The sequence below is a fragment of the Durio zibethinus genome, chromosome 17, assembly GCF_047325235.1.
Source record: "Durio zibethinus cultivar Kanyao isolate XHJ-2024 chromosome 17, ASM4732523v1, whole genome shotgun sequence".
In the NCBI taxonomy this organism is placed as follows: domain Eukaryota; kingdom Viridiplantae; phylum Streptophyta; class Magnoliopsida; order Malvales; family Malvaceae; genus Durio; species Durio zibethinus.
The window spans coordinates 11,821,014-11,893,102 of NC_143178.1; the positions used below are offsets into that span (position 1 = coordinate 11,821,014).

The following is a 72,089-nucleotide window of genomic DNA, read 5'->3' on the forward strand; positions in this document are numbered from 1 at the left end:
GGAATTCAAATCATGTTTTGAAAGATTAATTTTTTTCAAATTTCAGTTAGATGTTGAAGATTTTTTGGGAAGTTCACAAAAGTATGGAAAACCTTAAAACCTAACCCTAACCTAAAAATTTGACCTCAAGCCCAATATCCAACCCATAACCCTAAATTGTTTGGACCCTAAAACTACTCAAACCTTAAAAACCTCTACCTATGCCAACACCCAAAGCCATACTAAAATTTGAAGGATTTATATGAAAACCGCATATGAAGTAATTTGTTCCCAAATGTCACCAAAAAGATGGAGTATTTAGAAAATTTTATTTCATTAAGCTTCTCGCATGATTCCTTAACCAAATAATAATAAGATCAAACAAAGAAAAAAATAAAAATGGATCTTAAATATCAAAAGTCACACCTAAACAATGCCTAGAGGTTGGGGCATTCAGGTGCTTTATTTATATTTAAGGTTCCAGTTAAATCGCATCTCATCATCATGCATAGCATTCATTTGTATGTATTTATCTTTAGATTGTTGTTTGTATTCATTTTACATGTTTTTGTCTTTGGTTATCACTATTAATTCTTTGTTTATTGTAACATCATCATTTTTTAAAAAATATATATTTTTCATGAAAAACGTTATTTTAAAACAATGGATTTTTGAAATAAAACCAAAATAATATTCCGAGCAAAATAATTCTTAGTACTCTGCCTAAATGTTAGAAAGTCACCAACAATTATCATCACCAAAAAATGTTATCTTTATTTTAAGGAACGTCATGATAAATCTTATGCAAAAAAATTTCCTTTGAATTCTACCTAAAGGTGGGAGAACTTTAAAATAATTCTTTAACCTAAAGATTTCCACAATATTATTAATAAAGATTTTTAATAAAATTGGTTTTCTTTTTTTTTTTCCAAAATGTGAAGGGAATTATTGTTAAATTTCAAACTAAAACTATTTTTATCCAACATCAAAGATAAACATATGATTAATTAATACCATTTTTTAGAACAAGCATTGTTAGGGTGTTAATTCATCCCCATGTGTAATCGTACTATCAAATCCAACTCTGTTTTCAAAGACCAAAAATATCTTTTTGATAAATCTTAAATTCATTTTTTTAGTTTTATAAAAAAGATAAACTTTTTAGGTGGCCAATAACACCTAACAAAAAATATTGGTTATGACTCCTTCTTTTTTTATTTCTAAAATTTTTATATCTTGCAGTTGGGTTCATGAACTCATACGTAGTGACACTAACATGAACAATTAAATAAAATCATAAGCAAAATATACTACTAACAAATAGCATATCTACAACATGTAACTAAAGTACCTTAAGGTGAATCTAAAATTCTTTGAATGTAAATCTAATATAAGAAACCGAAAATAGAAAGCTCAATTAACAACCAAATAGTAACTTATAATGCAAAACCGAAAATAACTACCTTATTACCGAATTAACTACCTTTTAACTTCCAACAATAGAAAGATCTAGCAACTTCTTAAAATTTGATCCAAACAACTTCTAAATTACAAAAAAAATAAGTAAAAAAAGATCAAAACACATTTGAAAGGCAAGTAATGAAGAAAAATAACAGGAACTAACAAGTAAAGTAGAAACCAAAAGCCTAACTTCAAATCTAGAATTAACTCAAATGGAAAGAAAAATTTAGATCTACAATTCTACAAATCAAATGAACTAGAACTAAGCCAAAATAAAGTAGATCTACAAGACGACTATCAAATTCAACAAAAGAATCAAAGAAAATAATCAAAAATCCAACCTCATGAACTTGATCAAAAATTGATTGCAAAAAGAGCAAAATAGAGCAGTTAAGAAAAATTCATCCAAACAAAATTGAAAAACATGAAATTAAAGGCTAGCAATTGAATCTAAACAAGTAAACTCTTGAATTAAGAAGTGCAAAGTGAGAAAAGATTGGACGATCGACTAGCTAAGAGAGGAGAATCTTCAAGTACTATCACTCATTCATTCATCAACTCTACTACTACATTGAAACTAGAAAATTTTGGATTTTTTTAGAATTTTGTAGATTGAATTTAAATGTGATCTTTTCTAGATTTAAAGAAACATGAATTGAGAATGGATAGCAAAAAAATTTGGGATTGAAACTCATAAGATTTCCTATAGAAAAATGGCAACTAGCTCAAATAAAAAATCAACCAAACAAATTTGAAATCTAACAAAATTTAGATGAAATAGAACAAGAAATCTTCAAGAACTTGCACTTTTACTGAAAGAATCTTAAAGTGAATGTAAAATAAATGCAAAAAAAGTAAATTTTGCTGGAAAATTAAAGTGATTTTCTCCCAAACAGCCCTCTAAAAGAACAAGGAGGAAACTATTTTGAGAAAAAAAACAACAAGAAAGGAAAATGCAAAAATGAAAAACTAGAAAAATCTTTTCAATTAGGTGGCCATCCCTTCTATTTATAGGCCAAGGATGAGGTGTTCCAACCAATCAAATTGCAAGAAAAAGCTAGCTAGGATGCCATATGGTCTAGAATTTTCCAAGTCATCCATCTTGCTCTATAAGCTTCTTTGTTTGCTTCTCTTCACTTCAAGCTCTCTTCCTTTGATCTTGTGAGCTCTAAAACATTAGAATTATAACCAATTAGAAGCCTCCAAATTGTTAACTAAGCACGTACCCATCGGCCATCACTTTGAATCAAAGAAGTGGTATCATGCCAACTAACTTGATCATCTCCAAGTTCATCAAATGATTGCGATTAGTTTTTTGTCATTTAATTGCCAATTTATCCTTGTAAAATTCTAAAAATTTTTAGCTCTAATTGAGACTCCTAAACTGCACCAATGGAAGTGACACAATTTTAGCTCTTGCAACTTAACTACAAGAATGACAAAGAACTAATGAGCTAAAAAATATATTTGAACAAAAAAATATGAATATTAAAGTTTGAATTAAAGTTCATTTAAGCAAAAGAAGCCATGAAAGGAAAGATAAGAAAAATCTCCCATGTATGGCATTGAAGAAAATGCGTACTAGTTTCAACCAATGATGGACTTTTGCACCAAAATGCATCCAAAATGAGTGCAAAAGCTTCATTTTTCATCTTTTTTCATCTTTTTACCTACACATTAAATATGTAAGCAATTAGGAGTATTTTTGTCAAATTTTTCAAGAAATAAGCAAATATTCACTATAAATTACTTTAAAAAATGTGATAAAATGCTAAAATTTTAGTGCAATCAAATCTTCAAACTTAAGCTTTTGCTTGTTCTCAAGCAAACAAGATTGAGCAAGAATCACTACTAACTCCCAATGCTTCATTCATCATGAATGCCTTATAAATTGACTAATGAATATTAACTAAAGCAAAATCATAAACTTGAGCTAATCTACAAAAATCAACACAGAATAAGTTCCTTCCTAATTATGGTTCCAAATGCAAGCAATACATCTCTCAAATCCTTGCATGAAATCTGATGATGCTATGTAAAACATAAGAACTCAAAAACAAAGAATAATAAAGTATGGTCAAGTTTGATATGTTTGCCTATCACATTTCTTTCCACTAATGTAGATCATTTAGGACTGTATAAGCACGTCATGTAAGGCTAGGGTCAAAGTATGATAAAAGTTATTATAGGCTTAAATACCCTAATAATGCATTACTTTCATAGCATCATTCAATGTTTAGCTTTTAAGGGAAAAAAGTTTAAAAACTATCTAAAGAAACACCCCTAAACTTAGTTCTTGCATAATTGTTCTTTCTTTACTTTCTTTGCTATTTCTCCACTTTGTTTTCTTTTTCATTCTTTTTCTTTTCCCTTTTTTTCACAACTTTTTCCTTTTTTTTTTTTCTCTTTTACAAGCTAGCTTGTTTCTTTTCTTTATAAGCTTGTTTCTTTTTTTTTCATTCTTTTTCTAAGCTCCACCTTTCCCTTTTATTAATGCATAGCTAAAAATGATGCATGAATGTCCTAATGCACATAGGGTAAAGGACCAAAAGATGAGAAATATAAAAACAAAGGTTTAGGCTTGTAATGTGGTTGCATAACAAAGAAAAGTATCATTAGGCTCAACAAGGGTGACTATGGAAGAATTATATCAAGGTTAGCTTCAAAAGCTCAAATTATCCAAAGATGGCCTATATAATTTTCCTAATCATGTGTTCTTTAGAATTTTGCCTCAAGAGATGATCAAAATAAATCCTAGAATATTAAAACACAACTTCAAAGACCAATAAAAAAATAATATGCTCACATAATCAATTACAATTCAATGATCAAAGCATAACCGACAAATGAAAACTCTACTCAAAAAGTCACTAAACCTAAGCATGACCTCATATTTCACACAATATTCAATCTTTTTTGAAACCTATATTCATTCTTAATCTCTACCTAACATTAGCTTCATCAAAAACTAACCAACAAAAGCATAATAATGATTAGGTAAATATGGGATTAAAAGTTATAACCTCTTAAAACATCAAGTCTCTTTAGTAATTTTTGGTCAAGTGGTTTGAGGCATGAAAACATTTGCAAAAGGGTATTTTTCTAGGGTAAGTTAGTTCTAAATAGTTATTACCAATTCTTCTATAACCCATCATGACAAAATTGAAAACCATTTTTTATTTCTATTTTCACTTTTCCTTGATCAAAAAAATATGTTATACGATTTTTATTCTCAAACAATTACTAAAAAAATGACTTAAATAACAAAAAATACATAAAACAATCTTTTAAAAAATGAACAATGTTGATTTCATACAATAGATACAATCTAGCAATATCAGGTGCTTGTCATGCATATGCACACAAAATAGACCTCTAAAAGTTTAAAAATTCCTCTAACTCCCTTTCTATTGTTCAATACTTAAAACTCCCTCTTCGTATCTTAACTCCTCAAATTTTCAATTGGACAAAGTCGACTTCTATTATTCCATAACTTTCGAAATCAAAATACCACTTTTGATAAAATCCTCAATCTTTTCTTTCAACTGCCAATATTTTTTAGTTAATAACCAATTACCCCCATACGATAGTCACATTTACTATTTGGATCATAAGTCTTTGTCGATGGATTTAGAGTTGTTTTCAAAGCACAAAAGTAATGTATTGACTTTCTACTAGCAAAAGCAAAAGATCAAAAATGGGGATTGCGAATTTTTAGCTACTTCTTGATTTTCTTTAGCTTCTTGTTGGTTGGATGGTAGAACCAAATGTAAGGAAATGATCATGAATGGTTGTTTGAGAATAGAGGGTTTGCTTGAAAGCCTAATTGCAAAACTGATTGACAAAGATTTAGCTTTTGGGAGATGTTGCCTAAGATCACATAGTAAGATTGATGAAGAGGATAAGGATTGCATAAGATAAAGTTATTAGACAGATGCCTCTCAGGTGTGACTGACTGCACCTTCTTTTATTCTTTTTTAATGTACTACCCATTTTAACATCAATTATGTCTTTCAACTTAATCTTGTGATTCTTGATTGTATTTTTTATCTTTCCCTAGAAATCACTATTAGTAAAGTTTTTGGTGACATTCCTGATCATTCTTTCATAATATGTTGCTTGAAAAGTATTAATGAATAAGATGGAGGTTTCTTTTTCTGTAAAGGGTGACTAACTTTGGGCCGCTATGTTTTTCCACCCCTAAGCATATTCTTTAAAACTTTCATTGGCTTCATTCTTCATGTTTTATAAAGACAATCTGTCAAGAGCCAAGTTAACCACATGCTTATTTTGAGCAATAAAGGCCCCTACAAGATCCTTTCATGAACATATTCAACTTTGATCTAGTTACGCATAACACATGGCTACTGATCTTGTTAGGTTGTCCCGAAAACAATGAATCAAGAGCTTTTCTTATGGGTATGAACCATCATTTTTTAACAACAACATCATGATATGGGCAAACTAGCACTTAGTTCCATCATATTTTTCGAAATCTGGGGCCTTGAACTTTGCAGAGAGGACCAAGTCAAGGACTAACCTAAGCTCATCGACATCGATGCTTCTAAAAACATCATTGCTTTCTACTACCCAAAACTAAAGATTTTCATCTTATTTCTAAATAAAAGATTTTTAAAAAATTTTTGCAAAAAAATAAAAAATTAAATGAATTATTTTAAATATTAAAATTAAGGCTATTTTATCAAAGAAAAAAGATAGCATATGATCAATTGATACCTTTTTAAACAGGTGTTGTTGTGGTATTAATCTTCTTTCATGCGTAATCGCACTTTTGAATCTGATTTTATTTTCATGGACCAAACTAAAAATTATTATTTTAATAAGTTTTAATGAATTTAAAAATTTTATTAAGAAGATAAATTTTTTAAGTGGCCAATCACACTTAGAAAAAAATTTCGTTGTGACTCCCTCAATTTTAAAATTTTTAAAATTTTCATCTAGCTATCCTCAAAACCATTATGATAGCTTGGCAACTGCATTGGGGACGATTTTTGAAAGTTAGGCTAAGATTGATCATCTGCTATCCTAAGTTTTAATTTAATGGTCTAACTTAATATTTAACTTTGATTTCTTTAATTTTGATTTTCTTGAAAAAAAAAATCCTAAGTTTTGATTTAATAGCCGTAATTAACATTTTTAATTTTAATTTTCTTAAAAAAAATGTTCTACATTGCATTTGTGTTTTTATTGTCATTTATTTTATGTTTTCTATTATTATGTTTTTATATATTGTTCACAATAAATTTTGGGGCATTTAGGATAAAGGTTGTAATATAATAAAATGTTGACATATTCTTTCACATACACTCACATATGCATTACATGCATGAGCTTTATACTGGGGCTCTAACCTTTTTAAGAGAGAGTGGAATACCTACACTCTCGTAAGATGAATACTTTTGTAATGTCTAGTAAAACACTCCTACTTAGATTGAATCACCCTTTCCTTTTATAGCTTGTTATAAACAAAGATCGATGTGCTTTACTAGTTTATAATGGATAATGATGTGAAAAACAAGTTGGGAACTTTTAGACATATAAATCTCAACCCAACATATAGTGAGCCTTAAAGGACTAGTTTTAAGTAGAGCAATGCCAACTTTTCCTCTTTCTCTATTTTTTTCATTCCTCCTTGTCTATTCCCCTTAATCTCTTCCTCTAAAATCTTTTTTTCTTTGTCCTTACATTCTTTGGTCCATAAACATGTTCAACCAACCTCTTCTAATCAGATTCTCTATTTCATTCATTAGGTCAATACAATCATCGATATTATGGTTGTAGTCTCTATGGAAAGCATATATTTTTATCAAATTTTTTCTGCTATTTTGCCTTAATAGCTTAGGCTATCTAAACTTGAGGTCCTTTTCAATTTGTATTAGAATCATCTCTCGAGAGATATTCAATGCAGTGTAGTTGTAATATCATTTGCTTGGGCTTCTAGCCCTAGGGTATACCTTAAATTTTTTTCTTTTGGGTGTTGTTGATTTCACTTACTCTTTATAAGCGAAAAAGGAACGATGAGCCTCTCTTACCTTAGATGCTTTTCATTTTAGCTTGAATATTGCTATATTTTTTAGCGATGAGTAGCACATTAACCAAAGTTCTCAATGGCTCTAGGTAAAAGGTGACTGTGAAATGGTATTCCCTATCACTCAGTCCCCCTGTGAGGGCAACCACTGAGGTAGCTTGTTCTAAGACTTTCACCTGAAAAGCCTCAGCATTAAAACATGTAACGTACTCTTTCAAGAATTTATTTCTTTCTTGGTAGATCGATACCAGGCTAAGTGTTGCTCTTTTTGTTCATTGATTGCTGACAAAATGAAACAAGAAGAAGTGATTAAGCCATTTTAATGTAGTGATGGACCTTGACTCGAGGTGTTGTACAAAAACCAAGTCGCCCTTTTTAGTATTATGTCAAGCCTTTTGCACATAAGGGGCTTGTCAATTCTCTATATCATCATGTTAGTGCAATAAAACTCAAGGTCATCAAAAGGATCAAATGTAACATCTCCAAGTTGGCATCTTAAATCCCTTAGAAGGTAAAACTTTGTTTATCTCCTTGTTAAAATGGGAGATCTTTAAGAATTGCAGCTTATTGTCGAAAATAGAGGCTTTATTCTTTAACTCTTTTCCATTGCCTCCATCTAAGCTTTCAAATCTTTATTAGGTTATGGTTCCAAGGTAGGTTGTTTGGACTTTTTGGTGGTGGCTTTTGCTAGGGTATTTATAGGGTAATGGGTCGTTGGTGTTTCATCCTCGTCCAATGCAGATGAGGTAACACTGTCATCAAAGTTTAGCAGTTTCTATGTTAGTGGGTTCTTAAGAGTTGCTAGGTTTGGTGCTTCTGAATTTTATGGTGGGGTCAGGTTTTACGACATTTCTTTAAGGGATAGCAGCTGTTGAGTTGGTCTTCAAACTATTCCATAATTGGTGTTGTTGGTGCAAGTTGGTTTGTATTTAGCTAGCTGAGGTGGGTATAGTCCAAGCTATAATAGGTTCTCCTTCCTTAACTATTCTATTTCTTATGCCATTTTAGCTTGGCTGGTTAAGAATGCCCTTACTTGGCACTTCAAAATGTTTGTGCCAAATTGTCTATGAGGGGTAAAACCCTGATAACATAAGAAAAAGAGATCAATCAATGACAAAGGCTAGAAGTTTTCCTGGCGTTTGTGCTTCAATACTCAAGTCAGTGCTCAACAAGGAATTTAAAGAAAAATAAGGTAAAATGTAAGCCGAGAGTTTAGAAGTACCTGAAAGGGGCTACTTATACCTATGTGATGAGGCACTTTGAGCCTAAGTGGCTCGAGCTTGGTGCAAGGGGACCAGGGTTGGCCTAATAAGCTCGAATTAAGTTGCCAGTTAATGGTCCACTCAGAGATGAGAAGTCAGCACCTTAATGTGCCAATAAGTGGGATGCTAAGATGGTCGAGTTGAAGTGGAGTCTCAGATTTTAGGTCGACCCAACACATCAACTCAAATAAAATGACCAAAATACCCCCTACTTGACAGCTAACTTATGTTTTAAAGGAAAACATTTATTTACTCTTTCGACGTTAAAATGCATCTAAGAGTTAGGCTCTGCAATAACTACATCATAGCGCAAGTTTCCTGCCATTCTATTTATTTTGCTAATATTGTGAATGACCGAGAATTTCTTCCGAATATGATCAATACCTAAGGCTTTTGACCCATATCATCTCTTATCCTTATTGCATTATGCCTCTTCAACAAAAAAGTGCTTCTTAAGAACTGTCGGAAGTCTTTCATGGATAGCTATCTTGGGACTTAAATTGATCAATACTAAGTTCCTTGTGACATTTAAGGCCAATCGTTATACTTGAGCAATGGATTTTATCTTCTCTATCAAGGTCAATAATGTTATATCTGGATAGCTTTCTAACTATTCCTTGGAACTTGGTGATCCACGAAGGTCTATTATCTATCACAAGAAACTGTGTTTTTGCATTAAATTATGTAGAAGTTATGTATAGTGGAATCACTGGGTCACTACAGTCATGGAAATGGTTTCTTGAAAATCCTCCAAGAGAGAAAATTATGGCTAGAACACTTTGAATGAGGTCACAAAAAAGAAATTCCACTGAAGATACTAACCAGCTCTTAACAAGATCCATCGCAGCTATGTTTTCTTTTCTCACATAAAGCTTAACAATCCAAGAAATCTTTCTTGTTAGAATACCTGTTTGAAATGAAACAACAGAAATACTGAGGGAATTATTCCCCTGAACCAGAATTGTAACATCCCTATTGATTTTGTACAAATTTGACATTGGTTTGCATGCATAACACTTTAGCTTGACATCCATAGATGCACCTGGAAGTCAAATAAAATGACATTTTAAGTCATACATGCCAATTTCTGTAGATAATGAAGAGTTTTTGTTGGCTATAGAAATTATAATAACTAAAGATTGAATTGCTCATTGGAAATTGAGGTTTGAGTTGTGATCGATTGTGACAATGAAATTTCATGTCTAGATGTTTCAAGTTTTACCTTATTTCTACAAAAAGCTTGTATCTTTGAACATTTGAAATTTGATCTCCAACATCGGTGTTTTATGATTGTAAACACACTGCAAAATGGACTAAAAATTAAAATATATATATATACAAAATAACTACCTAACACTGCACAAAAGTTAATTTTAGCATAATATTTTAGATACTATCATGCTGTAATTTCAAATTCCAATAGAATATCCGTTGAAAGCATAGAGCAAGTTTGATCATATTGAAGACTGAAATAAGTCGTGCACTCAAATCACAAACAATTGAAAATACAAGTACTTTTGACTTAAACTAACATTGACTGAAAGTTAGTCAAACTCAGTCACATTCTTTGCAATGATAAAAGAAAGAAACTTTTCTTTTAGTAATTCTAGGATTGTAACTCAACCTAGTATAAGATGCCTTGCATTCATTTTAAAAAATTTAATGATGTTCTTTGTAGTTTTGTCTTAATTAATGTTTATCCTATTTGAATATGGCACATTTATCTTCTACATAATTGAAAAGGCCTACTTTTTTATATACATTTAGAAAAATCTAAAGTCTCTCGGTAAAATACGTAAAAGTTCAAGAATAAACAAACAGACAGAGTTGGTTGAAATAAGACTTTAACTCGATTGACATACTAAATGCCATCAGTAAGCTTCCAACCAGTGCTCCATATCTCAAACTCTTCTGCTTATAAGAACTAAAGCTACCAGAGAATGTCTTATTATTGTGCATTTTGATCACTAGTCAGCCCTTCATGTCTATACTCGATCTTTAAACAAATCCAAAATTGAAGTACTATAATAGTTACGCATTAATAGGCACGTAATTAAATCCCTAAAGAAACGTATTTGCTTTAAAGTTATTTTCACATAGTTAGACTTTGGTGAAAGGGACGAATGCAGATGATTGTTAAGACAATCATCATTTCATTACATTGCTGTTTGCTCCACAAACTATATTTTGTCATGAAACTCAACTGTCGGCCATATGCATTCCAACATTGATAGCAAAGAGCCAACTAAAGTTGTTAACAACAATTTCAATGGATGCAATTAATGAGGTTGCTCATATTACCAAATAAAAATAAGAATAGTGTGCTTAATACTTTATTTTCACTACAAGAAAATGGAATATTAGCGTCAGTTTTGTAGCAGTCATTCACTTACAAATGCCGCTAGCTTCCATGTTTTTATAAAACTTAAGGCATTTATTATCAAAATACCACTAAATATTTAAATAGCAACATTGTTAGTTACAAATGTCACCCAAAACTTGATATTAACGGCGTTTCTTGAATAAAATGCCTTGAATAATCCTGTCTTAAAACTTTTAGTGAATACTAAAGGCGTTTTTGGTAGAAAACGCCTTGAACAATCAAGTTAAAAAAATTGATAGGGAATTACTGTAGGCATGTTTTGGCAGACAACGCCTTTAATAATCCCCTCACAAAAAAAATGTATACGATTATTGAAGGCATTTTCTACAAGAAATGCCTTTAATAGTTGGACCAAAAAATTCCATAGGTTTATTGAAGGCATTTTTGTTCAAAAATGCCTTCAATAAATATCATATCAAAATTTTTGGATTGTACGGATGTTAACCATAAGGTGGTAGGTTTGATCCCTCCCTTTAGCTTTTTTTAGGCTATTGCAAAGATTATTTGTAATTGATTATTCTAGGCATTTTCTTGGCAAAAACACCTTCACCAATTGCTTTAAAAATTTTTACAGAAAATATTAAAGATGTTTTTCATAGAGAAACGCCCTTAATAATCTATAAAAAAAATATGGAACCGATTCTTGAAGGCATTTTTTGTCGAACTCACCTTCCATAATCCAATCAATAAATTTTTATTTATGATTATTAAAAGCATTTTTTTGTCAAAAATACCTTCAATAATCCATAGACAAAAATTGGAACGGATACTTAAAGGCGTTTTTGGCTCAAAACGCCTTTAATATTCTAGATGATAAATTTGAATGGTCAGATTATTAAAGGTGGTTATTTCCAAAAACGCTTTAATAACATTTTGTTAGAGATTTTTCAAGGCATTACCCGTAGGAAAATGCCCTTAATAATCCATTCGATTAATTTTTAGTTGGATTATTGAAGGAGGTTTTTTTTAAAATGCCTTCAATAATCCATACAAAAAAGTCAAAATGGATTCTTGAAGGCATTTTTTGCCCAAAACACCTTTAATATTCCACACAATAAAATTTTTGGTGGGATTATTAAAGGCAGTTTTGGTAAAAAATGCCTTCCAAATTTTTTGTTAGGGATGATTCAAGGCGTTTTCTTACTAAAAATGCCTTCATTAATCCCATCAAACAAACATATTTGATATTGTATATGTCAAGTCAGTTGTAGATTTATGCCCAGAAAATGTTTAATGTCAGTTATATATTTATGCCCTGAAAACATTTAGTTTATATATGTTATACTACGAATTACATTTTGGAATTTACATAATGAACATTGTTATATTTCAATAAATTATCCACACATCTGAAATTAAAACTGATAACATTGCCATATTAATATACTTTTTTGAAATAATCGTACTCAATAATATATTAAGTACACAGTGTATTCATATTAAGTATAACAATAATATTAAATCCAATGTACAAACTTAAAGTTTCCATTCAACATGACATGTTAAAAATATTATAACAATATTTTCCTCATATATTTACATTCAACCAACAATGTCTAACCTTAAGGTTTATCAACATTGATAAATGATAATACATACTCACACCATTCTTATAGACTTCATCCAGTTCCTCATCCGTTAAGCTTTCTTTACTCTCCCACTAAAAAAAATATCAGAAGTAAATGTTAATAAATGAGAACATAATGTACATTTTTTTTTGAAGATATAACGAGTTTATGACATTTATACTAACCTTGAATGGTGTGGTTATAAAATCATCTAATACTATCTCTTGCATAAAACGAAGGACATAATATCCATATTCAGTATTACCAGGTTAACGAGGTACCTGAAAATTAAATACATCATATTAAGAAATATTTATCTACACAAACTCAGCATAAAAGAATAAATTTCACATTTACTAGTAATGACACCCATTTCGATTTCTTTATCTTTTTATCGAATGCAGATATTTCCCTAAATTGAAAAGAAAAACCTTACTTAATACTTAAATAAAATTACTTATGAAGAAACAAAAGATATATAATATAATAAAGTGTAATGCCTCTTTTTAAAAGTTTGAATATCGGGGTTAGGCATCGCCATTGGATTAACTGAATTAAGTAAGTATGGTGTTAAGGATTTGGTGTCAATCACAATAAGCACCCTATGATGACTGTAAAATAACAACAATGATATACTCAGATTATGTATCAAATCAGATTTGGGTAAGGTTGGAATAATTAAAGTTGGAATATAACTTACTACGTATTATATGGGAGTAAATAATAATCTGCCAGTCTTTTCATGCATTGGATCACATGATTAGCATAATAAGCGATTGTGCCACTCTACTTACTAATAAAGTTGGGGTCAATGAATCTAAATCTGTTGGTCAACTATCTCCCCTTAAGCTCCTATATAGGAAGCTCACGATAACAATCAACACTGGTAGTTAGTATTACACCGTAATATAGATTACTACATATTAAATGTGTATATTTGTATTTATCAGCTAACCTTATATAAATAATGATATCAACAGTTGATAATTCATCCGGTTTACAAAATTCTTTAACCTCCTCCACACCAATGAAAGAAAACGATGGTTTATCAAATAACCCTTCCTCAAACTCAATGGTTATGAAGTTTCCTCTTAATAAATGCTCTAGTGAATATTTGGATAACTCATCCATCGTAGCCTAAACAAAGGTCATACTGTGAATCCGAACATCCTGCTACAATATTTAATGAAATATAAGTATTAAAACTAAATCAATAAATATAATAAACAAATTAATGTTAAAATTATAAACAAAATCATACTTCTTAGGTGGTAACGAATGATGGGTTCATTTTCTTATTTGCAACAGAAGCTTCTCCCATGTGAACAATGCTATCAAACTGGCCTACTAGCATGTTATGCTGTATTATTGCCAACATGGACTCCAAAGTCAAAGTCTTTGTTGTTGCTCATTGAAGTGTTACTCTTGGTCATCAATTTGTTGTCATTGTTGCTCAATGATTGCTTCATATTGTGCATTTCTCATTCGAGGGGTTTTGTGTTGATTACCAAAAAACTTTGATGGCAAGACAAATTTACCAACCCCACGAACCCGACTAGGCCTTTCTTTAGCACCTAATGCTAAAGACAAAGGATCTTTGCCATACTGGATTGTCAGTTTATCAGATTTGACTTTGGTAGCATAATCATCCTGAAAGACAATAATAATATGGGATGTAACAATAAATCTATATAACCTAGTATACATTCATGCATACAACCACAATACCAATCATAGATTATATTAAAAAAGTAATTATACATACAATCTTTTTTGCCATTTCTTTGGTTGCTTGATTTATAAAGGATCCATCCTTCTATAGATGTCCTTGTTTCCAGACATCCCATCTGGAAACTTCGATGCCAGAGCTCGCTGATTCCTATTAAATTACGACAATAAAAGAATTAAAATGTATGAAATAAATTTCATAAATATTCATTAATGAGTATAAAACAAGTGTGCGAATACATACAAGCTCATACTTCACATTTGCATATTCCTTTCTCGTTGTCCGATGGTAATATTGTTGTTTGGCCTGAATGTTCCATTCGTTTTCTTTTATTTTCTATAAAAGAAAGAAATTACATCAATCACATATGAAGACAAAGGATATATTGCATAAAGACTTATAAACAATTTTTTTGGTAATGAGTTTGTGTACTAAGAAATCTTTTGAACGTCGATATTAAACAAAATTTATGCAATCATCAATACTTATCACATCTGCATATACCATAAGTGGAAGATCAATACATCACCTTCATCAGCCAGCGGTAAAATATATTGGGTTATCAATCTATTTTTAAAGTCTCTAAATGCTTTCTCAGCAGATTGCAGCACAATCTTTTTATAGTCAACTGGGATGTCGAACCATTCTTAAATAAGTTAACACAATTAGTATGAATACATTGAATTTCAATTAAATGATCATTTAACAAATTTTGTGAAATAGTTAAATAAACATACCACAACCGACTACCATATATCATCATTTAGATCATTAGGAACTCATCGTCAATCAGTGTACGTAATTGAAATCCTACGACAGACGATGGCTCCAATATGAGTAATCATCTTGGCAGCTCCTTCAGATACAGGCTACTCACTTTGATTGAAGTCAATATGAATTTTTATGTCATTCACTTTAATTTGTTTATTTGGGCCCCTTCCCTTTCTTTTTTAGCCTATAAGTGTGTCTTGTGCATGTTTATTAGAAGAAGAATGATGTTGTTCGGAGTCTATAATACTTGCAATCTTAATCATAATTATACGAATTACACAAAATGACTGTCTAAATTTAACATTTATGAATTAAATACAACCAATACTATACTACGTACATAAACACCATTTAGCACACCAATCAGCAATGTGCTTCGATACACCCTTCAGCAAATCACTCAAAAACACCATTCAGCTAATCATTCAGCATATGATTTAGCCCCACAATATCGTACAATACCATTTAGCAAAACAATATCAAACAACAAGGTTCAACAAACTATTTAGCATATGATTTAGCCCCTCAATATCATACAATACCATTCAATAAAATAATATTAGCAACAAGGTTCAGCAAACCATAATCTTTAAGGCGTATTACATAGAAATAGCATACATGCATAGGTTGTTATGGTTGGACGACTATGCTTACAGTGAAGTTAATGAAAATATATAAACGCATATATAAATACTAAAAAATCGAAAAACAATTTCTATCAAATATTACAAATAATATAGTAAACTAAAAAAAAAGACTTATCAGTAAAAGAGAGGTACACACTGTTGATTGTTGAAGGACAATGGCAACGATAAGAATAAAGAAACCAATGGTCTAATATAAATGTGTTTATGGGTTTGGTTAGGTTGATTAACGCAACTTTTAATTATTTTGTGTACTAGCAATTTGTGATTTCGATGTTCAAGGTAGGAAAATGAATATAAAAATTATTATTGAAAGTATTTTTTTGAAAAAAAAATGCCTTCAATAATCTCCTTAAAATTTTATTAGAGATTATTGAATGCGTTTTTTACAAAAAAAAAATGCCTTTAGTAATCCAAAAAATAATTTTCAAATTAAATTATTAAAGGCGTTTTTCCTCAAAACACGCATTTGATAATTCTAAAAATTATTGAAAGCATTTTGAGTAGAAAACTGCCTTTACTGATTTTCTCGTGATAAGGATGGAGGGAATTATTGATGGCATATTATGTACAAAACACCTTCAATAATTATATACTTCAAAAGTTTATAACAAATTATTGAAGGCATTTTATAATAAAATATACCTTTAATAATCCTAAAATTTTTTTAAAGAAAATTATTGAAGGTGGTTGTTATCTATAAACACCTTCACTAATTATCTACAAAATTTAAAAAAAATCATTAAAGGCATTTTTCTTGAATATATGCTTTCAATAACCATGTTAAAATTTGTGTAGCAGTATATTAAAGGCGTTTTACATTAGAATATGTCTTTAATAATCCCAACAAATTTTAGATGAAAATTATTGAATTCATTTATTATTAAGAAATGCCTTTAATATTTATGTAAAAAATTTAAATGGAATTATTGAAGGCATTTATCAGTAGAAGACGCCTTTAATAATCCCAAAATTTTTTAAAGAAAAATTATTGAAGGCATGTGTTATTAACAAATGCCTTCAATAATTATGTACTAAGCTTAAAATGAATTATTAAATGTGTTTTTCTGGAATAAATATCTTTTATAACCGTACTGGTATATTGAAAGCATTTTTCAATAGAAGATGCCTTTAATAATCTCAAAATTTTTAGAAGAAAATTATTGCAGGCGGTTGTTATAAAAAACCATAAATCGCCTTTAATAATTATGTACCTAATGAAATGTAATTAGTGAAGGAGTTTTTGTAGAATAAACACCTTCACTAACAGTAAAAAATTTTAAGTTCTCGATTATGGAAGGTGTTTTTCACTAGTAGACAGCATTAATAATACTAATAATTTTAATTGGAAATTATTCAATGCATTTGTACATAAAATAAAATAAAAGCATTTAGTAAAGGCATTTTTCTACAATAAACGCATTCACTATCCATCTTAAAATTTGAGTAGTGGAATATTGAAGGCATTTTGCACTAGAAGACGCCTTCAATAAATTACTTCAAAAAATAAAACAAATTAGTCAAGGCATTTTTTGGAATAAAAGCCTTCAATAAGCCCTTAAAATTTAAGTTATGTAATATTAAAGGCATTTTCAATAGAAGATGCCTTTAATAATCCTAAACAATTTTTATCTAAAAATTATTGAAGGTATTTTTTATAGAAAACCATCTTCACTGATATTCTAAGATAAAAATGAGAGAATTATTAAAGACGTATTATGTAAAAAACACCTTCAATAAATACACAAAAAAGTTAGATGAAATTAGTGAAGGTGTTTTTGTTGCGTAAACGCCTTTAATAATCCCTAACAATTCTACTATGACTCTATTGAAGGTGCCTAAAATATATTCAAAAAATATTTATAAAGGAATTATTGTAGGCATTTTTCTTAGTAAACACCTTCCATAATCCGGTCCAATAAAAATCTTCTCAAAGTTAGCGCATCCAATCACCAACTTCAAGCTTCGTCTTCATTATTATATTATTTCTCCTTTCAGACCAAGTACAATTTACTTTTCCTTTCCTTCATCTTTTAGTATTCGAGCATTGTCTTTTAGAACCTTATTTTGACTATTCATTACTTATTTACTTTAGCTTTTGCTTCATTTGACTATTCCTTCAGCTTTTGCAATTCGTGATTCTTTTTGGTGTAAACAATTTTCTCCAAAACTCACCTTATTTCACCTTATTTCAATCCCAACTACAAATACTCTTGGGTATATCTACGTTAATAGCAAAGTGTTAACATTCATAATATCTGGTAGTTGATAAATTACTTCACAAGAAAGAGTTCTCGTTTTCTATAAGTACTGGTCTTGTTATTATCTTTTCTTTAAAACATAGTAAACTTAAGTATTGTACATGTTCATTTTCATATAAATTATTTATATACATTTGCTCTGATAATGTAGCAAGTACTAAATGGATAAGAGTTGGATGCAAAAGTCAAGATTAAGTCAAGAGTATAACGATGGAGTGAAAAAATTTCTTAATTTTGCATTTGAGAATACAAGTGAAGATAATATGATATTATACCCTTGTGTGAAGTATGTTAATATCAAGTGGCAAATGCGTCAAGTTGTTTTTGAACATTTAATTTGTATTGGATTTATTTTAAGATATGTTAATTGGTATTTTCATAGAGAGTCTGTACCATTAAGGTCTTCCACTAGAGTTTTTTCAACTTTAAAGGCTCTTCAACACTAACATGGTCCTTTTATAGCAGATGACATTGAAGGCATGTTGCAAGATGCTTTTAACATTCATAACCAACATTTTTAAATCTTTCTCCCTAAAATAAAGGATTTAATCAGTCTAATGTTGAAATGAATGAATTTGGTGAACTTGGAATAGGTGAACGTGACTAACAACCTAAAAGAGAAGAATCAAAGTTTTATAGGTTGCTTGAAGATATGAATGAAAAATTTTATAAGGGATGGAATTTTCAAGGTTATCTTTTTATGTTCATCTTTTTCACTTGAAATGCTTATGTGGATGAACAGGAAACTCTCTGACTTTATTATTAGAGTTTATGAAAGAAATATTTTTTTTTGTAAAAATCCTTGAATCTTGAAAGGAATCAAAAAAGATGATCAAGGATTTAGGTCTTGGATATGAGAAAATTCATAGTTGTCCCAATGATTGCATGTTGTATTAGAGGGATAAAAAAAATCAAGAGTCTTATCATTTGTGTGATTTTCCTCGTTAGGTGGTTAAAAACCTTGATGAAAAATTGAATGAGAATGGTGATGAGGTATGTGTCAAAAAAAAACCTGTTAAGATTTTACACTATTTTTCATTAATACCAAGAATTTCATAACTCTTCATGTCTTCCAAAACTACAGATTTGATGAGGTGACAACATGAGAAGCGAATAGATGATGGATCATTGAGGCATCCTACAGATTCTTTGGCATAAAAATTATTTCATTTTAGGTTTTCAAACTTTGCATCTGATCCTTGAAATGTTATGCTTAGACTAGCATCTGATGAATTTAACCCGTTCAAAATGATGAGTACTTCTTATAGTACTTGGCCAATTGTATTGATTCCTTACAATTTGCCACCATGAATTGCTATGAAGCAACAGTCATTTATATTATCTATGATAATTCTTAAGGAAAAAAGTTCGGTAATGATATAGACATCTACTTGTAACATTTTATTAAAGAGTTAAAGCAATTATAGGAAGGAATTGAGACCTATGATGCATCAAAAAAAGAGAACTTCAATATGCATGTTGTTTTATTATAGACTATCAACGATTTTTTTACTTATGCAAATTTATTTGTTGGAGTACAAAAGGTCATTATACTTATCCATGTTGTGCTGCAAAGACATGTTTGAAATAGTTGCTTAATGGTAAGAAGTTTTTTATATGGGACATCATCGATGGTTAGATAATAATCATCGATTTAGATTCTAAAAATATCTCTTTGATGGAACTGAAGAGTTAAAGAGATCACCTTTACCCATTAGTGGATCTAATATCTTGTCAAAGTTAAAAGATATCAATTTCACTTGTGAAAAATGACTCCATGAAGGAAAAGAGTGAGGGACATCTTTAAAGGTGTCTGTGATACTGATACTGAAGTTAGTGATATTGATACTGAAGTTGGTGATCTTGATGTTCAAAGTGATGAAGAGGACGATGAAGCAAATGACCCTAATGAGTCTGAGTTATGAAAAAAAAAGTATCTTTTTTGAGTTGCCTTGTTAGGAATATAATTTATTATGCCATAACCTTGATTTGATGCACATAGAGAAGAATGTTTGTAAAAATTTTATCGGGATAATTCTCAATGTGAATAAAAGATCCAAGGATAACTTAAAGAGTCAGCTTGACCTAGTTAATATGAGGATCCGTCCTGACCTTCATCTGAAGTTGCTTCCTAATAGCAAATATCGATTGTCTGTTGCTTGTTTTGGGATTTGTAAAGCTAAAAAAGATGCATTTTATAAGGTTTTGAAAAAAGTCAAAGTTTCAGATGGCTATGCGTCAAATATATCGAGATGTGTGAATCTGAAAAAGTGAAAACTTTCTTCATTAAAGTCACATGATTATCACATTTTGATGCAAGACTTACTTCAAATTGTTTTACGTTCATCAATGTCAAAACAAGTCACTTTTGTGATAATTGAATTGAGTAACATATTTAAATCTCTATGTCAGAAATGTATGAATGTGGAAGAGCTTGACAAACTTCAAGATTGAGCTGCGATTACTTTATGCCATTTAAATAAGATATTACCTCCAAACTTCTTCACTATTATGATGCATTTGGTTATCCACCTTCCATATGAAGCAAAAGTCGGTAGGCCGATTTATTATCGATGGATGTATCCTATCAAAAGGTATTATTTGTTGATAGATTTATTATGTTTTTATTGATGATCAAGCCACTTTACTTAAAATAACATATGACTAATGTTTTATGCTATTGGTTTTTGGGGAGGTTAAAGTCTTATTGTTGTAACAAACGCTATCTAGAATGTTCTATTACTGACGGATATTTAGCAGAAAAGTATATATCATTTTGTTCTCGTTATTTGGAAGATGTTGAAATGAGATTTAATAGACCATCGAGAAATATTGGTTTGCAGCATACAAACTCTGCCTACAATTATCTTTTTAAAAGTTTTGGACAACCAATAGACAAATCTAAATTTGTGGAGTTAGATGATAAATCTTGGGCACAAGCACATCGATATGTTCTTTTTCATCATGACTCAATTGAATCATTTGGTATGTAAGTTCTTGAGCAAGGAAATTATTTATTACATTAAGCATAATTTATTATCTTTTTTTTACTACTAATACTTTATCATGATGCTTTATAGTGAGTATAGAAATAATTTGAGAGATCCTACACATTATCAACAATCAAACTCTCGAGAGCTTGATAAGTTGTTCGTTGAAAATATTTATGAATGGTTATGAGCAATTGAAAGTAATGCCATACTTCCCATTATGAGAAATCTACATAGAATGCTTATGGTATAACTAACATTAATAACATATATATATATATATTTATTCCACTTCTATAGGTTTGGAATGGAAGGCTTGTTAGTAAAGAGGTGAAGTGTCTTTCACACGGTCTAAATCGGATTGTGAAACAATACAAAGGTTTCATCATCAATAGATTTAGATTTCACACTAAATCCCATGAGAAATTTAGAAGTACACAAAATTTAAGAGTTATTATGACTTCATCAACTACTAGCTATGCTAGTGCTAGGGACACAAACCCTTTAGAGGAAAATGTTGACTATTATGGCATGATTAATAACATCATTGAGTTGGAATATTATGGCAAGTGAAAAGTTATCTTATTTCGGTATGATTGGGCTAATGTGAATAGTACGATGAGTATTAAGAAAGATCAGTATGGATTTACACTTGTGAATTTTTCTCAATTGATTCACACTAGACAATAACTCATCAATGAACCTTATATTTTTTCATCTCAAGTCAAATAAGTATTTTACTCTAAACATCCCAAAGAATTGGGTTAGTTTGTTGTTCTTTGAAACACACCTAGAGACTTATTTGATATGGAGTTAGATACCAGAGATAATGTTAAACATGAAACTGAATGTTATCCTTTTGCTGAATAAAACTTGGATGAAATATCTCTAGTACCTACGTTCAGTGGGTCTGCGAAAATGTTACTGAAGACATTTATGAACAATGAAATGGTGCATCTATAATTTGTAATTCAAGTGTTTAAGACATAATGTAGTAAATGATTATATGTAATTAATGTCACATCGCTATTGTATAATTATTGTATAATTATTGTATTCTAAATCATACACTAGCTTTTGATTTAATTAAATCGATATGTTCTTTATATATCATAGGTTTTGATTTCTTAACTTCTCATTGTCTTTATATATGTTCTAAACTAATGTCTTTTCTATATTCACTTTTATGATGCAGGTAAGTTACAATACAGAGAAGTAGGTGAAAAAGAATACATATCAGAGATATTAGTTCAACCGTCTACAGCACCTATTGATATTGGCTATGGGCTAAATCTTTTAGAGGGAAATGAACGTATTGTTGGATGTAACTCCATCACTTCTAACTTTTCAACTGATATTAGATCTAGCAATATAAGAGATCCAGGTTTAGATAGTATCCCATCAATTGATTATGATTTAAATTTGAATGCAGTTATGATATACCCCAATTTTAGAATTCGAGTATAATGATAAAAGTATTACGATTTTACAAATTTATTTTTTTTGTTGTAGTTGATAACAATGGTCACCGGAAGACCAGAGGCCAGACAACTTTGAAGGAATTGTTTGCACTACCTTCTAACGAGTGTATTGTAGTGTCTACAAACTCTGATAGGCAACCAATTAGTGAAGAGACTCAACTGTTGGCTGGATTTATAGGCATGCTAGCCCATAAGGGAATGAAATTGCCTATTCATTATGAAACATGGCATAAAGTTCCAGAAGAAGTTAAGGCTAATGCTTTAAACTTTATTGAGGTATTAGTATAATTAATTACATATAAAAAAAATTTTACATTTTATTTACTTATTCAAACTTTTTTATTGTATTATTACAGTCAAGATTTATACTTGAAATACCAACTTCATTTATGCTTAAGTCATTGGAAAAGAAATGGAAAGATTATAAGCATAGTTCGAAGAATAGGTATTTCAATCAAAATACTACTGTAAAGGTGATGATGGAAAATCTACTCCATAATGTAATTAGGTGACAATATGAACAATTAGTTAGATTTTGGTTTTCAAGAAAAAAAGAGGTATTAGTTTATAACTTTGTATAGTAGAATAAAATGATGAAAATGTTTTATGGTTTAAATTGGTCATATTTGTATTTCTATCATATACGTAATTATTTTTTATGACAGAAAAAAGAACAAATTAGGATTGGTAGAGAAAGCAACAGAAATATAGCCACACAAGTGGATCAAAAAGTTTTGCAAGAAAGCAAAAAGAAATAGTAAGTTTATGATTTTAAACTTATTCCAATGAATGAACTTTTTGTGCCGTTAAAAGGTAAATATGCAAATTAACAGTTATTGTTCTATTTTAATAGTTTTGATAGTTTCAATATAGGATATTAAACTTATCGAAAGTTTTAAACTTAGTTGACACGGATGATATGTATGAAAAAGTTATTGTTTATGTATATTTAGGTAAAAATATAAATTTGTTGTTATTGTTGCATTTTAACAGTTTGAATAGCTTCAATACTTTATATTAAACTTGTTCAATTGATTGAACTTGATTTCTATAGTTGATATGAGAGAAAAAGTTGTCATTTATGTCTATTTAGGACTATTTTTGCATATAAAAGGCAAATATACAAATTAAAATTTTGGATGGCTTTCAACATATTGAATGGCTTCAATCCATGATATTAAACTTGTCCAAATAATTGAATTTAGTTTTCATGATCAATATGTGTGAAAGCCTAAAATGTTTTTATTATTTTCGTATGTTTAAGACTATTATGTTGTTAAAGGGCCAAAATATAAATACATGATATTTAAATTATTTGAAATTTTAATACTTGATTGATAGACTTGATATGCATGAATAAGTTGCAGTTGATATATATCCTATCAAATAACATATATTTTTGTATAGGAGAATGAGATAGGTGGTAAAATTAGACGTGTGAAACATTTTCGCATAACACACACAAAAAAAGGCAAATCTTACATGAATGTCAAAATACAAGAAATTATGGTAATTTGTAATATCTATTTTAACATAAAGTAAATATTTACTCTTTTTAACATATTATCAATTAATCATTAAACTTGATAGTTGTACACAGGAGAAAGCGAAAGAGAAATGGCTACTGAGATTGAAATAGCATCTGATAGTTCTCTCAATATGCAAGAAATAAAAAATTGAATATTCATAGAAGTTGCTAGAAAAAAAAAGGCATGGACAGGACCGAGGCCTTGGATTGGGTCCAACACCATCCGCCTATTATGGACATAGCTCTCAGTAATTTACAATTTTAGCAAGTCAGTCTTCGCAAGATATTTTAATACTGAAAGAGGAGTTGCAAACTATGTAACAACATTTTCAGTAAATGGAAGCAGAAAGAGAACAGAAGCGTGCCAAAATTGATGAAAAACATGCTAGAATGGAGCAAAAGCGTGCAAAATTTTAGCAGTTGCATGATTAATCTGATCATCTTATGAATTTTGTGCAACAATAATTTTCAGGAAATGATTTTGGTGCTCTTTCAACTTAGGTATTATATTTAGTAAATATTTAAATTTTTACATATTAAAAAAGCTTACAATGAAGTATTAAAAATTATATGGTATTATTTAGTAGGTTCTTGACCACGCTAGTGACCAAGGTAAAAAATTTTCTTCATCAATTGGTAGCCAGCAAAATATATGCAGTCATCCATTTCATACATTTTGATTTTTATTTTGTTAATGTATTAAAAATATTTGAATGTTATTATACTAATTATTAAACTTTATATTAATTAGATGCATATTTAAACATGAATTAAGTTTATATTAATTTCAGTTTTTGAATTTAAGCTTTTTTATGAAAATAAAAATTATTAACATAAATTTTAAAAAATACATTTTTACATAATGACGGCATTTGCGTTCAAGAATTCACTAAATGAATAATTTAGTAGCGCTTGTATCATAACATGCCACTAAAAGTAGCAGTAATCTTACTAGTAAACGTCGCTAGTTAAGTGACATTTTTTTTTATACAAACATTACCAAAATAACAGCGTTTTTCTCATAAAAACACCACTAAATTAACGACATCTCAAATATACAAACGTAACTAATATAGAGGTGTTTCAAATACAAACACATCTAAAGTAGCAGCATTTATAATTACAAAAGCCACCAAAGTAATAGCATTTTTCTCATAAAAACACTACTAATTTAGTGATATCTCAAATATAGAAATGCCACTAAAATGATAACGTTTCAAATATAAATGTCGCTAATATTAAGGTATTTTTTTGAAAACACCGCTATTTTTTACGACGCGTGTATAGTCAGTATTCTGACTGATATTTTTTGCAAATATCGCAAATCTTTTAATCGCATTTATAAACGCAACTAAATGTTAAAAAAAGCCACTAAAACCAAAACCCTTGTAGTATTTGGATAATTCAACCTAATAACATCAAGAGAATCATCTTCACAAATTAAGGGGGTAAAACATGAGCAAATCATTCTTAATGTCCTGCGAAGATGTTGAAACGAGTTTCGTGACATACACAACAAATACATATGAAACAGCCATTTGTTTGAAGACTGCTTTTGTTTTTGTTGGGAATTAAATGCCTTTAGGGAAGCGAAAACGCGCGGCTAAAATAAGAATTAAAAAGAATAATAAATAAAAATGAAAACATAGGAATTTAAATTGTTCACCAAATTTTGATTACGTCCACTAGACAAGTATAGGATGAATTTCACCAAAAGAAATAATAAAAATAATACAATCAATCTTTATCTTTTAAGGATAAAATAATTATACCCTCTTAAAAAAATAGGAAAACACCTCACAGAACTCTTTTTACCTCCCAATGCGCCTTTCATCCATCACTTTTACTTTTATAATAATTTTTTTCTTTCTTCTACCGGTGGAACATCATTGTATTTCCACCTTTGTAAATTTAATTCCACGGAAAGGTGGCATAGGCTGATGGGGTGAGAATTTTGCATGTAAAAGAGTGGGCTTCAATTTGCATGTGATGGATCTGCCTTTAACAATCCAAAATAGTGAGAAATTTTTATAATCAAGATAAAATAAATTAGAAAATTAATTATAATTAATAGTAATCATTTAATGTATAAATTAAAATTTTTGTTTCTTTTCAAAATTATAATTATTTTATATTATTAGTTTTCAAATTTTTAAAATAATATTTATTCTACCAAATTTAAAAGTAATTCGTATGTTTTTTTAACTTTATTTGATGCTATATATATTTTTATTTTTATTTTTATTTTGTTATGATTTTAATAGATTTAGTTTTATTTTTTAATTCAAATATTCTTTTACATAATTTATATTGTAAAAGTTAGTTTACCTATTAATAAATATATTTTTTAATTAAATAATTTAGTTATATATTATTAAGAAGTTAATAAAAGTACTATTAATATTTTACAAATTATTATGTTTAAACAACATTAAAATTATTAAATTGTGTAATTATTATAATATAATTATTTTAATAATTTTAAATAAATAATATTTAATTTTTAATAATATAAAAATAATGATCTTTATTTTTAAAAATTAATAATTATTGATCCAATTAAATGATTTTAAATCATAAATAACAACATCACTTTCGTAATTAAACTTTACGATAATTTTAAAAAATGACATCAAAGACTAATTAAAGAGTCCCGCCAAAACTCAATCATATAGATTATAAATAATACGAAATCATAGATTATTATTCTTTTTAAATCAAAACCCATAATAATTAGCATTTAGTTTATTACTATTTACTAGTGTTGTCCTAACGTAAATTATTGATAAGCATAAATGCTTGGACTGTAGCGTCTAAAAGGACATGTCAAAGTCCTGGAAAAATATCTTAAAATAAAATTAATTATTATGAACACTTGATAATAATTAAATGGAACATCCCAACCCCATCATGTTCCTATCTGTCACTCAAAAGACTATGGAGAGAGAAGAGAAAAACTCCTCCCTAACTTCACCTTTGATTCAGATATCCGAAGATCAAAATGAGGATTATAGACTAGTAAGCAACAGAGCAGAGGGAAGAAAGAAAATTTTTGATGAAGTGAAGAAACAGCTATGGCTAGCAGGGCCTCTAATAGCAGTGAGTCTATTCCAGTATTGTCTACAGATGATATCGGTGATGTTCGTTGGTCATCTTGGTGATCAGCTAGCTCTGTCTGGTGCGTCAATGGCCAATTCCTTTGCAACAGTTACTGGTTTCAGCTTGCTGGTCAGTATATATACTTTGGTTTATAATTAAGTTAAACGTTTCCTTCTTCTGCTATGCATGAGTTTGTCTTCTCTTTTATGGTTTAGTTTTTCTTTTTGATTTCTTTGAGATTGCGAAAACATGAAGGATTTGTGTACTTGATGTCTTCTATCTTGGTCTATATATATATATATATATATATATATATATATATATATATGTTTTTGTATGTTTACAGTCTGGTGGCCCGCATTTTTTAATAAGATTTTTCAAATTTGGCCTGGTTCATAAAATATTTAATCATTAAATAACCATTTTATTTATTTTTTAATTTTATAAGAAATTTAAAAATATTAAAAAATTAAAATAATTTTTTTAATGTTTTAATATATAAAATTAAATAAAGGAATTGAATCAAACTTTAAACAAATTTTTAAAAGTGTTAATCAAATTAGTTTGAATATAGATTGAGTAATTTTATAGATACAAAAATACAATAGAAAAATATACAATTTATAAATTTTATAAAACTTCTATAAGTATTTTAGTAAAAACAAAAAATATTTTTTATTTTTGATGTGTGAATATAAATTTTAATATAATAATTTTTTATATTTTATGCATGATATATAAAAAATAGATAAATATAAATATACAAATCATAGGACATACTCAATCCGTAAACGCTGTATTGACCTATGTACACGAGGATTTGTCTATTCTGGCCGAAATCATCCGTCATTCTGTTGACTTTTTGATCAATGAGTTTTTTTTATTATTATTAATTAATATAGCACATGTAATTTTTAAATTTTTATTTATATTTTTTATTTTTAATTTTAAAAAATTTTAATTAAATCTCTAATTACTCAAAATTATTTAATTTTAAACCTTTCATCTATAGAATTGTCTTGAAAATAATATCAACTAATATAACATGAATGACATCAGTTGACATCTCTCGTAATAAAAAAATGGAGTAAAATAAAATTTCGTTCAAAATTTAAAAATAAAAAATACTCTTATCTTAAATTTTTTATATTTAAGATATATTTATAAAATATTAAATTTAAAATATTTTATTTTTATTTTTATTATAATATAATTTATTAGTTAATATTTTTTTATTTTAATAGATATTAGATTATAAAAAATTAAAATTAAGTTAAAAATTTTATTTTTATTAAAAATTTATATCTTCAAAAATAAAAAAAATAAGCAATCAAAACAACCCTTACCACTGCAGATCAGATAAAGGAAATAAATTGGGTTATTAAAAATAATACTTTTTTTTTTATATATAAATATAAAATTTTTAAGAAAACTAGATTTAAAATAGATATTTTTTGAGAGAAAAATAGGTTTTCTAATATAGTACTAAATCTATTTTTAAAATGATAAGAAAAATTTTATTTAATATTTTTAAATGGTATGTAGTTTTTTATTTAATTTTTTAAATCAATATAAAAATTTTTACTTAACTTTTTAAGATAATATGGAAATTTTTAAAAAGAATTTTAAATTTTTTAACTTAATTTTAAATTTTTTCAATTTTATTTTTGCTAAAAAATATTATTTAACTAATAAATCATATCATAATAAAAATTAAAAAATTTAAATTATAATTTTTTGAAATATAAAATATCAATTTTTTCATTATTTTTATTTTTATTGTTTTTCCTTTTATCTTCGTTATAAAAGAAATTTTATAAAATATATTTGAAAAAAGAAAAAGAAAAGATATTTAATATTTTTAATAGAAAATATTTTATTGAATAAAAATAATATACTATTATGATTTATTAGTAAAATAATATTTATAATAGAAAAATAGATTTTTTTTGTTTTTAAAATGATAAGGAATTTTTATAAACAAGATTTTGAAATCTTTAACTTAATTTTAATTTTTTTAAATCTATTTTCTATTTAAAACAAAAATATTTATGTAATAAATTATATTACAATGAAATATAAAAATTATTATTTTAAATTTTAATATTTTATAAAATATATCTAAAGTATAAAAGAATTTAAGATAATAATATCTTTAATCCTTAAATTTTGAATAATATTTAATTTTGATCACTTCATTTGTTACATGAGATGTCAGTTGAAATTTGACCATTAATTTAGACAATTTTATAAACATAAGAATCAAAGTGAGGTAACTTTAAACAATTATAAATTGAATTAAAATTTTTTAAAAATTAAAATAAAATTTAAAGTTCACAAATGCTAACAACTCTTTTCTTTTTTATGCTTTGGCTTGTCCCTAGTAAATGGAGTTTATGAAAAGCAGATTTATTTATTCACGAGCCGAAGGGTTCATCGTGCCCAGGAACTTAAACGAAAGGTTTGAGTGAGGCTTGATTTGGCTTCTAATATTAATTACTTTTAACTTAATCTTAATTCTAAAAGAAAATATTTTGTAATCTTCATCTTACTTTAATTATTGTAGAAATTTCTTAGCATATGTCGTCCATAAACATAGAAGCTTTGTGCCAAGCCACATAAATCTATGTATTTTTTATTGGTTGTTATCTTTTTGCATATTAATTCTTATATGTGCTTTTTTTGGTAAATTTATTTGTTCAATTATTAACTTGTCTATACCAGAGTTGCAACAAGAAAAATGAACTTGTGGAGAGGAGTAACAGGTTGAAAATGATTAATCCAACCTAGCCAACATAAAAAAAAAAAAAAAAAAAATGCTACTTATTTGTTTGTTAATCTATATCTGGAATGTTTCTTATAAAACTCATTTGATATCTAACCAGTATGTCAATATAAATATATATATATATATATATATATATATTTATTGTGATATGGTTTTAAAATTATTAAATAAATTTTATTATTAATTAAATACGATTGATCACTTAATAAAATTTTAAAATAAATAAATTTTATTGAAAAGATATTGTTCAAGTTTATGAAAATAATTTGAGTTTGAAAGTATAATCATACGTGAAAAATTATTAACACTCACATGACGTTCGTTTTAAGAATGGTAACAATTAATTATAAGTTATCTTTTAATTCTAACGAAATATCTTAATTTTTATATTTAAAAATTTTCCTTAACCACTTTTTTTCATAATTTTGGTCTTTATTATTATCTTATTTTTTATTTTTTTCACAAAATCTTTTCTTTTTTATTATTATGAAAAAATTATTGTTTCATTTTTATTTGAAAAATAAATTAAAACTTATTGTTGAAAAACCTATAAAATATTTCAATACATTAATAACATTAAAAGAATTTTTATCACATAAAAATTTCTTAAAATTCACAACTCTAATTTTTAAAATTTCATAGTCTTATATTTTTAATTAATTAATACAATTAATATTCATACATTATTATATATAACCTTGTTTTAAAAAAAATCTTTTATTTTATTATTATCTTTTTTTAATTTAAAAAATAATAAGTAAATAAAAACATTTTTGTATCGACTAGATTTGTAAATACTCTAGTATTTTGATAATATTTAAGAAATAATATTACATAAAGATTTTTAAAAAATCACTATACTAATTTTTTTAATATTTTATCTTCTAAGGAATTTTATTTTTTAGATTATTTTTTAAATATATATTTAATTTAAAATTTTATAATTTAATCATGTAAAGATAAACACGTAAATAACTCAGAAAAATATTAAAAAATCAAAAATTAAAAAATTATTCCCCAAAAATCAATCAAAGTCGGTCAACGATTCATAACAGTTCATCGGCAGTTCAATTAGATTGATTTTCTGTGATTTTGGACAATTTTCTGGCAGTGTAACTCGATTTAGTCAAACTAGTTCATGACTTTTGATAGAGGCAAGAGCCAAGTCCGATGCATAGGCCCGTGTTGGATTAAGTTCATGTGCATGTTTGCAGGAAACTTTTTTTTTTCAGACTATAAAAGTCAGAAAAAATTCTTACCTTCATTTTTTATGTCCTTTCTCTCTAAAAAAGAGAGTTTCTCTCTTTAAAAAGATTGCTACCACTGGCCTCCGCCACTTACCATCGCCGATGTCAGTTTGCCCCAAAATACACCAACATTCTCTTTTCAACTTCCTGATCTTTGTTTCGACTTAGTTTTCCCAAAATCAACCTCTAAAGCTCTAGATATAAGCCAAAAACTTTCGATTGCAAACCCCAAAAAGGCTTCTACCATCGGACACACCGCTGCCACCTGAGACTAATGCCTTCCATGGTCGAAACATTCCTTCTAACTATAAAAAGAGCCTCGAAACCTTTCAAAACACCCCAAACTGAAGCCCCACTCCCTTCGTTTTGGTGATTTCAATTTTTTTTGTTTTTTGCTTGTTTTCTACGGCTTCCCTAGGGAATGAAGTTTTTTTTTATCTTGGGGTGTGTGTTTTTTAGTTTATTTGTTTTTTTTTTTTTTTTGTTGAGTTTTGGGTTGTTGTCTGGTGGGTATGGTGGAGATGAGCTAAGGTCGTAAGTGTGGGGAATTTAAGGGTTGCTTGGCTGAGGGTTTGATTGGGGCTATCAGGGATGGTTTTTATTATTTGGATCATTGATTGTGGGATGTAAGCTGGTGGTGGTGAGCTTGAGGATGGTTGGTAATGGAGAGGCAGTGACATTGTTGCCGAGGGTGGTAAGGAATATGTTTGTTTTTGGTAGTGTTCCTCTTCAAGATTTTGTTCTTCCCAAAATTAGCCTCCTGTTGCTTGATTTTTTGGCTTAGTTTTATAGACCTTTTTCAAATTTTGGTTTCATGGAAAATCCAGTGAATATAGATGGAAATCTAGGGTGTAAAAAGGAAGGTTATTGGCAACTCAATTTTTGCTGCAATGGTGGCTAGACAGAGCAAGATAGGGCCGCTAGGGTGCTGGAAATTGCACGGTAGGGTGGCTAGTAGTATGGCTTGGCAAAGGAGGGCCAGCAGCCCTTTGGTGGTGTTGTGTGCTAATTTGCAGACCGTTTCTTTTTTTTATTTTTTTTTTATGTTTTAATTTGATTTTTTAAGAGAAATGCACCCTTGTTATTTCTCTTCATATCTCAATTTTTTTTAATTTTTTATAAGTAAAATTATTTAATTATCCTTTCATCTTCACCCAAGTTTTTAAAAATAAATTTTCGAAAAATCATGAATCTTTCCGAAAATAATTTTCAAAAAATTATGTAACTTTTCAAAAATAAAATTTTGAAATATTATAAATTTTTTTGAAAATTTATTTTCAAGAGGTGAGATAGTAAAATTTGAAAAAACATTTTAACTAAAATTTTTACTATCTCATTTTTTGAAAATGAATTTTCAAAAAATTATATTTTAAAAATAAATTTTCAAAAAGGTTTATGACTTTTAAAAAATTTAATTTCAAAAAATTATATAACTATTTTAGAAATTAATTTTTGAAATATTATAAAATTTTATAAAGTTGTGAGAAGGATAATTAAATAATTTTAATTATAAAAATTAAAAAAAAAAAAAAAAAAAAAAGCTAGAGTGTGAAGGGAAAAATGGAGATGCATTTAGCATCTTTCTCTTTTTAATTAGATTTTCCAAGTTAAAACTTGACTAATTTTAATAAAATAAGTTTGAGCTTTAAATATGAAACTTGGACCTTGGGCTTTCAAACCCAACTAATTTGAACCTTAAAATTTTAAGTCTTTATTGACTCATGCAAATAACAATGCACTGTAATAACAATGCACTGTGGTCCAATATTTTGGACTTAATTTTGAACCCTTCTAACTTGATTGCATGTCACAAAAAATTGATATTAAATCGATTTGATGGAAATTTGAATATAAGCCTTAAAGATAATTAATTTGAAAAGCAAAATCATTAACCTAAACAAAAGTTGATATCCACATATATAAATATATATATATATATTTATGTATAATTTCTTATTTGTATTGGAAAATGCTTAGGAGTCAGTGGAGAAGCCAAATTTTGATTTCTTTTTTTCTTTCGGTTAAATTAGAAATAACGACTAATGAATGACTCAACCCTTCAAAGAGTTTCTTGATCCTCTTTTCATCATTCATATGAAATTTTTTTCGTGTAAAATATAAAAATTATTATGTTAAATTTATATTATACGCTAAACACAAAACTTTTTTTTTCTTTTAACTTTTGAAAACAGATTCAGTTAATCTAATCATTTTTAAGTATTTTTTGTATCGTTTTGATTTCATATTTAAAATTATCATGTTTAATTTTAACAAACATGGAGATCCATGATGTTCCTTGCTACTGTCTCTCTATATAAAATAGCTTGGAATCAAGATAGAACCTTAAAAAAAATCAAAAAAAAAAAAGCTCCCTTTGCTTATATCTGTTTGCTGTATCATGTTATTTAAGATGACTAGATGATCTCTTCCACCTCCAGCCATTTAGTAACATGCGCTAGATTTTTTTTCTTTGCAAGAAGTCTTAATCTTGAGCAAAGAATACAATTTCTGTCTATTTTGATGAAATGCAAGAGGATCCATAAATAATGATAGGCAAAAGACTATTTTTCAAGTCAGGCTTATTCTAAGCAATTAGAGCCGGGGATAAAATCGAAGATATTGTTAAGATCAAATGAACGAAGCAGAAAAATATCAAAACAACCAACTCTTTTCCCTACTTAGAAATCTTAATGTAACATAAGCAGATTATAATTTCAAGCTAATTAAACAGATTCTAGTTCTCCAGTGGATTAGCAGCCCATTGTTTATTTACAATATGGTCTCTCTGCAAAGATGTGGGCTATTATAAGAAATAGAGGTAAGCAAAAGTCAGTTTGAATCGATTAAATTGATCGAAATCGAGTGAATTCAATTGAATCAGTTCGGTTTATTCTGTTTTTGTTATGATCGATTTTTTAAATCGGTTAAATTGGTTAATTTGATCGATTTTTTGTTTTTAAAATTGATAATCGAACTGGCCGAATTAACCAACTATCTAATAAGTAAAAGTAAAAAAAATTGAGATAAATATTTTTATTTTTTTCTTATAAAATATTATTGAAATTATTAAATTCTTTAGTTATTTAGTTTGAATGATACTTGAATTTGAATTTTATTGAATTAAATTTATAGTTAAATAATTATTCATAATATGAAGAAAAATGATAAAAAAATCAGTTATTTAACTAAATTGATCAAACCGAATTGATTTTGATCGGTTCGGTTATAATCGATTATTGAATAATATTCAGTCGATTCAGTTATTTATTAAATGAAAATCGATTAAATCGATTATTAATTTTTTTAAATCAAACCGATCGAACTAATTGATTACTCATTCCTACTAAGAAAATTTCAGAAATAAGATTTAGTAGTATAACGCGAACAGCTAAGCGACCCATTGATAGAGTGTTAGACTCTTAATTTTTACGAGTAAGGTTCAAATCTTGACAATATTAAATATCATAAAAAGATGCCTTGTAGGACAGTCATACTTTGTAAGTGCGTGGTGGACTTTTACAATTTGGAACGTAAAAAAAAAAACTTGTGACCGCTCATTCTTACTTTGTGTTATTCTTTTGCATAGTTGGGAATGGCAACTGCCTTGGATACCCTTTGCGGACAGTCATATGGGGCAAAGCAGTATTTTATGCTGGGCATACACATGCAAAGAGCCATGCTTATTCTTGTAATTGTGAGCATACCGCTTGCTATTATATGGGTAAACACAACACCTATTCTACTTCTTCTAGGTCAAGATCATGACATATCGAAGAAAGCTGGAGAGTATGCTAGTTTCATGGTTCCGAGCCTATTTGCATATGGTCTTCTTCAATGTCTAGTCAAATTCTTGCAAACTCAAAACATTGTATTTCCAATGATGATATGCTCTGGAATTACAACTTTACTGCACAATCTTATCTGTTGCGTCACGGTTTTCAAATCTAACCTTACATTTAGAGGAGCTGCCTTGGCGAATTCAATCTCCAATTGGACAAATGTCTTCTTGTTGGTTTTGTATGTCAAGTTCTCTCCTTCATGCGCAAGGACTTGGGCAGGATTTTCAAAGGAGGCCTTTCATAATATTTTCACTTTTCTTCGACTTGCTATTCCATCAGCTATTATGGTCTGGTAATGGCTCTCCTTTCTTTCTTTTTCCTCTTCAATGACACAAATATATAAAGAAGCATTCATGGATCCAGGATTTTTTGTTTTTGGGTATCTACTTAAAATAAATATATAAAACTGGGACAAATTTATTAATTTTATCAACAAAAAGAAGGTTTAGAAAAAAATTTTGGGGTCTCCAATGAAAATTTTTCTTTCAAAATTTTCTTGTTTTAAATCTTTGAGATATTCGTAAACGTCTTAATTCTCCATTTGGATCCGCCCTTGTACAGACGTAAAAATGAAGTGAATTTCTTTTCAACAGTACATTGCTATGAACCCAATCACAAAGAAGTTCGCTTTTAATCACCTAGAAAGTAGACATGGAATAAATTTGCTTGTGCATGTGTTTATACTTACTGAATTTTGCCTCATATTTAATTACTCTAGTTTGCCATCATGACTCTGAACAGCTTGGAGATGTGGTCATTTGAAATGGTAGTTTTGCTATCAGGTCTTCTTCCTAATCCAAAGTTACAAACTTCGGTGCTCTCTATTTGGTTAGTTTTGAACTTAAAATAGCCATTTTCACCAGCAATTTGTTGAACATTTTAATTGTCAAATGTCAATGTAATTGTCAACCTTACTGAACATTTCCATTTCCAGCCTTAACACTGCTTACACGGTTTGGATGATACCCTTTGGACTCAGTGGAGCAGTAAGGTACGGCATGCTAATTACAATTTTCATTGCTTGTGTAACAGTGTCTCAATTTTGAAGGGAAACAAAACATTCAGGCACTAAATTTATGTTTCAATATTCACTAATCTTTTCTTAATGGGTTCAATGTTTTGTACAGCACTCGGATCTCAAATGAATTAGGAGCAGGAAATCCACAAGTAGCACGTTTAGCTGTATGTGTTGCCATAGTCATGGCCATTTCCGAGGGCCTTTTGGTGGGATCAATCTTGATATTGATTCGCAACATTTGGGGCTATGCTTATAGCAATGAAGTAGAAGTAGTTAAATATGTAGCAACCTTGATGCCATTTGCAGCAACTTCAACCTTTTTTGATGCCCTCCAGTGTGTTCTCTCAGGTTTTCCTGTTTCTTACTATCACTTGAATTTTCTTTTTTTTTTTTTAAATAAATCACTTTAAAATTTTTTAATTTATGTGAGCGAAACTGCATCAAGAGAATAAAATGAAATGAATCTTTTAATAATTCACAAATGAATGAATAATTTCATTTTTTTTAAAAGATATAGGTTTAACCACCCAAAAATACATGTATATATATATATATATTTATATAACTCCAAACTCAGGATACAAAATTCATCGCTTTAAAAAAAGCTAAAAAAGTTTACCATCCTAAGTAAGTCCACAAAAAAATATATAAAACTTAAAAGAAGGAAAAATAAGGTTTGTTTTACTCCCAAAAAAAAAATGTCCATTTACATTTTACATTACATGAGGGATAGTTATATTTGAACTTGAATATCCTTCCAATAATAGGAAAAGCCGAGAAAAAGAATAACACATTTATCTTGCTAAAATTTATTAAACACACAAATGCTAAAAGTTCCCAAGATTCTTATAAGGTGCTAGAATAAATATTATTGCAAGACCCTGACATCTAGGAAGCATTCAAGGGTCAAAAGTAAGGGCGGTCAAATATTCTTGGCTTTTTTTTAGAATTAACCTTTTTAAAGATTGTATTTGGGCCTTGGTTTGGTTTGATAAGTGGGGTTGGTGGGCAATTTCCTCTTCACTAGTATGGGCTCTGTACGGATAAAATCAATGGACTACGATCGAGAACTTGCTCCAGCATCATTCTCCCTAGGTTGAAAGGGATTAGACCTCAAGTTCTCAATGTCTTCTTCTTTAGAGTATGGAGATAAGTTAGACACATTGAAAGTGGCTAAAACTCCATAATCTCTCGATAGCTCAATTTTGTATGCATTTTCTCTTATACGTTGGAGATCTCCTAGGGTTCTTATAAGGTGATGGAATCAAAATTATTGTAGAACCTTAGTTCCAGCAGCTATTGGCATTCAAAGGACATCCAATGATCAAAAGTGTAAGCTGAAACTTTGGTCAAATTAATATTCCTACCAATATTAAGTTAGCTTTTTTCGGACTTGACCTTATAGATTTGGATCTTATTTTGAATTGATGAGTTGGGTTGATGGATAAATTCCTCTTTGGGTCTTTATACTGATGAAATCAGTACGCTTAGATTGAGAACTTGCTCTGCATGAGAGAGAAACAAATAAACTAATTCCGTGAACTATATAATAGCCGGTGGGTGCAGTCGTGCAGATAGCAGCAGTTAACGATAATTAAAGTATATCTCTTTGATATATGCACATTCATGTGCATAACAGTGATAGTAAAGAGTACTTAATCTGTTTCATAATTTCCGAACCTTATCCTTCATTTTCCACCCTCCATTTCAGTCATCAAGGGATTGCTTTTATGCATGGAATGACAGATTCATGAAACATGTAATTGTGATTCCTACTACTGAGGACACAAGTATTCTCAAGGATACAATTTCCTGTTAAGTCAGAGGCCAGACCATGAATAGAACGAAGCTAATAAATTCTCCCTAAATATTTTCTATTTGTTCTTTAACTGATGTTGACTCTCCAAATCTCGCAGCTTAGCAGTTATTTTTTATCTGATATTTCAGGCACTGCTAGAGGATGTGGATGGCAGAAGATTGGCGCATATGTCAATCTTGGATCTTATTATATGGTTGGGATTCCTTGTACTATTTTGTTAGCTTTCGTACTCGATGCTGGTGGAAAGGTAAAACTCAGATTTTTTTTTTTTCTTTTATGGCTTTCGAATGTTTTGCTACATATATTTTGGTAGTTTACTTGATGGCAAGCAGCAACCAAGTCATTTTCTTGTAATGTAATCTCTTCTAACTCAATGGCGAATACAAATGGGAAATAAGGTGTCAATGAATACCCCACAGACTGGAAAAAAAAGAAAATGGAAAGAAAAAAATTTTTTGGACCACTCCTAAAATTTTCTCTTGGACCTCTTATCCATCTACAAAATTAACGAATTCATCAGTAGTTTTTTATTTATATTACAAATGGATACCCGGAAAAAAAACTTGGATCCATAACTCTTCTAACTATCATATATATATATATATATATTTATATATCTGGTGTGTAGGGTCTCTGGCTGGGAATCATATGTGCACTTGTTGTTCAAGCAACTTCTCTTAGTATTATTACCATTCGAACTAACTGGGAGCAAGAGGTAAGATATTCAACCTCTCTCAATAATTTAGCCACCTCCTATGATTTTCTTATATTTTCTAACACATTCTTTTACGAAAGATTGACTTTTCACCACTTTATTTAGGCAAAAAAAGCTACGGAGAGAGTATATGATTATGCAATCGCGGTGGATGTTGTTTCATGAAGTTGTTTTTTATTATCATCTCGTTTCATTACAGGATAAGCATAAGTTTTCACCTAAACTTTGAAGGAGCTGGAGCCACGCCACAGTTTCTAGAGATGTTTAGGGACTTAGGAGTGTTTGATTATTGAATCTATTTCAAGAATGACAGAAGTTGCATTTCCAAGTATGGAAAAAGCTTCCCAGACATAGGAATTGAAACAGGAACATTCTTGTAAAGTTTTTTCCATGTAAACTTTAAACAGATAGAAGTCAATTTTCTTGAAGCAACGATTAATGGCAAATTCAGCTATGAAAATTTTGAAACGAAGGAAGTTGAAGGCTGTGGGTAGGGAGGGGAAGAACCCAAGTCCTATTCCACACTTATCATTTGAGCTAAACCTATGCATTGATATCATGAAGAAAAAAAAAAAAAAAAAAAGGTTTCTCTTACTTATAGAGAAATCATCTCAAAACTGAAAACTTAAAAATAAAAAAGTGGAAAAAGGGGTTGAAGAGACTTCTCAATTGTTTGGAAAAAGCAAACCAATTAGTAAAAGGGTAATGCTATTTTTTATCCCATTTTTTACTGTTGACTAATTGATTTGGTTGCATTAAATGAAAATTTTTTAGGTAAGTATTTTGAAGGGACAAATTTTATATGAAATTATTTAAGTGAAATTTATAAATTTTATTAAAAGTGATTTAATAAAAATTTTAATAAAAATTATAAATTAATTAATTGATGGAGTTAAATGTGAAGATCAATAATATGTAAAAAAAAATTATTAAAAATATTATTTATAATTTAAATTTGATCGATACTCATTCAATAATATAAATTCTGTCAACTTTTTTACTCAAAATGTTTATCTAAAAATATATATATATTAAAATTTATTAAATTTTTTTTAATTTTTGCACACTTATCTATCTAACAAAATCTTTCACTCTATCAATTTTTTTTTTATTTTTTATTTTTATTTAATCATTTTTAATAAAAACATTTCACGAATTTCACTTTAAAAACTTCATTAAGTCTTTTCATTTTAGAGTTGACATTTGAAGATTATAAATTTAAAAGAGTTTACATATGTGTTTTCTCTCATAAGCATAAAAATGTTAAGAATAGAAGGTTTATGGATAAATTATGAATTTTAAAAATAAAATCAAGCTGTCAAACAATCTCTTCAGCAAAATATCCAAATGATTCAATGTAACACTTAATGTCTAACATTGTGCTGCACGTCAACAACGGCTGCCAGCCCCACTAGATGGAACACTAGTAGAAATTCCATAGTTGAAAGTGTAAAAGCGAAGTGACAAAACTTTAATAGTTCTACCACTAATAAGCTTCATAAAAGTTTTGTTTCACTGTCAAGTCTCAAGTTTCTTGTGAAAATGCAATGGAGAGAGAACATGAACAGTATCGGATTTCACCTCTGGAGGATGGTTGTGGTTTTAACGGGGAGAATAGCTAAGGTAAAGGAGTAGAAAGGGAAGAGATTATTGAGGAAGTGAAGCAGCAGCTATGGCAGAGTGTGTTCCTGTAGGATTGTTAAACTGACTTTAATATCAAAAGAAAAATTTTCTATCCAATCCTACTACACGCATAAAACTTAAACCTGACTTTAATACATTTTTTACCCCCTTTTAATGCCAAGGTATCACTAGAGGATGTGATTGGTAAAAGATCAGTGGATGCATAAACATTGGATCTTATTAGAGTAAAGAAAAAAAATTGAAAAAATTAAAACTCAATTCAAAATCTTAACCTTCAATTCGAATTAAATTCAAATATTAAATATATATTAAATTCAAATTAAATTTTAAATCGAAAAATAAAAAACAAAAAAAAATTAAATTAAATTGAACTGTATATATTAATTTTTATATATTTTTTAAATTCTTATAAAATAAAATTAATAATTTTACATAAAAATCAATTTAAATATATTAAAATTTTATATTAAAATAATATATAAAAATAAAAATAATTAAATTTTAAAAACTAATAACCTATATGAAACCAAACGATAAAATTCAATTTAATTTGATTCAAATCGTATAAAAATTCAATTTGAATTTTAAAAATTCATAATATTATGTAATTTTTAAAAAAATCAAACACAATCCAATCCTATGAATTATCACTCTTATTGCATTTTAAGTGTTCATGTTGCTATGATCTTACCTTTTGTCCTCCACCTTAATGCATAGGTAAACTATAAATCATGTTCTTTCTTGTTTATACAAATCACACTTGACCGCTCACATAATAATTGACATTTGCATAAAACAAATAACCGACACATACAGAGAAATTGCGTAATTGACTCAGCCGATAAACACAGAACTTGCACTGATATGTCCATGTAATGATCTAAACAACAAATGGAAATTACCATATGGTGAAACAACAGATAGTATTCAGTCATCTCAAAGTTAATGGTTTGAAAGTAGGAAAACATGTGTAAAACACAAGCCATAAACTAAGACTTAAAATTACAAACCTGGCTCGTCGTCTGGAGGAAATCGTCACTGAGAGCAAACTAGAAGTAGAAATCAAGTTGGATTTTGCATCAACCAGAACCATCAAGCTGCTCTCAAGCAATAAATATCATTCTTTCTTTTTTTTTTTCTCTTCTTGCTGGATAAGGTTTTTTTTCCTCATCCCGTTATAGGGAGAACAAGTTATAATCAAAATGTTAAAATGAGTTACAGTTCACTTCTTCCTTTACAGTTATTTGAGAGCTGAAGAAAATCCTCTGAAAAATAATTATATCTCCAACTCCACTGGTAACTGTTTCTTCGTGATATGAGGGGAGGACGCTCACCAATAAAAACCCCAGTTGCAGATAATGGAAAGGAGACTGCTCACGCTCAGAATAATTAACAAAAACCTCAATTGCAGATATAGCTCATAAATATACGTGAAGCCGAAACACATTGCTGCAAAAGATACTTGAATACTCTGGATTTTTCTTATTCATTGTGTTGGAATTCAAGATCAAGTTTCCTCTTAAGATGAGATCTATCAGCACTGCATAAGAACAGTTAAAGAATCAACTCAGTCTTTTTCTTTTTCTTGTTTTCAGGTGCAAAGAGACCTATTCATAACAAAGCTCAGATATTTTAACATAGGTAATATTAGAAATGGATTCCATTTTCCCACCCCACCCATTTTTCCTCCTTTTCGATGACACCCTAGAGAAGAAGAAAAAGGAACCAGAATTCCATGTTGGACCTCCTTTATAAAGAATCCAATCTAGATATTGCATTTGAAGTGGCAAAAACTAAGAAAACCTACCATCACAACAATCTAAAACAAGAAGATGCTGATCACAAGCACATCAATACCTCCAATTAAAGAATTAGCATCTTCAATAGGTATTTTATGGTAATATTTTTCACCCAGAAGATTTATTATCTTATTATTATCTTATATATTTCAAATGATCATTGGAATATTTAGCTCAAATTTCTGCCAAATGTCAGAAATGATCATTACTCATACCTGATATTGTAAGACCTCCTCTAGGTAGAACAGAATCCAAAGTAAATTTTTAAAAAGCAAAAAGGAACTGAGAAATGACCAACATTCAATGTTTCATTTATTCTGATTATAGCTTAAAAAGGAACAAAATAGGGAATTAAAGAAATTTTAACATCAAAGTCATCAAATTTAGGGCTGTAAATGAACCGAACATTAATGAACGATCATATGTTTGTGTTTGTTCATTTGTTTTTAAAGGTATTCGTATTCGGTTTGTGTTCATTAAGAAATTTGCTCTGTTCGTTCATATTCATTCATTTAAATAATAGGTTGTTCAAATTCGGTTCATATTCATTCAATTAAGTTAAACGAGCTCATTCATAAACATTAAACGAATATATTCACGAACATATATAAATCAAAAATTCATAAGCAATAAACAAACCATAACCAAACAAATTTAAACAAATATAAATGAACCTAAACAAACATAAACGAACCTTAAAATAAGATTAGGGTAAAGGATAAAAATGTAATTTTATTAGTATTATTATGAGCGAACAGCAAACAAACAACAAACGAACAATAAACAAATGAGTTTTAAACGAACCGTAAACGAGTTTATTCGTGAACATAAATGAACGAACAGACAGCTGTTCGTATTTGGTTCATTAATAAACAAACGTACAAATAGTGTTCAAGATCATTTGTTAAGCTTAATAAACAAACATAAACGAACAGAAACCGAACATGTTCACAAACAGTTCGTCAAAAGCTCTGTTCGCCTACACCCCTAATCAAATTTAAATACAATTAAATTTTGGTGAATAAATGTTTCAACTGATTTATTGGATTAAGTATGAAATGAAAAGGCTTTAAATAAACTCCCCATTCTTGAGCCATGTCTTCTTCCACCCCTACCTCTACCCCGCAAACCAAAATAATCCAAAATTCCAACTAGGAAAGTTGGATTGTCCAACTCTAAGTAGGGACATGCACATTTGATAATGCAGTAAGCATACTAGACTATTAAATGAAATACAAATAGGCAAACAAAGAGCACATGAAGATGACAAGCAGACAGACTAATTGACAAAATAGAAATGTTTCAGCTAACTTGCAAAATGCACAAACAATGCTAATCCAACATCCCTGAAGGTCAAACTCCTTGCACTAGATTGTCTAAATCAGGCTTAAAATGGTGATAACCAAAGCACAATTCAAAATTTTCTTCATTGTACACATCATAAACCAGAGATAGGAAATTTTTGAAGATGCATACATAAAATTAACTATAATAATTTAGGGGGGAAAAACAAGAAAAATCTATATGCAAAAGTGCAACGTTCATTTGAAAAGTTATAAGTTACTTTATATTTTGACCCAAGTACTTAATTAACCTTTAATCATTTTGAATATGAGCAAGATTTACCAGAAACACGAGACTAATTGTCTGCTTTTAAGCCTATTGACAAGGATTAACGCCCTTTACTTGAGCTTCATTACCTTGCATCTATCCCAGTAGTAAATGGGAGAAAAGTAAATCAACAAAGATACAGGTTACAATAATGGGGATTCTTTGAAACTTACAATAAAGCAAGAGTAGGATTTGTTAATAAGTTATTCATTTTCCTTATTAAAGCCTTTGTTTTATTAAATGGACAATACCTTAAAGTCAGAAAATTCACAAATATTGTTGTAAAACCAATACTAGAAACTTTCTAAAATCACATTCAATGCACTTAAGTAAAATCCTGTTGTTAGTCTATACTTAAGAGATATATATTAGGGTTCAACATGTATCAATAATACATTTAGAAATATTGAGAAGTGCTAGATATGCATCCAAAGGTTCAAATTTCATTCATAAATATTTTGATCCCGAATGTATCAATATTGCATGACTATCTTATCTAATGCAAATGCATTGATAAAAACCAGCTTATTGTAATATCTAGCAAAATTGAAGTACAAGAAGACTATAGGTTGATATTTTTTGCAAGCATTGTTGGATAAAGCAATGTAATTGAAAGGTATACACATAACTGCGATCAGCATTTAGGATTCATTAAGTTGCATCATTTTACTAATTATATAGATATAGCAATAACAGTGGGAAATTCTGATCTTATCCCCATTTATATCATAAACATTACAAAATGAGGACAATAACAAATATGTCCATTGCCCATGTATAAAATCATAACCCTTTAGGCAAACCCTTTAGCCCATAAAGGTTCAAATTCAAAACTTAACTAAGCAAGCCCCCAGCATCATTTCAACTTTCCAAGACTAATATTTACAGCTGAAAAAGACATGTAAAATCTAATGCATTGTGTACTTCTAAGAGCTGTTGCTTATTAAACTAAAAGAAAAAGAGTATGAAACCATATAATCTAAGAGACCGAGCAAATGCTACTAACCCATCCTCAAAAGCCCTTCTACTTTATTCCCTCCACAAAAGAAGAGTATATGAGGGGATTTCTCCATCTTTACCATACACCTTCCAAACTCACGATCCACATGAACCTACCACGACTCAAAAAGACTACCAGCATTCCATAAGAGCCAATTAGGCTCTAGCCTTAGATAAAAACATCTATTTAAAGAAAATTTCTCTTATGAAGGTTACGAGTAGTCAAATTCTTCCCAAGATGCTTCCCCCACAAACCGGGCTACCTTCACTGGGCTTTTTTCCTCTAAACAATTGGTAGGAAAACTTTCATACCCTTTTGTGGAGTTTTCATTCTTTAATTCCTTCTAGAAAGATTTTATCCCAATAAAAAGGTAGCTGCTTTGAGAAAGATTTCACTCCCAAGTGAAGAATAGCACGGAAAGCGCTTTTCATTAGAAATTCACATGAATGGGAGATTGAAGTTTTCTCCAACTTCTTGACTAGCTTAAGAACAGGTGAGGAATTTTGAATCAAAAGAAAAACCAGACTTAACACTAGGGGCTTGATATAATTTCTTTAACCCATTTTGACAGGCCATGACATATTATGTCCAAGCTTATCCTAAAACTACTCCATTTAACAGTAGGATACAAGGTTTAAAAATCCATTTTCAAGTTGAATCACCATGTGTTGCACATTTGAATCACTTCAAATGCTTTTGAGGAAATTATAAAGCACGAAAAACCATTACAAAAACAATAGCTATTGCCTTACCTGTTAATTGTAGGTCTGGTCAAAGGTTTTGACCCAAAGATTGAAAAATCTATTGACATTGGCACCTGTTCACTTTTTCCTCCAAAGTCACCAACTAAGTGTCTTACTTCATCAACATGCTCATCAATCTTCTCCACTTGGTTGGAATTACCTTCAAATCTCCCATGATCTGGCATTACTCTCCTCGATTTCCGTGGAGGAGAAAGAACAGTGGGACCATCCTGGGAATTAAAATCTGATGCAAGCGATTTAGGAGTAGGCCTAGGGAGCTTAGATGGATCTGTAGGTGGAGGCGCAGATGAAAAATACCTGACCAAAAGAACAAACATGAGAGCAGAGATCCAAAAATTCTCTTTATATTTCTAATTAAAAGGTTCCAAATACCTATGCTCTAATGCTTGCTGCACTGTAATCCTAGCTTTCGGGTCATAAATAAACATTTTTGATAACAAATCTAAAGCATCATCACTGGCCATGGGAAACAATGAACGCAAAGGTGGTGCAGGAACATATTGGTATTCTACATAATCGGAAAGGTACACCATATCTGACCATTGAGAGGATGTTGGCGTCCCAAAAGCTGCAAAGATCTTTCCTAATTGATCGATGTCACTTGTACCCTATCAAATGTTAAATGTTGAACCACTAAAAATGAGAAAATATACCAGAAATGAAACTTCAAATTGAGGACACATGGGTGCATAATGAAAAAAGGAAAGCTGAAAGGAACAAACCACATATGAGCCTGTTAAAATCACTACCTAACATTTTCACATGCTATGATGACATAAGTTCAACGAATGGAAAACAGTCAGCAAATTCAATGGGATAATCCATAGTAACACCAAGACCTGCAAACTGAATATTACTCATAAATCAATGCAACAAAAAGTTCTAGTCTAACACTTAACATTTCAAAGAGAGAAGAAGCATCTCTAAGATAAGCTAGAGACAAGACCAATGAGAAAACAATAATAAGTAAGGGAACTATAGACAACAAGATTTCTGATGAGAAAACAATAAAAGGTAAGGGAACTATAGACAACAAGATTTCTGATGGCATCTCACAAGCTAGTATAGAGGCATCGTATTGTTGCACTCTGCGTAAGACCAAGGATTTTGCTTTGTAAAACTAAAACCAAATGCCTATCAAGCATAGCCAAGATACCAACAATCAGCACCAAAATGGATTTAATTAATCATCAACAAACTTTGATTTGGTAAACCAAGTAAGCAAAATTCTGTTGTAAACATGAATTCCATCACAATGATTCACTTTTTTGACAAAATTGTAAGATATTACCATCATCCTTAAACAGTCTGCAATACCTTTTATCTGCTGGAAACATGCAGGTCAATAGAGCATTTTACGTTTAATTTTATAAGCCCATTCTAACGTGATCCTTATTTGAATGATACCATGAATAAGCCTGACAAACCGATCAAGAGAACATTCTCCAGGGAACCAAAAAGAGAATTAAGTCACCTAAAGTTAAAAAAAACCAAATAAAATAAAAAACAGTTACCAGTGACCATATTACAGGATTGTTAGTAAGTAATCATTATCGTTAAAGCTTAATAACAGTGAGGATAGTTACAGCAAGACAACATGAGGAAAGCATAAAGCTGAAAATGAGATCCAATCATAACAGACCATCATCTAGGATCTTAGAAAAAAGGATGCATACAATACAGCATGAACAAAAAGACAGTACTCTATAACTTGAAGAGCCAAAAACAATCATGCAAGTATCAAAACAAAATAAATCTAACAATGAAGAAATTTAACTATGGCAAGCTAGGTTCACCTGCAGAAATGGTCGTCGTAGGAGAAGTTCAGCAAATATACAGGCAGCTGCCCAAACATCCACACCAGCACCATATTGCTTGGTACCAAAAAGTAACTCAGGAGCTCTGTACCATCGAGCAAAGACCTATTTATAGTTCCATGGACTTACAAGTAAGTTAAATCCACAATGATGGATAAATTTACAGCTTCCAATAGACAGATAAGAAAAGCCAAACAGAAGGCAACAATCTAGAACCAACTGCAATATCAATACAACTGTTCAAAGAGGGGTCCAATAGATGTGCAAATAAATAAAAAAAGAGGATTTCTAAATCAAAGTCTAATTCCATGGAAAACGAAGAAAAGAATATACAATAGATGGGACAACAAATTGTTTTTGATGTTATTAGTGTCTCTCCACAAAATCAACTAATATTTGCATGTTGCTTTAAAATACTACAACAACATCACTGACAAGAACTAATGATACAACAAAATGATGGATATAATGCAGAATATCAATAGATACTTACTAGGAAAAGAGCATGCATGTTTTCAGCACATAACCAAGTTCCAGAATAACTAATCAATCCCCAAAATGTAGAAAACTAGAAGTTAAAATTGCAAACCACAACAAATATAAACCCAGTTTCTAAAAATTTTTCCACAGAAACATAGTGATTCCCAAAAAAAAAAAGGAGTTTTGGTTGTGAGGATTAACTCTGTAAGATTACAAGTTAGGAAGTTAGCACTGCCACCTAGGTAAGCTTATTGCAAGCAGAAAATACTAATTCAAGATATAACAGAAATTTATAAAGTGACGGAGAGAAAAAAGATGTTACTCAGCGCCAATTACTAACTGTACTGATATAATTGAAAACCCTTGTTGACAGCAATAAGCTTACCTGGTGAGTAAACTTACGATCCGGACTCCCAAATATTCGTGCTAAACCAAAGTCTGCAAGTTTAAGTTGTCCATTGGGTCCTATTAACAAATTATTTGGCTTCATATCCCTGTAAAGCACAATAACAAGTTAAGCAATTTAGGAAGCAGCAACCATAAAAATCTAGAGTAAGAGCAGAAAGAAACAAGACCTATGTAAAACCCATTTCCTATGGCAAAAAGCAAGCCCCTTCAAAGTCATCTGAATGTAGGATTTGATGTCAGCTGGTGAGAGGAATATATTCCTATCTCGAATAACAGCTTCAAGGTCAGTCTCCATGAATTCAAACACAAGATGCAAATTACCCTTGTGTGGGAATGCATCTATTAACTCAATTATATTCGGATCTTTAAGCTCCTTAAGAAGTTTAATTTCTCTGAGTGCTGTAAAATTCACCCCTTCCTTTTGCTTTCCCAGCCGAATTTTCTTAATTGCAACTGTCTGTCCTGTCTGAAATGGCCCAAACAAGCAAACAATTAATCACATAAAGTTGGATAAACAACTCAGCCACCCAAAAATCTTTTTAAAAAATGTTTTTTTTCTTTTAATCAATCATGAAAATTGCAGAGAAACAGCTGTTAATTTCATGTAACTGAAGAGGCTTGATGTTATTGCTGCTTTTGCTACTTTCCAAAAGGGAAATACCTACATTTTTTAAATTGTGGCAGCACAAAGAAACAGTTTTGAATAATTAAAAGTTAAAATTGCAACTTTCTTAGAGAGCAAAATGCATTATTTTACTTTTATACATAACAATTACGGTAGAATTACAATTTTTTAGGGTGCATAAGAAAAACAGGAAAACCCACATTTAAAGGAAGCCTAGAAATCTCTTTCAATTACTTTACTCTGTTAAGTCACAACTTTTTTATTAAAAAAAATTATTTAAAGCTTAGAAATTACCCAAGAAAGAATAAGAAAAGGGATAATTATGCATTTTATTTATATAATCAAAACCTAATTATTCTATCTCTGTCTTCAATTTTTAAGGGTTTTTGGAATTAAAAAAAAAAAAAAAAGAGAGTTAGGTCATTAGGGTTACCTTAGTATCAATGGCTTTGTAGACAACACCATAAGTACCTTCACCAAGAACCTCGCGCTTCAAATACCTATCCGCCACTTTCTTTGACAGATCCATTTCTGTCATTTTTTCCTTTTCTTTATTTATTTAAAATTGCTTTTGTTTATCAGAATTGTCACAATGCATTACATTTATTTTTCTCCGATTTTCAATTGCCGACCTTACTACCAATTTTCAAACCCCAAAAAAAGTGAGAAACTTTTTCGAGCTCTCAGCTCTGAATGAGGAAAGAGAGAAAAACAGAACAGAAAGGAAATGAACGGAAATTAGGAAAAGAGAGAGAGAGAGAGAGAGAGAGAGAGAGAGAGAGATTGGGAAACGAAAAATAGCACGAAATTTTGAAATTAAAAAAGTACAAGAAAAGATCAAATTTTGATTAAAAATACTAAAAATATTTAATTTAAAAAATAATAAGTCTGCGTGAAGGAACTATAATGAGAAGAAAAGCAATGGCTGCCAGTAGCAGGGTGTTGAGGGGGAATTATTCTGAGTTGAAGACCGAGAGAGAATAGGTGAATGAAAGCTTTGGGCCTTCCTGTAGGAAGATTGTTGGGCTTTTTGTCCTCATTCTTAATGGTTATGGAGTAAGGTAAAGCTTACCATTTACCAGCAGATAGACGGACCCTTATATTGTTTGGGTTTTACGTCTTATTCTTTATATTTTAAAAAAAAAATTAATATTGTTTGATTAGCATTTTTACTATTTACATTTTACTTGCAGAAGTTAATAAAGAAAAAAAAAACTAAAAAATGCATTTGGATGAAAAATAAGCAATTTTACTTGAGATTATTGATAGAGATGCCAATAGAAATCATATGAGAAGGGTAAAATATTTTTCACTTTTGTTTTTGATTTTCTCACATTATATCTTCTTTTATATTCATATCTAATATATATTTCAAACTTATCTCATCCTCACATTTCATGAGAATTTAAAGGAATGTTGAATCTTCGTATCAGTAGTTTTTATAAAAAAAAAATTTTTTAGATAATTTTTTTTTATTTTTTTATTTTATCTAGTTTTTTTATATAATTTTTTATAAATATATTTTTTTTAAAATATATATTAAATTTAATTAATTTAAAACAAAATTTATATTATTAAATATCAATTTTATTTGCTAAATATATATAAATATATAATACATAGGTACAAGTGCAAGGCATCTATTATATCATAGGTCCCTATCTTTATGAAAATTTTAAAACCATATTTATTTTTCATTGACATCTTTAAAATTTAATATATATATATATATTTTATTAAATTCTCTATGAAATTTGAAGACGATTAACATTCAGGTCTTTACTTATTGACAAGGACTGATGCCTTTTTCTTGAGTTTTTTATGGGCTTTGAACCATTGTGGATTTTTTCGGCCGATGAAGTATTGTAGGTTAAGGTAAATCAACGACACCCTTACTAAATGCCTTGTCATGCATTCCTTTTTGGGCTTTGGAGCATTGTGGGTGAAGAGATATTTTACATTGGGCTTTTTTCTTTTCTCAAGTGTTCTTTCTTTTTTTATTTGGTCTTTTAAATTGCTTCTACCAAAAATTATGGTTTTGAAGGTTTTCAATCAATTTATATGTTTTAGAAACGATTAGAAAATAATTTTAGGAAAAAAAATGGTGCATAAAAAGGTTTAAGAGAAAAGGAAAAAAAGAAAGAGATAATTAAAGTATAATTTGCATAAATTAAAGAAAAATAAAAAAGTAAAATGAAGTAGAATTAACAATATAAAAATACTACATAGATAATATTAAAAATTTTAAAAATAACATTTAAGGTATAAATATAAAATTAAAAATTATTGAGTATTGAAGAAAAAATGTAGATATTTGAAATAGGATTCCTTTCTTTAGATTTTGATAATTGTTATCTTGAGTTTACAAAACCAATTTGGGTTAAGTTCATCAAATTTCAAAAATTATAAAATTTTAAACTTACATATGAAGCTTCAACTTTTACAAGTTATTTTGTCAATTTTTTTTATCTACTTTATAGGAGAAAAGGGTTTAAAATGATGGGATTCGAATCTTACATGTTTTACAATATATTACTTTGTCTATGTCAAAGGTGCAATGTAGAACATTATAATATTCAAAATATATCCAGCATGATATCTTTAGTGCTACCTTGCTTTGTTCAAATTTATCTTTAATTTTTTGAATAAAATAGAGTAAAACAATGAAACCATGTCAAGAAACTTTTTTTTTTTTTTGTAAATTTTGTAGAAATTTATATATATTTGTAATTTATATTTTATTCATACAATAAATATTATTATTAATTAATTAATCAATCGTCATAACTCATTCAAAATTTTTTTGGCATTTGATAACTTCTCAAAAAATGAAAGGCAGGTCATCAACTAGTTTTTATTATAGAAAAGAAAATACATATATCATTATAGTGTTGGTATTGTAAAATATTAAGTTATGCATGTTTTAGGGTTTAATATAAGAAAGATAAAAATACTAAAAATTAAATAAAATTTTTATTTTTATTTTTTAATATTTGGGCAAGCTCGTGCTGTTATATTTATTAATCTAGACGAGTCTAAACAAATTTTAAAACTTAAATTATTCAACCATGTAAGATGTTGACAATATATCTAAGTTTGGCCCAATCTAATTCATAAACACTTTTACAACATGGTTAAGGATAAATATAAGCAAAGAAAATTTCTATTAGAAAGTTATTATAACATGGTTAAGATAAATATATATAATTAACCGATATCTTTAATGATAGATAATACATAAATAAAAATCATCTTACAATCAAGTAATAATTATTTATTGCTATGCTATTTCATAATCATATGTTGTTTCAAATGTTTCATCTTTGTAATCATTTACTATAGGACATTAGTACTTGATAAATATAAAAATGGTCCTTAAATTAATTATTTTCTATCAATTTGGTATTTTAAAAAATAAAACTATTATCTTAGTATCTAAATTTTTATTTCATTATCACGTTGATACATTAAACTGATATCGTTAATCAATTTTGTTGACGTGATATAAATATCTAATAAAATTTTGACATGAGTCAAAAAAATTTAGTCAACGACACATCATCAATGTCACATCTACAACAAAAAACTTTAAAATTATAAAAAAAAATTTTAAATGTTTAATATTTATAAAAAAATTTAATTGAAAAAATTTTCAAAAAATACAAAATTTTTTTTTAATCTAAAAAATTTTGAAAATTCTAAACAACTCTAAACAATTCCAAAATTGTCTAAAAATTTTTGGAAAATTCTAAAAAAATTTTAAATTTTCGAAAAAATAAAAAAAATGAAATATTTTTATAGATTATAAAAATTATAATAAGTTTAAAAATTCAAAAATTTTGAAAAATTAAATAGAAAATCCAAAAATTTCAAAAACTGAAAATTTTAATAAAAATTAAATTTTCTTCAAGTTCAAATAAAACTTAAAAACTAAAATTAAAAAATCTAAAATTTTTTTTAAATTATAAAAATTTATAAAAATATAAAAAGTTTTGAAAAAATCTGAAAATTTTTTGAAAAATTCAAAAGATTTTAAAATTTTTTTGAAAAGTAAAACAATTTCAAAAATCTGAAACAGTATAAAAATTTTAAAAATTATGAAAAATAAAAATAAAAACTTAAAATTTTAATAAAAATAAAATTTTCAAAAAATATATTAATATTTAAAAAATTAAAATTAAAATTTTAAGATTAAAAAAATAAAAATTTTCAAAATATTTTAAAAGTTTTTCACAATTTTTTGCAAATTTTTTTTTTTCAAAAAAATTTATCTTTTTTTTATTTTAACTATTTTTAAGTTTTTTATGACTTTTTTTAATTTTAAGAATTTTTTTTTAAATTTTTCACAATTTTTTGATATTTTTGGGAATTTTACAAAATTTTGAGATATTTTGAAAATTTTTAAGTTCCTGAATTTTTTTTTAATATTTTTAAAATCTTTTACAATTTTTAAAATTTTTTTAGAATTTTGTAAATTTTTTTCAAGTTTTTGGAAAATTTTGAAAATTTGTTGAATTTTATAAAAAAATTTTAAATTGTTGTAGAATTTTTAAAATTTTTTAAAAATTTTTAGTAGTTTTTTAGAATTTTTTTATAATTTTATAATTTTTATTTTTATATTATTGATGATATAGTGCTTACTGAATTTTTAATATGTGTTAGTATCTTATAGGATGTTCATGCCATATCAACAAAGTTGACTAATGATATTAGTTCGAGGCACTAACGTAATAACGAAATGAAAGTTCAAATATCAATCTAATAGTTTTATTTTTGTTTAGGTATTAAACTAATAGAAAGTGTATAATTTTAGGCTATTTTTATATTTAACCCTTGATAGATTATTATTTAAATAAATAAAAAATTTAAACCAATTAAATATCATATATCTTTTTTAAGTTTTAAAATTTTGGATTAGCACATTTCTATAAGAATACAAAAAATTAAAATTTCTATTATCAAAAAAATTTAAATTTCTCATTAATACTAAATTAATAAAAAATAAATATACTTACAATTTTACAATAGTTATGGTAAGAGTGACTTTATTAGTGTCAAATTGGATGAATGTCAAAGTATAGTTTTTTGGCCAAAATTTGGAATGGATAGTCCTTATTGTTACTATTGCAAGAAAAAAAATTAAAAATAAAAAATGATTTTTTAGCCAAATGGTTTCTTTTTCTTCTTTCTTTTTTCATTTTTTCTTCGTTCATCCCTCCTATTTCGATTAATAATTTGGCCAGATTCAATGTTGATATTGTAGGAAATGATCTTAAACATGTCGAATCTAGTTAGATCTTTCTTAAATCAAAGGTTTCTCTCTCATCTATATAGTATATTGATTCTAATGTTCAAGGATCCAAGAGAAATTTTTAAAATGTAAGGTTATTTTTTATTTTTATATTTGGTTCTTATTACTAAAAAAAATGATAAAAAGTTCGGGAAAGACCATACGAATTGGAGATAAGTATGACGAAGTAATGAAAACCGCTATTTTTCTTACCTTAACCTTTTCTCTTTGTCTTTTTCTCCTTCACCTTTTTTTAAGGCTTCTCTCTTTATGTTAGTTTTGGTTTTGTTCCTTTTTGTGTTCTTTCATTCTTTTTCATAGTTTTTGTTTTTTTTTTATTTTTTTGTTCTAAAAAAAAGGGATAAAAGAAAGAGAAAAATTATTTAAAAAAAAAAAAGAAAGGCAACAACTAAAGGGATGATAGTAACCTATCCGGCATAATTTGTAATTACTGACAAATCTATATTGAAAAATTTTTTGATTTCGATGCAACAAATGGAAAAAACAAAAAAGAAGAAAAGCATAACAAAAAAACAAAAAGGGAAAACGTGAAAAAGACGCATAATTTATTATGATTGCATTTATTTTTATTATTTTGTAATTTTTTATTTATATGCTTAGTATTGAATGGTTTCTGTTTTTTTCTTTTCTCTATTGCTTTTTTTTTTAGAAATTCTGACTCGTAAAGGACTAGTCAAACATTACTGTCAGATTTGGATGGATAAGGCCAAATCGTCCTCTCTTTCCTTTTCTCTTTTTCTTTCTCTTCTTTTTCTTTCCTTCTCTCTTTCTTTCATTCCCTTTCCTTTCTATTTCCTAAATCAACATCTCTCACTACAAAAAAGTAATAATAAAAATATATACGCTACATTTTCAAAATGACTCATATTAAAAAATAAAATTACATTAATGCCCTTAAATAAGTGACAAATAACATTTTAGTATATTAACTAAACAAAATACCATTAATAAAGACAAAAGACTAAAATGGCCTTGATGTCTTTAAATTTCCATCCCTATCTCATCTCTTTATAGGTAAGATCAATATACTTATAAATAAATAATTATTTTTAAGTATTAGTAAAATGTCATAATTGAAATTTAATAAAAGTTAAAAAGATAACTTATTCTTTACAAAAAATTTACTAACATTTAGCATTATTTACATATTTAAAATTATCATAGAAATGTACCCATTAATTTTTAATTTTTAATAGAATAAGGTACAAATTTATCATTCTAATTATGTAAATTGTCTAAATTTACTATTAATCTTTTAATTGGTACAATTTTACTATCGCATTTCTAATTTTGGAACAAATTTACTACCATACTTCTATTTTTAAAGTAAATTTGATCAAAATATAACAGTTGAAAAATATTTTATAAAATACTTAATTAAAAAGTTTAAAAAGTTGTTTTAAAACTCAAAAAACAATTTTAAAATACAATTTTATTGTACCACTTCTAATGTTGAAACAAATTTAACATTAAACTTCCTCTTCGTAGAAAAAACCTCATGAGTTGATATGTTTAGTAAAATTATCGTGATGAGAGAAGAAAAAGAAATAAAATAAAAAGTAAATTTTAGGTTTTATTTTCATCGTTATTTTTTATTAAATTTTAAAAAGATAATTTTTGTTTGGTAAAAAATAAGATGAAAAAAATATACTGAGTTTTTGAAAGATTTTAATCTTTATAGTTTTGAAACACGTTGAAAATTTTAATAATTAAATAATTTATAAAATGAGGTAATATGATAAAAAAATTAAAATTATTAGGGTAAAATCAATATCTAAAATTTTTAATTTTAAAAATATCACTAAATTAATTTAATTTGCAATTATTTTGATATTTAAATAAATTCAAGATTATCTAATTTGTAATTAAAAAGAAGATATAATTTTTTTAAAAAATTATTATACATGTTATTTAAAAAAATTATCCATATAAATATACATGTGATAAATTTTAACAGATGTATTTGTATATTGAAATATAATAACATATAATTTCATAAAAAAAAAAAAACTGAACAAACAGAGTGAAAAAAAGTGTGGAAATTACCAAAAAATAATGATAATATACACATGAAATAGAGCCGGGAATTAAAGAAAAAAAAAAAAAAAAAAAAGACCACCAATGAAATTGATTGCCTGTATCCATGCTATTTCTCTTCCGTCTTCACTTCTATCTTCCCTACTATTTTAACTTTCCATATCCTTTGCTGTCATTTTCTCTTTCTCTTTTATTTATTTCTCTAAGACACTTTCTTTGACCACCCAAACTAATATGTATCAAGATTAAAATGGAGAATAATTACAAGTCACATTTAGCGGTGGTTTGAAAAAAGTGTATTTAAAAAGTGTGATAGGAAAAATATAATTAAAAGTTTTAAGTGTTTATTATCCAAAGAAAATTTTAAATGAAAACTTTTAAGTGAAATTCATAAATTTTTTTTATTAAAAAAAATTAAATAGATTGAAGGTCTTAGTATATAAATTATGCGTGAAAAATTTGAAAAATATTTAATAAATTTTGATATATTTTTTAGATATGCATTTTGAATAACAATTGTAATAGAATTTTTATAGTTGATATTTATTAAATTTAAATTATAAATAATATTTTTAATATTTTTTTACATATTATTAATTTTCATATTAAATTTTATTAAATTATCAATTTAAATTTTTTATTAAAATTTTTATTAAATCATTTTCAAAAAAGTTTTCACAAATTTCATATAAATAATTTTATCTAAGTTCTGCCCTTAGTATTGATATGCAAAAATATTGTGAATAATTAAAACATCTAAAAATTATGTATAAAATAATTAAAATATTAAAATATTAGATAATATAATAATTTTTTATCTTGAAAATATTTTTCATCGTAAAAGTATTTCTTGATGAATTTTTTTATTTGAATTTGCAAATCCAATTTTTAGACCGAAAAGCTACATTTTTTATTGTTTAACATTAAAATTAAATTAAAAGCTCTTTTTAACATAAAAACTATTTTCAGCCATAATACTAAACTAAATCTTAAATCAAACAACGAACGAGAGTTAGCTCAATTGGTCGTAAGGATACGCATTTCATTGGAAAAATAAAATAAAATTTAGTTCTCGTTGTCAACAATTTTCATCGGCTAGTTATCAGTTAGTTACTTTGAAACGGGATATCACCGAACTTTAATGTACGGACAACTGGTGTGATATTTTGTATGATTGGACAGAAATTTCGTTGACGTTTCTTTGTTTTTGCTTTCCGCGTTCCGTGCCTTCGTAAGAGTCTAAAATTTCTTGGGTTTATTATAATTATTGTAATCATAATAATTTAATTCGTAAATTAATTTTCAGTCTCCATTTCTAAAAGCTTCTACTCGACGCTTTTATTAAACCGAACATCTGAAGTCTGACCTTTTCAAGTCTGGTGGCTCTGTTCAAAGGGTTTACCGTCTCTCTCAAGAAAGCTTGAAAAAAAAGTATTAAATCCAACAATTCCGTCAACATAAACACAAGCAAATAAGTTCCATTATATATATTCGCAGAGACTTTGGGTTTAGTTTCTAATACAAGTATTGATTGTCAACATGGCTGAAGTGAAGCTGATAGCCTCTTCACTTAGCCTTTTCTGCACAAGGATTGAATGGGCTTTGAAGCTTAAAGGTGTGGAATATGAGTACATTGAAGAAGATTTAAGAAACAAGAGTCCTCTTCTTCTTAACTACAATCCTGTTCATAAGAAAGTTCCAGTACTTGTTTACAACGGCAAACCGATTGCTGAGTCACTCATCGTTCTTGAATACATTGAGGAGACATGGAAGGACAGTCCCTTGCTCCCTGAAGATCCATATGAGAAAGCAATGGCTCGGTTTTGGGCAAAATTTGCCGATGAAAAGGTACTTCATCTTCGAGACCGTGTCACAGCCATTTAATTTCATTCTAGTTTTAAGTGGTGACAGTCTGTCTTTGTTTTGGTTTCTTAAATACAGTGCTTGTTGGGTGCATTTGATGCTTGCCGTGCAGAAGGAGATGAAAAGGAAAAAGCCATAGAAACTGCAATAGAGTCCTTTTCGTTTCTTGAGATGCAGATTGGAAGGACGAAATACTTTGGTGGGGAACATATAGGCTATCTGGATCTTGCGCTTGGTTGGATCCCTTATTGGCTCAATGTTATGGAGGAAGTTGGATGCATGAAGCTGGTTGACGCTCAGAGGTTCCCACTTCTTCATCGATGGGCAGAAGACTTCATCGAAACTCCACTGATCAAAGAATGCCTTCCACCTAGACAAAAAACGGTTGAGTACTTCACTGCTAGCATCAATTACCTGCGTTCCTTGGCAACAAGCAAGCAATAAATTCATTTTCCATTCGAGCTTTTCTCCATGGCCAAGAAATAAATGGAGATATCTCCTATTTTGAACCCAAAAAAAATTATAAAAAAAAATAAATAAGTAAATAATTGGGAGATGTTTTTGTTTTCAGTTGTGTTTGAAAGTAAGTTTTTCAATATGTCATCTATGGCTACCGGATTGGGGTGAACCCCTGTTTGATGTATCCAATAGAGTTGCCATTTAGTGCATTCAGTTCATAAAATCGTGTTGTTGCTGATTTTAGTTTTTAAGTTAGATCCCTTACTATTACTTCATCGCAGAAGAACCATTTTTGATTCAGTATTTTCTTGAGTAGCATTTTACTTTGAGCCTAGGAAACAGAGGATGCAGAAAATAAATGCAATATAGACTAGTATTTTTTTTTTTCTGGAAAATGAAATTAGAAAAAAAAAAAAAAACATTTGTAATAGAAGTTCATTCTCTGAGATCAATGTCACCGGCACCAAAATGCTGTTCCTCCGCTACTGCCTCAAGGCTCTCGCAACTGCTATTTCCTCATCAATATAAAACCAGACAAAGAAGGGATCCTTGGTGATTGGTGCTAGAATTGGTGGAAAGTTCACCAAGTCATTAACATAATTTTAATAAAAACAAAAACTGAAGTGAATGTGGGTGAAAGTTCAATCCAGCTAAACCGAGGTCCACGGAAATGAAGTCACTGTCTTGTGCTTACCAATGACACCTTCCTAGCTCCGAATGGTGATTTGCACAAAAAGATAAGAGACAGAATTGCTCTCTACCTCAAAAACTAAAATTATGAAATTTAATGGGCTGGCCTCATATACATAGAAGTGAAAGTAAGGATCTTCCTTAATATGTTAATCAAAATTGACCTATCCCATTAGAGGTTCAAATAAAGAATTATATCAAGCTCACACTTAACAAATATCATATTACCATTTTGGGTATATTAGAACATGATGCCACAACAATTACTCATTTATTGACATCAATTACAATAATCCAATATATAATGACTTTGTTAGTCCACTAATAAGAGATAAATACAACAATTTCTCACTTGGACAACACAAATCATTAAAAGTGAATTCTAATTAACATAATGGCTATAAACAGAAAATGTCAATATGAGTATATACCAAAATCTTCACACAACAAAATGAGCATTTATAAGCCCCAGAATACATTGTATCGACTAGGTATAAATGTGTGGACTTACATGCCCTCTACAATAAGAAAGCATTTATAAATCTCAAAATGCACTGTATCGACAAGATACATGTATATAGACTTATGAATACTTAAACAATAGCAACAAGCATTTATGAGTTTCAAAATGCACTGTGCCGACAAGGTACGTGCACATAGACTCATAAACACTTCAAAAAACATAGTATGATAGTGTGAAATGGAAATGAAATGAAAACATAATTGATATCCATTTTCATTAGGTTCATGTATCTATACCATATGATGCTGCTTTGAAAGAAACACATGAGATTAATCCTAAATGTTTCACCCAATGGAATACCAAATTTAAGAGAATGTGCACAAACAGAATAAATATATGGCAAATAGGAATCCATCCATATAGTTGCAACTAATTTTATTTAGGACTGAGCATTATTGGGTTTAAACTTAATAACTGAATAAAACCACTAAAAAAAGTAAATTAGGTCAATTTTGGCAATCGATTTTCAAGTTTGAATTTCTAGACCAAAATTGATAAAAAAAAATCGATATAAATTATATATTTAAAATAAATAAAATAGGTTTTACAATTAAATGTTGAGAATATTGACTCAAATCCCATAAGAGATTTGTTTGAGATTTGTTTGAAATTTGTTAGATATTGCTTGATGGACAAGAAGACTTGCAAAAGAAGAATTCTAAATGAAATAGGATTCTTAATAGGTAAATTTGACTTATAAGAGAAGAATTCTAAGGGGAAAGGAATTCCTAATAGGCAAGTTTGACTTACAGGAGAAGAATTCTAAGAGGAAAGGGATTCTTAATGGGCAAGTTTGTATGCTTATAAATAGGTGAAGTCTCTACAAGGTTAGGTATGAGAAAAAGATGTATGAGAGTTATAGGATTTTGTGAGATAGACACCCCATAGGAGTATTGGGGCTCTACGTCTTATGGGTGTGTATGTTTTTTTGTGAGTGGACTAGAGGAGACTGAGAGGGTCCACATAGGTATGATGTATGGGAGCATATGGGTATGTGTTTGGTTATGTTGAAAGGTTGCATAAGGGTTTGAGTTTGTGTTTGTTTGAGTTGAGAATACTCTATAGGATTAAAAGAGATTGAGAGTATCTTATGAGTATTGATTGTTGAGTGAAGTTACTGATTTGATGTATGTTTGTAATTCTCTATAACTAGTGGATCTTGTTTCTCATCCATGGACGTAAAATGATTGGATCGAACCATGTTAAATTATTATCTCTTGTGTATTTGATTTATTGTTTGATTTCGCTTCCACTGGTGTCATTGGATTGGAGGCTTTTAGCCTAACAAATGGTATCAAAGCTATGGTGTTCCCCAACAAGTGGTATCAGAGCTGAAAGTTCGAAATGTGGGAAAAGTCAAATGTTTGAGATGTGGGAAAAATCGATGGTTCGAGATATGAAAGAGTTGATAGTTCGAGATATGAGAAGAGCTTGGTTTAAGACATGGAAAGAAGTAAGCTTAGAGGAGCTCGATTCAAGAGAAGAGTTCGAGTTCAAGTTTTGAGGATTGAAGATCAATTTGTATGAAGTGTGAAGACACACAAAAAAAGATGATTGTGAGACTTTCATTGTAGGTGGAGCCAAGCATGTCTAGTATGAAGACAGATGATTGATGAAATTTGAGTCAAGGTGGAGATTATTAGGAATATTGACTCAAATCCCATAAGAGATTTGTTTGAGATTTGTTTGAAATTTGTTAGATATTGCTTGATGTACAATAAGACTTGCAACAGAAGAATTCTAAAAGAAAGAAGATTCTTTATAGGTAAGTTTCACTTACAAGAGAAGAATTTTAAGGGAAAATGGATTCTTAATAGGCAAGTTTGACTTACATGAGAAGAATTTTAAGAGGAAAGAGATTTTTAATGGGCAAGTTTGTATGGTTATAAATAGGTGAAGTCTTTACAGGATTAGGTATGAGAAAAATATGTAAGAGAGTTATAGGGTTTTATGAGATAGACATCCATAGGAGTATTAGAGCTCTACGTCTTATGGGTGTGTATATTTGTTTATGAGTGGACTAGAAGAGACTGAGAGGATCCACATAGGTATGATGTATGGGAGCATATGGGTATGTGTTTGGTTATGTTGAAAGGGTGAATAAGGGTTTGGGTTTGTGTTTGTTTAAGTTGAGAATACTCTATAGGACTAGAAGAGATTGAAAGTGTCTTATGAGTAGTGATTGTTGAGTGAGGTTGATGATTTGATATATGTTTGTAATTCTCCACAACTAGTGGATCTTGTTTCCCATCCATGGACGTAGGTTGATTGGACCAAACCACATTAAATTGTTATCTTTTGTGTGTTTGATTTATTGTTTGATTTCACTTTCGCTGGTGTGATTGGATTGGAAGCTTTTAGCCCAACACCAAAAACCCCTAGTTTTTAAATTTTCTAAGTCCTAGCTACTCTAATCTCTTCCCTCACATTTTCTCTGCCTACCGCTCTTGACCTATTCTCTCCTCACACTAGACTTCACTAGACCACAGTTCTCTCACTTCACTAGACTACTCTTTCTTTCTCTTCTTTTTCTTTCTTTCTATCTTTCTTTCATTCCTTCTCTTTTCTATTTCCTAAATCAACATCCCTCACTACAAAAAAGTAATAATAAAAATATATATGCTACATTTTCAAAATGACTCATATTAAAAAATAAAATTACATTAATGCCCTTAAATAAGTGATAAATAACATTTTAGTATATTAACTAAACAAAATACCGTTAATAAAGACAAAAGACTAAAATGGCCTTAACATCTTTAAATTTCCATCCCCATCTCATCTCCTTATAGGTAAGATCAATATACTTATAAATAAATAATTATTTTTAAGTATTAGTAAAATGTCATAATTGAAATTTAATAAAAATTAAAAAGATAGGTTACTCTTTACAAAAAATTTACTAACATTTAGCATTATTTACATATTTAAAATTATTGTCATAACATCTAGATCCGAGGATCCATCGCTAGACATTGACTTAAGGAGTCGCAACCAATCTTTTTTTATCTAGGCACGATTAGTTACCTAAGGAATCTGCCTTTCAGGAAACACCGAAGTTTAAGGGTCCCTAAAAGAATAGGTTCAGGTCTACTAACCAGAATAGGGTTCGAGAGTTCGGTTACGTGTGAGAAAAGTTATAGTACCCTCGTAACGCCCATCGAAAGATGGTACCAGCTTAATTTTGTATTATCCAATAAGCATTAAAAATTTATCAAGTAATTAATTATTGAAAATTATTCTCAATTGACTCTAATACTTTTAGCAAAAAATTGAGAAAATCTTCTCACTTCAATAGTATGTAAGAAAACTATTATCTCACTTGCAGAGGCTCCATCGTCGGATTATTTATCATTAAAAAAAATTCAAAAAAATAAAAAGAAAAAAGAAGGAAAAAAATGATTGCTTTTGTACAGGAAAAATTGATGCTTTCAACTTTTCCTCAAAAATATTTTTTAGTATCAACTTTTCCTCAAAAATATTTTTTAGAAAAACTTATTTTTAAGGAAAATTGATACTTTAAATTTTTTCTAAAAAATATTTTTTTAAAAAAACTTATTTTCAAGGAAAATTGATACTTTTAACATTTTCTCAAAAATATTTTCTAGAAATTTTATTTTCAAGGAAAATTGATACTTTTAACATTTTCTCAAAAATATTTTCTAGAAATTTTATTTTCAAGGAAAATTGATACTTTCAACTTTTCCTCAAAAATATTTTTTAAAAAATTTATTTTTAAAAAAAATTGATACTTTCAACTTTTTCTCAAAAATATTTTTTAAAAATTTTATTTTCAAAGAAAATTAATACTTTCAACTTTTCCTCAAAAAATATTTTTTAAATCTTTTTATCTTCAAGGGTCATTTAAAAAATGCTCGACAAATCAAAATTTCCTATGAAACAGTTTAAACTTACTTGGTGTCCAACACGAGAACAAATGAACAGCTTCCTGCATCACATTTGCTTACGAGATGGTGACGGATTTAGGTGCATCGATTCTTGGCCCTTTGCTCCCTTTTGGTTTGTTACATTGCCTGACTGGTTTTTCTTCTTTCACTTTCTAGTTAGCGCTCTGTCCCACAGCTTCTACCAGTGCTTGATAGAGGACTGGTTATACAAACACCAAGATCGAGAAACATCTAATCGGGAAGTTAAGAAATATCCTCCCTTGTCCGAGGCAAGAAAAGAGGTGGCGGTAGTAAACAAAGGCAGGAAAGTTATCCTAATCAAACTAGCCGGTAACAAGATCGAAATACATATATAATGTTCTAATAGAATCACCTATCTCTTTCTCAACAGCAAACCTAGTCACTTCAACCACTAGGTGAGGCGTAGCATGGATAATCTCTTGGCAACCTTCCAATACTGTTATCGTTGAAGCTGCTCTATCTGTAATCAAGTTGCTTGAATGCAGTGCCAAAGCACTCAAAGCATCAGCAGCTGCCTTTCGCGTTGTGTTACTATTTTCTGTTGGTTGGTTTGTATTGCTTGATAAAGGAAGTGCCTCATCTTCATTCTTTTCTTTCTGGTGCACGAAAGGAAGGGCTAAACCTTTTTCTTGGTTAAAAGTGATCTATTTTCTTCAGAGTTCCTTCAGAGTGGGAGATTTTACCTTTAAAGTTTTGAGCTAGAAGTAGTCATCTTACTCGCCTTCGATGCTCTATAGATCTTCAATACAAATCGAGTCTTTAACTGAGACCAACCAATTGCTAGATTCAAATGGAACCAGGGTCCATCCAGACTAGATAATCAGCCTCTTCATCTGACTCTTAAAAGTTGGATTTTTTTATTGAATGAGGGAAGATAGCAATCACCTAGACTGTACTGCTTTAAGTAGCATCTTCAGCGAGTATGTTATCGGCTTTCATAAAGTAGCCCACGCCTTCTCAATACTACTCTAGGCGGTAAAGTTGCTAACAGAAGACTGAACACCGTTTGACACTACCTTTTTTCTCTCTCATATTCGGATTCCTATTCTATATATTTCTTTCTCTTTGTTATTGTTGCTTTATTGCTGTTTATAGGATCAAATTAAAAGAATTTTTGATCAGATCAAAGTCCTTATTTGACTGGGTTATCAAAAACTTAAGACTCAATCCTACCTCATATTAAAACCTATAGTAACTCTACAACCTCCAATTTTGGACCAAAGATATATTTTTTTATTTTTTATCACTAAATCTTGTTAAACTAATAATAAATCTAATAAAACAAATAAATCAACTAAAAAAATAAAATAAAAATAAAAATAAAAAAATAAAAATAAAAAACCAATTGGGCCTACTAGTTGGATCATAAATCGGGTCCAATAGGCTTAAACCTAAACCCTATTGGACTAGGTCTAATGGGTTTGGGTCCGGACTAAATAAGGTGTCTACAGCTACCCCTCTTTACATATTTTCTGTGAAACAGAAATTGTGCAAAGATGTAGACACCCATTCAAGACTCAACTTGACACTTTTTTTTGTTTTTGTTTTTTATTTTTTTTTGTTTTGTTTTGTTTTTTTTTTGGTTTGTTAAAATTTTGATCAAAGCTCCTCTAAGCAGAGGCTTAACGACTATGAGAAACATAAACAAGGCTCCTCTAATCAGAGGCTCAACGATTACGACTTTAGAAAAATAAATGGCTCCTATAATAAGAGGCTCAACGACTTTAGAAAAATAAATTACTTCTCTAAACAGAGGCTCAAAGACTTTGAAAAATAAACGGCTCCTCTAATCAGAGGCTCAACGACTTTAAAAAATAAATGGCTCCTCTAATCAGAGGCTCAACGATTTTAAAAAAATAAATTGCTCCTCTAAACAGAGGTAACTGTGACTTTGAAAAAATAAATGGCTCCTCTAATCAGAGGCACCACAACTTTCTCCTCTACATAGAGGCATCACAACTTTGAAAAGTAAATTGCTCCTCTAAACAGAGGTAACAGAACTTTGAAAAGTAAATTGCTCCTTGACAATCATGTCCAAAGGAGTTATAAATCATGATTGAAGGAATTTTGTAATGGAAACTCAAAGATTCACAATTTGAGTTCAACATTCAGAGGTTCAGATTCGCAAAAACCTTCCAACTTCGAAAGAATTTATTAAAATTTGATTCTCAAAAGTTCAGTTTCATTCAAATTTGTAAGATCTCAAGATTTACATTTGTAACTTGCAAGACTCACATTAAAGATCCTCATTTGAATTTTGAAGGTTCACATAAAAAAATTCAAGGCTTTTTAAAGGTTCGCATTTGGTAAGCTTGGGATTCACATCCAAAAATTCAAAGCTTCTTATTTGAATTCAAAGGTTCAGCAATAAAACTTAGAGTTTCACATCTAAGTTCAAAGGTTCTCATTTAAAAATTTAGAGATTCATATCTAAAAAGTTGAAGCTTTGTATTTTGAAGATCATATCCAAAAGTTTAAAACTTTTCATTCTAGTTCGAAGATTCATATTCGATGAACTTTAGGGTTTCACTCCTCAAAGATTCTCATTTTGAAACTCAAAGATTCTCATTTGAGTTTTAAAAAATTCTCATCAAAACATTCACAATTTCTTTTTCAAGTGACTTAAAAATTTGCATAAATGAATGTTATGACCAAAGATGTAAATGCCTTCTTAATGATACAAATGCGACAACCTATATTTTCATAGTGCCATGCATGTCCAAACAAAGTTTAATTAATCAAATTATGTGTATGTACTATTCAAGCAATGATGCCACCATGATGCATGTAATGCAAACATCTATGTCATAAAATTTTAAATAATTATGGTAATATGGCTCTTAAAACTCCATCATTTTGTATGTCTTCCTTGTTCAGTTTCTCAACATTTTGGAACAAGCTTCATTAATTGATCATCATTGTTTCCATTACTTGATCACCATCCGGAGGTTTCTCAGCACCAACAAATTTTACCTATTACCCCACGTGCCAGGCTTATCAGCATTAACCATTTCAAATAAATTTAATCTTCTGTCACTTGGTCATCGTTCATAAGCTTTTCAATACTAGCCATTTCAAAACAAATTTCATCATCTGTCACTTGGTCATCGTTCATAAGTGGTCATCGTTCATAAGCTTCTCAATACTAGCTATTTCAAAACAAATTTCATCATCTGTCACTTGGTCATCGTTCATAAGCTTCTCAGTACCAGTCATTTCAAAACAAATTTCATCATCTGTCATTTGGTCATCGTTCATAAGCTTCTCAGCACCAGTTTCGTCTATGGCCCCATATCATTTTCGTCAGTTAATCATAACTCATAGGTTATATCAATCAATACATCCTCATATTCATCACTTGATTATACTACTTTTCAAAATTTACCTCATCTTCATTTTTTTGTCCAATCCATCATTACATTCTCTATTTGGTCACATCATATGTCCTTCCAAATCATCTCTTTTAGGTTTTTACCAATTTTTCATTTTGTTACCACCATCATCTTAGATTTTTTTTTAAAAGAATACAAGACTTTTTAATGTACATTGTCATTCATTAATCATCATTTTAATTCTTAACAAATATAATGCACTCATACATTTTCTTGATTTATTCTAAGGATGTAACAATAAGAGAACACAAGGTGAATTATGGTAAAGATAATCAATAAAGATCTATTTTGGTACAAAACAAATGGGAAAAGAAATAAATTGGATACATGTCATTGGGATGAATGGTAGTCTAAATGATAAATATTCAGACAATTCTGAACATTAATTTACGATTCTTTTTCAAAAACTCATTCCATTTACTGTTGACGTCATTTTGAGCATGGTAAACTTTGCCTCAGTCTTTAAGGGATCTTCAGATGTCTTTGTTCTTCCATTCATATAAACCATTTGACCTAGATCTTTTTCTATCCAAATCACCTTTTCAGGTTTTCAATTTGAATCTTTTTTTTTCATTTTCTCATTTTTTCTTCTTTTTCCTCTATTTTTTTATTTTTTTATTTTTTCATCATTTTTTTTCTTTTTTTTTCTCATTTTTCATCCATTGTTGATATCTTTCACACATCAAACTTTAGAGCAATGTAGCATGATTTCATTATTTCATCATGAGCATGCCTTTGCCCAATATATGATCATTCAATTTGAGCATTCACACTTGTTCCAAATAGACTTTTTAAGGTTGTAATGTAGGTCAAGGTGAGAGGTAATAAAAGAAATGGATATAATAGGCTCAAAACATGTATTAAAAAAGTTCAAGACCAAAAGATCATTTGATACAATTTAGCATTTTACCCCCACATCATTTCACTACTTTTTCTTTCCTCACACAAAAGATTCTTATTATTTTACCCCAAATCATGTGTGGTATTTTTTTTTTTTTGCTTTTCTTTCTTTTTGCATCTTTGAGACCTTTTGTGATATTTTTTCAAAAATCGTCCCCCAATGTAGAGGATGATCTTTGGTTGGGATTCTTTAGAAAAAAAATCATAATAGGTTCAAAGGGGTAGCAATAAATGGTTTTTCGAATGGTAAAAGAAAAATGGCCATTTTTCATCTCAATTGTGAATACTTTTCTTGAACATCATCTATTGAACAAAGCTCATGAACTTGTATAAAAGGTTACACATCTTCAAGACATATCTATTTCACCTCTGATAATAGCTTACTTTTTTGTTCAAATCATCTTTTCATATTAATGTGGATGAGTTCTCAAAATTAAATATCAGAATTATTGTTATTATTGTCTAAATATTCATCATTTAAAATTTGAGAATGGGAATATAAATTTATGAAAGGTAACAGAGCATGGAATAATGGTCGAGTGAAAGAAAAAATGTAATGAAATGCATTAACTTGCCTTTATTAAAATGATAACAAGTGAAATCATATTGCAAAAAAAAAAAAAATCTTAACATTACTTTAAAAGAACTCTTAGAATGACAAGTAGCATTCAACCAGTTTTAACATCCTTCTTTAAAATCATGCCTCTGTGCAATCAGGTGAAGGATTTTTATCTCGCCTCTTTGATTCATTGTGACTTTTCAGGCCTTTTTGAATTAACATATACTTGATTCTCATTCAGAGCATTGACATTATGATTAGGCAATAGATTACCACTAATATTAGGTGTTGTTGCTTTTCTTTGATCAAAACTTACCATTCCATCCTTGATTAACCGTTGCACCTTATGCTTTAGAGCAGTGTAATTTTCAATGAAATGGCTAGTAATTTCATAGCGGTAGTTACAGTGAACTATAGGATCATACCGCTTAGGATAAGATGGCTTGAGCAGCTCTATACAACTTAAAGGTAATCAAGTGGCTGTTATAGAGCTCCCGGTATAACTCCGTATAAGTCATGAGGATTGGATCAAAACTGAGTTTTTCTCGAATAGTCCGTTGCTCTCGTGAACCATTTTTTAGGCTACTAGGATGAATTTAAGGTCTTGTAGGAGTTTGACTGTTTAGGCTGTATATGGGAGCTTAAGGGATAAAAATGGGCTGGTATATGAATGAATTAGGTAATTGTGGGGCTGGTTGGTATGGATAATATGAAGTATTGTTCACAGTAGGATAGTATGGAGAGTAATCTGAGGGTGGATAGGGTTGATATCCCCTGAACTATCTATCAAAGCTTACAGCTTGAGCTTCAAGCTCTTTATTCTTGGGTGCCTTCTTAGTTTTTTCTCCTTTCAGCTTATCATTTTTAATGGCATTCTCAATGATTTCGCTTGAAATCACCATGTCAACGAAATTCTTTGTGGCATTCTTTATCATCTTTTCATAATAGAGGGATTTCAAAGTGCTGACAAATAATACGATGGTCTCTTTTTCAGTCAAAGAAGGTTATACCTGAATAGCCATGTTCTTCCACCTCTGGGCATATTCTTTGAATAATTCAGTTGCTTTCTTCTTCATATTCTATAAAGAAAGACGATCAGGAGACAAGTCTATTATATACCAATGTTGACTAATGAAAAACATGAGCCATATCGCTTCAAGAACAAATGCGAGTCCTATTCAACTGGACATACCATCTAGTAGCAGAACCTGTTAGGTTATCTTGAAAGATGTGCATCAAAAGCTTTTCATTATTGGCATGGACAGTCATTTTTCAACTGTATATAGTAATATAAGTTTTCAGACACCTTGTACCATCGTATTTCTTAAACTCTGGTACTTTTAACTTCAAAGGGATAACCACATCCGAGACTAAACAGAGTCCATCAACATTAGCAGAACCATAAAAACCCACTCCTTCCACTACTCGTAGCCTTTTTTCTCTAACAAGTTTATCTTTTGTTTAGCTTTTAAGGCTTCTACAAGCTCCTTCTCTTTGGGCCTCAATTTTTTTTTATTTTTTTAGATCATCCAAATTAGGGATTGATATTGGTTCTACTGCTTTTTCAGTAAAGACAGAATTTATATAACTTTGGTACTATCCTTGATTTGAATTTCATGGTATTCTAAGATATGTGTACCCTACAAGATAGGTGAGCTGCTGTGATGGTGGACCTTGTGCAGGTTAGACTTGATGTGGCTTGAACCCATGAGGGCACAATGGGTCATTCTCCTCTTGTAATGGATGATCTTGTTGGCTAACATTCTCTTATATTGCCTTCCCCTTGTTTAACTTGTTCAAAGCCTCTAAAATCTTATTCAACTCCCCTTCTAACTTCGAGCTTTCTTTATTCTCTCGAGACGATTGAAATTTTCTTGTTCCATTAGTCTAGCTTGAGCTCTTGTATTGTATTGGTGAGTGAGGTTGCTTGGTGGAGCTATCCTTGAAACTTTAGCACCATAATTATTATTAGAAATGATATGCTATGATATGCTTTATGTATGATACGTTGATGCACGAATGAAATGTACATTTTTATGGATGAAATCTAATATGAAATGGATGCAAATGATTATGTTAAAACATGATCATGAAAATAATGCAGATGCATAAAATCAGACAAACAACATAGTTAGTTTCATAGATGAAATGAAAGTGATACCGATGCATAATGTTACATATGATAATGAAAATGATGCACAAATTCAAACAATCAAAATGATTAGATAAACATTTTTCTTGTGTCTTACTTTTAGGGTATACCTATCATTGGGTAGAAAGGGCTCTATCTTAGGTTTAGGCATTTCTAAAGTTCACTATATGTGGTTCAAGATTAAAGTCCAAAGGTTTCCAAATTGCTCCTTACATCATTGTCCATCACAGACTAGTAAGGCACCCTAATCTTCACCCATTACAGGCTACAAGCGAAAAAAATTCAATTTGAATGGGAATATTTCGCTAGCCATTACGAAGGCATTAAACCTCATGAAAGCAATAGGTACTTTACTCCCTCTTAGAAGGACAAAGTTCGGGTATAGAGCTCATGTTATGCATATGCATATGAATGACATAAATAATAAAGTAAATAAACATGAATGAATAAAAAATCTATACAAAAGGTTTAATTTTATTAGGCTTTTGGATAACACATTTATTTGTTGGCCTGACTCTCGGACTTCCCCAGTGGAGTAGTTAAGCTGTCATAACGTCTAGATCCGGGGATCCATTGCTAGGCATTGACTTAAGGAGTCACCACCAATCTTTTTTTATCTAGGTGCGATTGGCCACCTAAGGAATCTGTCATTTCAGGGAACACCGAAGTTTAAGGGTCTCTAAAAGAATAAGTTCAGGTCTACTAACCAGAGCAGGGTTCGGGAGTTCGGTTACGTGTGAGGAAGGTTATAGCACCCTCACAATCCCATTGAAAGATGGTACCAGCTTAATTTTGTGTTATCCAATAAGCCTTAAAAATTTATCAAGTAATTAATTATTGGAAATTATTCTCAATTGACTCTAATACTTTTAGCAAAAAATTAAAAAAATCTCATCACCTCAAGAGTATGCAAGAAAACTACTATCTCACTTGTAGAGGCTCTATCGTCGGATTATTTAACATTAAAAAAAATTCAAGAAAATAAAAAGGAAAAAGAAGAAAAAGAATGATTACTTTTGTACAAAAAAAATTGATACTTTCAACGTTTCTTCAAAAATTCATTTTTGTTTTAACTTTTCCTCAAAAATATTTTTTAGAAAAAACATATTTTCAAGGAAAATTGATACTTTCAACTTTTCCTCAAAAATAATTTTTAGAAAATCTTATTTTCAAGAAAAATTGATACTTTCAACTTTTCCTCAAAAAATATTTTTTAAATCTTTTTATCTTCAAGGGTCATTTAAAAGATGCTTGACAAATCAAAATTTTCTGTGAAACAGTTTAAACTTACTTGGTGTCCAACACGATAACAAATGAACAGCTTCCTGCATCACATTTGCTTACGAGATGGTGACGGATTTAGGTGCATCGATTCTTAGCCTTTTGCTCCCTTTTGGCTTGTTACATTGCTTGACTGGTTTTCCTTCTTTCACTTTCTAGTTAGCGCTCTATCCCACAGCTTCTACCAATGCGTGATAGAGGACTAGTTACGTAA

At 29.2% G+C, this 72,089-nt stretch overlaps 3 protein-coding genes and 1 pseudogene across 5 annotated transcripts; 2 read left to right on the plus strand and 2 right to left on the minus strand.

The window, feature by feature from the left end:
• Positions 1–9,025: 9,025 nt before the first annotated feature.
• On the minus strand, positions 9,026–14,482 carry LOC149514027 (beta-1,2-xylosyltransferase XYXT1-like; annotated as a pseudogene).
• Positions 14,483–27,018: 12,536 nt separating this feature from the next.
• On the plus strand, positions 27,019–39,119 carry LOC111288710 (protein DETOXIFICATION 16-like). The gene is made up of 8 exons (XM_022879723.2): positions 27,019–27,334; positions 34,827–35,371; positions 35,821–35,907; positions 36,014–36,070; positions 36,207–36,445; positions 38,045–38,163; positions 38,545–38,631; positions 38,737–39,119. Exons 1-8 carry the CDS (start codon positions 27,044–27,046, stop codon positions 38,794–38,796), a joined length of 1,485 nt encoding a protein of 494 aa, XP_022735458.2. The 5' UTR covers positions 27,019–27,043; the 3' UTR covers positions 38,797–39,119.
• Positions 39,120–39,908: 789 nt separating this feature from the next.
• LOC111281978 (cyclin-dependent kinase D-3-like) lies at positions 39,909–49,782 on the minus strand. 3 transcript variants are annotated; one of them, XR_016329215.1, is made up of 8 exons: positions 49,213–49,762; positions 48,322–48,620; positions 48,132–48,240; positions 47,246–47,371; positions 45,822–46,057; positions 45,438–45,746; positions 41,286–41,815; positions 39,909–40,319 (listed from the first exon to the last, which is right to left on the minus strand). XR_016329215.1 is itself a non-coding variant. In XM_022869835.2 (7 exons), exons 1-7 carry the CDS (start codon positions 49,315–49,317, stop codon positions 41,758–41,760), a joined length of 1,074 nt encoding a protein of 357 aa, XP_022725570.2. In that variant the 5' UTR covers positions 49,318–49,782; the 3' UTR covers positions 41,118–41,757. The 3 variants fall into 3 exon arrangements, 2 of the variants coding, with proteins under 2 accessions (XP_022725570.2, XP_022725564.2); XM_022869835.2 differs by lacking the exon at positions 39,909–40,319 and having other exon boundaries at positions 41,118–41,815; positions 45,990–46,057; positions 49,213–49,782; XM_022869829.2 differs by lacking the exon at positions 39,909–40,319 and having other exon boundaries at positions 41,118–41,815; positions 49,213–49,766.
• A 7,805-nt stretch (positions 49,783–57,587) lies between these two features.
• LOC111281992 (glutathione S-transferase U8-like) lies at positions 57,588–58,672 on the plus strand. Its single transcript, XM_022869845.2, has 2 exons — positions 57,588–57,975; positions 58,069–58,672. The coding sequence occupies exons 1-2, from the start codon at positions 57,667–57,669 to the stop codon at positions 58,432–58,434; spliced, it is 675 nt and encodes a 224-aa protein (XP_022725580.2). The 5' UTR covers positions 57,588–57,666; the 3' UTR covers positions 58,435–58,672.
• The last annotated feature ends 13,417 nt before the right edge of the window (positions 58,673–72,089 follow it).

What these genes read in the sequence shown, in the direction of transcription:
- LOC111281992 (XM_022869845.2), top strand. Translation starts at nt 57,667, where the DNA reads ATGGCTGAAGTGAAGCTGATAGCCTCTTCACTTAGCCTTTTCTGCACA. An exon ending in CAAAATTTGCCGATGAAAAG is followed by an intron (nt 57,976 to 58,068) that starts GTACTTCATCTT and finishes TCTTAAATACAG; the next exon opens with TGCTTGTTGGGTGCATTTGA.
- LOC111281978 (XM_022869829.2), bottom strand. Translation starts at nt 49,317, where the DNA reads ATGACAGAAATGGATCTGTCAAAGAAAGTGGCGGATAGGTATTTGAAG. An exon ending in ATCGTAAGTTTACTCACCAG is followed by an intron (nt 47,372 to 48,131) that starts GTAAGCTTATTG and finishes AACTATAAATAG; the next exon opens with GTCTTTGCTCGATGGTACAG. An exon ending in ACCAGACCTACAATTAACAG is followed by an intron (nt 41,816 to 45,437) that starts GTAAGGCAATAG and finishes GTTCTTATGCAG; the next exon opens with TGCTGATAGATCTCATCTTA.
- LOC111288710 (XM_022879723.2), top strand. Translation starts at nt 27,044, where the DNA reads ATGGAGAGAGAAGAGAAAAACTCCTCCCTAACTTCACCTTTGATTCAG. An exon ending in ACTTCGGTGCTCTCTATTTG is followed by an intron (nt 35,908 to 36,013) that starts GTTAGTTTTGAA and finishes TTCCATTTCCAG; the next exon opens with CCTTAACACTGCTTACACGG. An exon ending in GAACTAACTGGGAGCAAGAG is followed by an intron (nt 38,632 to 38,736) that starts GTAAGATATTCA and finishes CACTTTATTTAG; the next exon opens with GCAAAAAAAGCTACGGAGAG.